This window comes from Salmo salar, chromosome 06 (assembly GCF_965601325.2).
Source record: "Salmo salar chromosome 06, fSalSal1, whole genome shotgun sequence".
NCBI classification, from domain to species: domain Eukaryota; kingdom Metazoa; phylum Chordata; class Actinopteri; order Salmoniformes; family Salmonidae; genus Salmo; species Salmo salar.
In genome coordinates, this window is record NC_138296.1 from 29,413,608 (window position 1) to 29,485,696 (window position 72,089).

The 72,089-nt window shown below is 42.7% G+C and overlaps 1 long non-coding RNA gene across 1 annotated transcript; it reads right to left on the minus strand.

The window, feature by feature from the left end:
- Window positions 1-23,833: 23,833 nt before the first annotated feature.
- LOC123743414 (uncharacterized) lies at window positions 23,834-38,819 on the minus strand. The gene is made up of 2 exons (XR_006770184.2): window positions 31,719-38,819; window positions 23,834-24,844 (listed from the first exon to the last, which is right to left on the minus strand). It is a non-coding gene; the product is annotated as an uncharacterized LOC123743414 (long non-coding RNA).
- Between the last annotated feature and the right edge of the window lie 33,270 nt (window positions 38,820-72,089).

Here is a 72,089-nt window from a genome sequence, read left to right on the forward strand (position 1 = left end):
GTTTCACACTCATGAGCCAGCTCTTTTCAAACAGCAAATTACAACCATCCATCCTTACCTTTCCTTTCTTCTGCTGGGGTAAAATTACACCTGGCACAATACAGAAAAATGACATCTCCAGGTGGGCATGGGAATAATCAGTACCTTTGTAAACTTGCTGGATAGCTTTTTTTTCACTGTACTCCTTTATCCTTCTTTCTATCTGCTGCAGTTTTTGCACCCTCTCTGTCACTCCCCTCCCCCCTTCTTTAAGAGGCTTCCTTGCCAATGAAGGTATACCCACGGAGGAACCAAGGCGAATATAAAGCTAAACATTTCAACTTGAGAGAGTAAGTAAAACTGACAAAGAACCTCCCTGATTATAAGACCACAGGCTTCATGTTAGTAGAGGCAGGGCAGTGACAATGACCTAAGATGAGCCATTAGTCGTCATGTCATCTGAAGTGAATACATTACGTTTCCCCTTGATTCTCCTTATTGCGTTGTGCTCCTGTTTGAATCACAGAACACAAGTGCTCCCTATCAAACCTAACTGCAGATGCAACAATGCTATAACAACTGCAAACACATCTCCTCCCCTAACAAACTTGAGAAGAGCTATAGTAGCTAAAATACATATGAAACAGATGGGGGTTCAAATATTATTTAGGGTATTTCACTTACTTTCAAAGACATTTTGAAGTAACTATTTTGACAGTTTTTCTTTGAAAATAGAAGTAGTTGAATATTGGAATGTATTTAGAAATACACTATCTATTTAACATAATACTAAAATCCACATAAAAATCCTTACATTTAAGGTAGAGATATCTGTTATTTTGTATGTCTCAATCCACCACATCCGCCTATGTTGTCATTCCGCATCTGCAGTGGAAAGTGGCAGAGCTACAGCGCTGTTTGTCAGACCAGGAGACATCCCTAAAAGGGGTCTTCTCACGAAACCGTCTGTAGCTTCTGAACCGTTTGGGCTACAAACTAATATGACGCCACTGTGGAAAGGGGAGACTCTTCTGAAGGTAACCCATACACATTCATGGAAGTATGGAGGTAGTTTTGTGCCAACAAAAATAAGGGGTTAAATATGTGTCCAAAAAAACATATCTCCTAGATATAGGACAGACACTTCAAAACTGTATTTCTTATGATTTATTTTTTTACTCTCTTTTCTTTCATTTTTGAATGTGTTATTCAATGCGTTTCTATGAGCTATAGTTGTAAAGGCCAAATTCAATATTTTATCAAATAATGTTTTATATATATTTTATATATACTTTCTACAATTCTAAATCAAATAGCTAAATGATCCATAGTATGACCATCTTAAAACAATTCCATATGTCAGCTTAGTAACCCCCCCCCCCCCCCCACTTTGATTGATGAGATGACATAGTCAATTAGAACCTAATTGTGGCATAGCTAATTAAAATAATTTAACCAATGTAAGTAATTGAACCAATGTTTTGAATATTTTAATAAGCAATTGCATGCCTAGTGCCAACATGATTATTCCTGAGTTAATCACACTTACCTTACACAATCAATCGGGCATGGTTCTTCATATGAATGTCACTTTGTGAAATGATACAGAATGCAGGATTGATGGATGAGGTGCGAAGGTCTTACCCATCCGATACCCAAATCAGCCTCTCTTGTCTGCAGCTGTGCCAGCATGAGTCTGTCAAACTCAATTCTGCAGGCAGAGGAGCACCATCTCTTCTCTCATTACCATAGTCCAGTCACTGAGACACTCATTGTGACACCTCGTTTCCTCTCTTTCTCTCTGAGTCTATATCTCCTCTCGCTCTCCACTCTCTCTCCCCCTTCCCACCCCCCTCTCTCTGACTCTTCTGTCACTTTTATCTGATCTTCGCCCGCAGGACTTGCATAATCTTCTCTCTTAGTGTCTCTCTCTGGGTGTCTGAGCCCTCCTACTGTCCATCTATTTATAATTCACATATTTTCTCATGTTTTCTCTTCATCACAGACATCATCACCAGGATGTTCTGCCTAATAAAGTCTCTGGTCTGTCTGTGATAACGATTATAAGTACCAGTTGTGCTGCAGGGGGTCAGATGTGTGGCTGTGTGGTCCTGTCACCTTTTTGCCTCCACTAATAATTCTAATTGGTTTCAGTATAAAAGGTTGTCAAGTAACATTAAGTAAGTAATATTAGATACATTTTTCATTCCAGTCTCTTATTAGCTGCAATACCATTTAGGGAAGAATACAGATTTGTTTTAATGGTAATATTTTTATTTATTGTTTCACAGTAGTACTTTGTGAGGAGAAAAGTTCAAAGCTAAAAGAGCTTCTTCATGGAAAATTTGATTGGTAGATGTTGGATAATTGGTAGACAATTACATTTCAAAAGGAACTGTAGAGCACCCATATTTAAACGTTTTCATAAAGTATAAAGTATCAGATAAAACAATTTGCAAACATTCAAAACCATCTTTAGACCATTTACTAGACAGGACCGATTTATTTTGATTTATTTTTCAGCATAACATCTAAAAACGTTTTGTTAATTTCTTTACAGGTCTGGTAGGTAACACAAAGATAAGGCAAGGTACCAACACCATAGGCACCACTGTTCAACACCATAGTACCCTCAAAGCTCATCACTAAGCTAAGGATCCTGGGACTAAACACCTCCCTCTACAACTGGATCCTGGACTTCCTGACGGGCCGCCCCCAGGTGGTGAGGGTAGGTAGCAACACATCTGCCACGCTGATCCTCAACACTGGAGCCCCCCAGGGGTGCGTGCTCAGTCCCCTCCTGTACAGCCTGTTCACCCACGACTGCATGGCCAGGCACGACTCCAACACCATCATTAAGTTTGCAGATGACACAACAGTGGTGATCACCGACTACGACTAGACACCGACTGATCACCGACAACGACGAGACAGCCTATAGGGAGGAGGAAAGAGACCTGGCCGGGTGGTGCCAGAATAACAACCTATCCCTCAACGTAACCAAGACTAAGGAGATGATTGTGGACTACAGGAAAAGGAGGACCGAGTATGCCCCCATTCTCATCGACGAGGCTATAGTGGAGCAGGTTGAGAGCTTCAAGTTACTCGGTGTCCACTAATTTTGTCAACAATTGTTTACAGACAGATTATTTCACTTATAATTCACTGTATCACAATTCTAGTGGGTCAGAAGTTTACATACACTAAGTTGACTGTGCCTTTAAACAACTTGGAAAATTCCAGAAAATTAAGTCATGGCTTTTAGAAACTTCTGGTAGGCTAATTGACAGTCATTTTAGTCGATTGGAAATGTACCTGTGGATGTATTTCAAGGCCTACCTTCAAACTCACTGCCTCTTTGATTGACGTCATGGGAAAATCAAAAGAAATCAGCCAAGACCTCAGAAGAAAAATTGTAGACCTCCACAAGTCTGGTACATCCTTGGGAGCAATTTCCAAATGCCTGAAGGTACCACGTTCATCTGTACAAACAATAGTACACAAGTATAAACACCATGGGACCACGCAGCCGTCATACTGCTCTGGAAGGAGACGCGTTCTGTCTCCTAGAGATGAACGTACTTTGGTGAGAAAAGTGAAAATCAATCCCAGAACAACAGCAAAGGACCTTGTGAAAATGCTGGAGGAAACAGGTACAAAAGTATCTATATCCACAGTAAAACGAGTCCTATATCGGCATAACCTGAAAGGCTGCTCAGAAAGGAAGAAGCCACTGCTCCAAAACCGCCATAAAAAAGCCAGACTACGGTTTGCAACTGCACATGAGGACAAAGATCATACTTTTTGGAGAAATGTCCTCTGGTCTGATGAAACAAAAATAGAACTGTTTGGCCATAATGACCATCGTTATGTTTGGAGGAAAATCGGGGATGCTTGCAAGCCGAAGAACACCATCCCAACCGTGAAGCACAGGGGTGCCAGCATCATGTTGTGGGGGTGCTTTGCTGCACGAGGGACTGGTGCACTTGACAAAATAGATGGCATCATGAGGCAGGAAAATTATGTGGATATATTGAAGCAACATCTCAAGACATCAGTGTCATGACGTTGGCCTGATGGGGGAGGTTTATGACCCCCATAAATACCTTTCCCCTTTTCTCTCTCTCTACTCTATAGCGTTGACTCTAATAAAGCCTTTGTTAACATTGAGAGAGAGTCTGGTGACATCAAAAGATGGGAAACTGAACCATATTTCAGTAATCCAACCAGTTGAAAATATGCGTTGGGACTTAATGAATATGATGTCAGTTCAGTTGGCGTCTGAGAAATTATTACTGATGATAGGACGACATAAACTGTATCTTGGAAAATCTACACATTCTAGTTATCAGATTCACATGGAATTGTTGTGCAATTTAAATGTTTAAATATGAAACTATTTGTGAAAAGATGAAATGTAATTTTTAGCTTCTTAATGAGAGAACGGTTTGTCAGAAGAACACCACTCTGCTCACTCAGAGGCCCCGCCCAAGTGAACAGACAAGGGTTGTAAATTATGAAACATGCCCTTCTTTCACCACTATATAAACCCGTTGACGAAAATGTAACTTCCTGTTCCAAGGACGTGTGGACTTGAGGTCCCCACGTTGAAAGTACAAAGACCACCTACAGAACTAAGCCAACCTCCGCAAGAACCTAACGAAATGAGCATTGAATTTCAATGTGAAGGTGACGACCTACACGCTGGAAGGATGAATTTCGACTATACCAGCCAGAATATAGCATGAGCTTAAAGTATGGCAACTTGGTATGAACTTTGAACTCTTATTCACTAAAGAAGTGATACCTCCTAGTCGTTGCGTTAGCGCAGCAACTGTAGACGTGAGCTTGGAGAGGACGGACAGAGAAGCTGTTCTACCACACGACAACGGTACTACCAAAAATTAGTTCTACCACCCGACATTCTTCAAAGGACAACCCGGTCTACTATCTACGACCAATCTACCGAAGCGCAGCTCAGAGTAAATATTTATTGCATTTTCCTTTTTCAAATGGGCGGTAATTTAGAATGCATAAGATACTGTATTTACGATAGCATAGCTTCTCCCTTTGTTACTCAGTCTTCCCTCTCTTTCGTTCAAAACCCAACCCCCTTTCTTTGTGTAACCAGCCGTCATATCTGTTCCGTCCGCTAGGGACGTTTTCCTTTATGACATAATTTGTAATCAATGTATGATCCATTCTGTAAAGATGTAATTCTGTGTGATTATTTAGGTATTTAGTAAATAAATAATTAAACCAAATTTTGTATTGCTGATTCAACTTGTTAGCCAGGGTTCGTGAAGATAACCAAGAATTTACAACTTTCAGATGAGACTAAATAAGGTGACGATTGAATATTGACTGCTATTGATGTAAAAGATTACTAGGTCTTTAAGAGTTTATTCAGAAGATAACAGCTCTATAATCATTCTTTCGTGGTGCCCCGACTTTCTAGTTAATTACATTTACCTGATTAAGCTTAGTCAGGTAATATTAATTACAGAGAAATGATTTTATAGAATAGCATGTCATATCACTTAATCCAGCATAGCCAAAGCCACGACATCAGTCAGAAAGTTAAAGCTTGGTCGCAAATGGGTCTTCCAAATGGACAATTACCCCAAGCATACTTCCAAAGTTGTGGCAAAATGGCTTAAGGACAACAGTCAAGGTATTGGAGTGGCCATCACAAAGCCCTGACCTCAACCCTTCCATGGCCTCCAACTGCTCTTAAACGCTAGTAAAACCAAATGCATGCTTTTCAACCGTTCGCTGCCCGCACCCGCACGCCCGACTAGTATCACCACCCTGGACGGTTCCGACCTAGAATATGTGGACAACTATAAATACCTAGGTGTCTGGTTAGACTGTAAACTCTCCTTCCAGACTCATATTAAACATCTCCAATCCAAAATCAAATCTAGAATCGGCTTTCTATTTCGCAACAAAGCCTCCTTCACTCACGCCGCCAAACTTACCCTAGTAAAACTGACTATCCTACCGATCCTTGACTTCGGCGATGTCATCTACAAAATAGCTTCCAATACTCTACTCAGCAAACTGGATGCAGTCTATCACAGTGCCATCCGTTTTGTTACCAAATCACCTTATACCACCCACCACTGCGACCTGTATGCTCTAGTCGGCTGGCAACTTGGTATGAACTTTGAACTCTTATTCACTAAAGAAGTGATACCTCCTAAACATTATTTCGTCGTCGCCAGACCCACTGGCTCCAGGTCATCTATAAGTCTATGCTAGGTAAAGCTCCGCCTTATCTTAGTTCACTGGTCACGATAACAACACCCACCCGTAGCACACGTTCCAGCAGGTATATCTCACTGATCATCCCCAAAGCCAACACCTCATTTGGCCGCCTTTCCTTCCAGTTCTCTGCTGCCAGTGACTGGAACGAATTGCAAAAATCGCTGAAGTTGGAGACTTTTATTTCCCTCACCAACTTTAAACATCAGCTAGCTGAGCAGCTAACCGATCGCTGCAGCTGTACATAGTCCATCTGTAAATTGCCCACCCAATCTACCTACCTCATTACCATACTGTTTTTATTTTATTAACTTTTCTGCTCTTTTGCACACCAGTATTTCTACTTGCACATCATCATATGCTCATTTATCACTCCAGTGTTAATCTACTAAATTGTAATTATTCGCTCCTATGGCCTATTTATTGCCTACCTCCTCATGCCTTTTGCACACACTGTATATAGACTTTCTTTTTTTCTACTGTGCCATTGACTTGTTTATTATGTTATTGGCTTGTTTATTGTTTACTCCATGTGTAACTCTGTGTTGTTGTCTGTGTCACACTGCTTTGCTTTATCTTGGTCAGGTCGCAGTTGTAAATGAGAACTTGTTCTCAACTAGCCTACCTGGTTAAATAAAGGTAAAATAAAATCCCATAGAAAATTTGTGGGCAGAACTGAAAAAGTGTGTGCAAGCAAGGAGGCCTACAAACCTGTGTCACGTCCTGACCCTTGTAAGATGTCATTTTCTATAGTAGAGTAGGTCAGGGCGTGACAGGGGGTGTTTTGTTCTATATTTTCTATTTCTATGTTGGGGTTTCTTGGGTTGATCTCCAATTGGAGGCAGCTGGTCCTCGTTGCCTCTAATTGGAGATCATATTTAAGTAGGGGTGTTTCTTCCTGTTGTTTGTGGGTTATTATATTTTGAGTAGTGTTTGTTTCTCTCTGCGTCACGGTTTGTTGTTTTGTCAGTTCAAGTTTATTTATGTATTGCATTAAGTTTCACGGATTAAATAAATATGTGGAACTACACAAACGCTGCATCTTGGTCCGCTCCTTCCGACAACCGTGACAACCTGACTCAGTTACACCAGCTCTGTCAGGAGGAATGGGCCGAAATTCACCCAACTTATTGTGGGAAGCTTGTGGAAGGCTACCCAACACGTTTGACCCAAGTTAAACAATTTAAAGGCAATGCTACCAAATACTAATTGAGTGTATGTAAACTTCTGACCCACTGGGAATGTGATGAAAGAAATAAGAGCTGAAATAAATCATTCTCTCTACTATTATTTTGTCATTTCACATTCTTAAAATAAAGTGGTGATCCTAACTGACCTAAGACAGGTAATTTTTACTAGGATTAAATTTCAGGAATTGTGAAAAACTGAGTTTAAATGTATTTGGCTAAGGTGTATGTAAACTTCTGACTTCAACTGTATATAATGTGTAATTTTGGGAGGCAAACTCAAAATGTAATACATTTCAACTCTTTATCTGGCATTTTTTTTAAGACCATAACTAAAGTAGATTTGTTTAAGACTATTAACACACTGTGTGACCCTGATTCAACCCACTGCAGTAAAAGTTTCAAGCATAGGATTAAACCAAATCAAAGTTGATTTAAAGTGCATTAAAAGTTTGATTTGGTCTTATTCTTTCACTTAGATTTTTTGTTGAGATGGAGACGTGAATCAAATGTATGTATTATTAATTAATAAAGCCAGACCAAGTCAGTGGCACAGAAAATACATCCCCTTTAAATGTTGACATTTGGTTGTGTTGACAACCAAACACAATTCCGTATGTAATACAGTAAATTGCCTATTAACTTGTTAACAAATTATATGTTGGATTCACGTCTCCAACTAAACCAAAAACAAAAGTTCAAGAATAGCCAGTGGCTCAGATGAAACTATCCACGCATTAGATAGATCTCCTTTAGCCTAAATGTTGATATTTGGTTGCATTGTCAACCAACCCAAACACAATTCAATATTACTTTTGAAATACTGTAAATTGCCGAAAGTTAAGGCTATCTTACAAACTAATGTAATAGTATTTATTCAACCTTAAAATTTGTAATATTCATGGCCACATTTTGAGGTTACTGTAACTATAAATGTCTTATGTAATCATAGAAAGGGTGCATGCTCAAAATAGTATGCGAAGGTTGCAGGTCTGTGGAGATCTTCACAATTTTTATAATAATCTGTGCAAAATCTCAAACAGCATTGATCACTTGCACTATATACTTTTAATGTAATCTCAACTGCAATCCAGGTCATTTGGTTGTGCTATTAAATGAAGGACAGTGATAACACTTTAAGTTGTTTTATAAATACAAAATATCTGACATTGTATTCCAATTTGAACTTTGTTGTTATTTAAATGGTTGAAACCACATTGATAACAGATTTTGATGACAACTACACCAAAAATCAAACATTGTTTTTCATTTGGAATTTTGTTGTGCTTTTAGATGTTTGAAAGCATAGTGAATACACATTGGGAATTCAACAAACTTCTGGCTGTCTTTTTGAGTGGGTGATGTCGTGTCTTTGGCTATGCCGGATTAAGTGATATGACATGCTAACTTATAAAATGATTTCTCTGTAATTAATATTACCTGATTAAGCTAATCATGTAAATGTAATTAACTAGAAAGTCGGGGCACCACGGAAGAACGTTTATAGAGCCGTTATCTTCCGAATAAACTCTTAAAATACTTTGTAATATTTTACATCGATAGCAGTCAATATTAACCCTTGTCTTATTTTCAGTCTCATAATGAAAGTTGTAAATTCTTGGCTATCTTCACGAACCCTGGCTAACAAGTTGAATCAGCAATACAAAATTGGGTTTAATTATTTATTTACTAAATATCTAACTAATCACACAGAATTGCAAATACACAGAATACAATGATGTCATACAGAATTCACCCCTGGTGAACGGAACCTGTATGAAAGCTGGTTATACAAAGGAAAGGGGGTTGAGCTTGAATGAAGATGCGGGAAGATTTAAGAACAGAGAAACAGCAGCTAGGCTATCGTAAATACATTATCTTATGCATTCTAAATTACCGCCCATTTGGAAAAGGAAAATGCAATAAATATTTACTCTGAGCTGCGCTTCGGTAGATTGGTCGTAGATGCTGGCCGGGTTGGCCAACAGATCTTCCTGTAAACTCTTAAGAATGTCTCTGGTGGTAAATTGGATACGTGGTGTTATCTTCGTCTGGTTGTTAGACTGGATCCGTCGTCCGTCCTTTCCTAGCCCACGTAAGCAGCGGCCGCTGCTAACTCAACGGCTAGGAAGTAGCACTTCTGTAGTGAATAAGCTCAAAGTTCATACCAGTTCATACCATAGCTCACGCCGAGGCTGGCTTAGTTCTGTCCTTGACATGTGTGTCCTTCTAACGTAGAGGCTGCAGACCTCCTGTACTGGAACCACTGGTTATCTTTTCGTCAAAGGCTTATATAGTGGAGAGGGGGAGGGAGGTGTTTCATCGTTTATAACCGCTGTCTCTTCACAGGGTTGGGCCACTGATCGAGCAGGGCACTTTCCTTATGAAAACCCAATTCTCTCATTTGGAAGCTAAAATTACATTTAATCTCCTAACAAACAATTTCCATATCAAACATTTCAATTGCATAACAATTCCATGTGACTCTGATAACTAGAGGGTGGATACTTTCCCAGGTACAGTTTATGTCGTCCTGTCATCAATCATAATGTCTCAGATGACAACTGAAATGAAATCCATAGTCATTACGTTATCAAGCATATTTCCAACTGGTTTTATTAACAAAATATGGTTCCTTTCCCCATTTGTTTGATGTTCCCAGACTCTCTATATTTAACACAGGCTATTCAAGTCCTTCAGTAGATTCAGAGAGGGGAAGGGAGAAAGGTATTTATGGGGGGGGGGGGGGGGGGGTCATAAACCTTACCCACAGGCCAACGTCATGACAGTGAATAAAGGTTGAAATCTCATGGATCAACATTTCAACCAAATATTACCCAAATTTCCAAGTTGAAATTACGAAGGTATGCCCAGTGGGGTGATTGTGTTCCATCTGAGCAGATGAAGAGAATTAACAGCAGAGAGAGAGAGAAGGAAGGACACTCTCCTTCTGCTTCTGTATTCCTATCCATCTTCTGCTCTGTATGGGACCCCTGGCCAGGTGATTAGCACTAGCACAAAGGGCAGTTGGAGTTGGAGAGGGATAGAGGAGGATTGGAGAGAAAGGAAAATACAGGGAGAGGAGAAGAGAGAAAGTTGGGGTTGTAGGCTTTGATAATGACCTTCATTCAATCATTTATATATACACTCTAGATGACTGACAGGGGGCGCTGTTTTGAGCCTACACACCTCCATCTTGGCACTCCCCCACCATTGTAACAAATATTTTGGAAGTTAAAGAAATGCATTTATTTATGTCTTGTTTTTGCCATGTTTATTATATTATAGCCACCTTAATGCATACTTTTAAATTATATTATGTGAGCTAAACATAAACATTTAAAATTGTAAAAATATGTTAATGCGTTTTCCTTAAAGTATCCTTTTTAGAAAGTACTGTACTTACTGTCCCCACTACAACAACAAAAATACTTAAAACCTTTTCCTACAGTCAATGACCAAATGTGCCCTCTAGTGGCCTCGTGGGTGGAAAGTTATTAATATTTTTCATGACTTAATAATAAATAAACATTATTTAAAAAATCCCGCCTGAAAATCCAGTGTTTCTATGTCATTGTATTAACATTTTGGCTATGAATAAATCGACTTCTAGAAAAATATTCTGCGCAGAACATATGCACGCACATTCGATTTATACAGCCTTTGACCTTTACAACAATGTATAACATGTCCTATTCGGTTGAAGTATTACGACATAGCAGACATAGCATGTATGCGTATCCCTCCCTATGCAGTGATTTAGCGTGTGCCTCTCACACAACACAGTATTGCACACGGCTTGTATGCTGTGCTTTTGTATCTATCTGTCTAAACAATTGGATAGGTCTTTATTATTCAACAGCATCATATTCAGTCTAACCTTATTTGAGTCACATATACATGGCATTGACCCTGACAGTTGCTGTTCAGCATGGAGGCTTGTTTTGGTGGAAGACGCATTCAAGCAAGAAAGGGATGGCCTTATTTTTCTGGGTAGACACTTGTAAGTAGCAACATTGGATATGTTTATTGATTATTGGTGTTATTGTTATAGCTAGAATGTGTAGTTATTGCTATAAATGTTAGTTACATAGTGCATTCAGGATTCATAGAACTCCTTTAATCGGTAACATAAGACACATTATAATGCGATCACTAAGTTCAGATTAAAATATGTTATATAACAAAATACGTATGACATGTAAATATGGAATTCTGTCAGCTCTGTTTATGACATTTCTTTTGGTCACAGAAAATGTATAACTTTATTGCCGGAGAAAATTGAACTCGAGATGCTAGTCTGCCAAGAGACTCAACTAGCAATTCCATTACTTCCTGCAATTTGCGCAATGAAGATTCAGGCAGAAGTCAATGGAAAATGGTCACGTTCTAAGCTACAGGAAGTAATGTTATTTTGAATAAAAGTATCATGTTTTTCTATTTATTCTAGCTCGCACAAGTCAGAGAATCTTCTATCGACTACTTTCCTTTCCCTGTGCACTGTCATAAGCGATATAAACAACAAAGTAAATCACAAAAAACATATTTATTTCAGCCTGTTCAATGTGAATTGTTCAATAGCATAAGCAGTTTGACGCATATTTTATTGGAAACAAGTTGCTGTGATAATGTTAGGCATATCTGTTGTCATGACATTGGCCTCTTTGGGTACAGGAAGGACAGTTGACCCCCTCCCCTTTGTACCATCCCCCAACCTACCTTCCCAACCACCCAGGCCCTGTGTGAAAGGGTTGTAAAAACTCTAAGAGGAGTCTCTGGCCACATGGCCCATAGAGAGACACAGGAAATTCTTCCAACTCACAGAATTGGGGAGCCAAGCGACATTTGTGTTCTGGAGAAGGTATGGAAGATTGGTGAAGAATCCAGCTACGAACTGGTCCGCTTGGTACAATTTTGTGATACTCAGAAGAGACAATATAGCCATATTACCATAAAACTGTTTATATAATAGCCTCAGCTTGAGACTTGCATCCACATGGTTGTATAAAATGTATTAATAAGGATAAAGCTATTTGTAATACATTGAGATGCTATGTACTGATGTTAATGTGATAGAATTGGATTTCTGTACCAAGCTTCACTCAGCCATCGGCACGCCCCCAAGGGACACAGACAGGACCAGGCGTCATTTGACAAGCCTGTTCAAGGGTCACTATAAAACTATACCCTGAGCTACATTTCTCCAGACCAGGCCTCCACTCCATTAGTGAGTTGGCCAGTAGGTTTTACCATCCAATTCCTCTACTGAAAGTGAACTACACCACGTGGTTAACTTTTAGACTATCGAGACCGACAGAATAAGAACAAGTCTTTGATATTAATTATTAGTCTGCAGCTAAGTAAATTATATCATCGAACGCGAAGACCAACGAAACATCCATTCTATGACGACATTAATGAATGTCGCTTTGAAAGATCTATGCTAACCGAGAGAGAGAGAGACAAAACTCTCCACAGAACGACGCTCCAACAAGGATCCCGACGACACACTGAGCGTAAATATATATTGATTGCAATTGTTCCCGAATGAGTGAGCGTTCAATTGTCAATTGTTAATATTAATGAACTCTGTGTACCTCCTCAGCTGACCATTTATGACCCATTGTCTAACAGACCAGCCATGCCTGTTAGCCATTAGGGCACATTACTCTACCAATCCTTTGTGACGATAATTACTGTTTGTATGTTTTCTGTTAATTACTTAGTGTAGTAAATAAATGATTTTAAGACAATTGATGTATGGATGATTTTAGTAAAGACTGGGTTCGTGCAGATACAACAATTTACGACGTTTGGAATGAGACTGAACACGAGGTAAAATACACAATTTAAACCAGAAGATAATCGGCCTATATTATAATATAGGAACGTTATATTAGGAAAATTATAACTTTGTAATCTGAATATTTTCCTTGGTGCCCCGATCTCCTAGTTAATTACAATTAAACGATTAATCAGTTTAATCGCGTGATAATAATTACAGGGAGTTAATTGATAAACATGTCTTCAGTTTAATGGTACCCCAAAGACACGACATATTTGGAGCCCCCGTGCGAGGAATCTAAGATAGAATTGGACTTTGCTGTGAAATTCTATATATCAATTGTGCAAACAGAATTGTACAAACAGCCTGCTATCTAAACAAAGTGATTGTGCATTTTCCATTGGGAGAAGCTATTTAGAGTGGCTCCGGTCTTATGTCGATAGCAGTGAGGGATAAATCCCAGTTTTAGTCCGTTAGGCCAAACGGTACTATTTCTGTCGGTCAATATTAACTTCTAGAGTAAGGTTAGAAATTAGAAGTTAACTGTCCGGTAACCGAGCCGAATAATTTGCCTACCGCACTAAGACAGTGTGGGCAGACCGTATGCGTATCTGTATTTAAGTACAGTGTCGCTCCAGTCAGCATAAACGCTAGCAGAATATGCTGAATGGGGTTAAGGTGAGACGTCACTAGAAAACCCACCCTTTCCATAGTGAAAGGATCCTATTTTGGTGCTTGGAAGGATAATCCTGAACCAAGTAGCAATAGCTTAGCATTAACGGCAACCTAACAGAGGGAACATTTTACCCTCCCCGTACCACGTTTAAAATTCCTCCGCTAGCGCGACGGAAGTCCGACCTTTGTACTTCCGTTTAATTTCAGCATTCTGCACCCTGGTGGTGAAGAATTGCCAGTACATCTCTAGGGGAAATTCAAACGTGGAGCACGGTAACATATCCAGACAATCGCAATTGACTGGATATGACGTCTCATTCAATTTAACTAACAAGTGAAATTGCCAGATTTACCTTTTCAAGTGGATCTTTTAAAAAATATCCAAAATTGATTGGGCGTCCATAATGAGACATGATTAACTTTTTCCAAACTTAACTTAGATGAAGCAAGGCTCTCAGGTTAATTGAAAGTTAATTCCCAGATAGCCTATACAGGTTTGATATATCATAAATAGATTAATCAGTAAAATCTGCTTTAGCAAAGCACAGTCAGTAAAACCCCTTTACTGACGCTCAGCCCCAGGGAGGAGCGTACCCTAGTGGTGAAGGGTCCCAACATTTGACCTACGGTTTACACTTATGATATCCAATCAATGGAGATTGTATGGATTATCGTCTCATTCAATTTAATAAGTTAAATTGTCGAACATACCTTTCTAGGTTCTTCCAATTAAATGAGACAACTTAAACTTTGCATATTAACCTGGATGAAGCAACCTCTCAGGTAATTCAAGTTTAATACCCAGATAGCCTACCCAGGTAGGACTAATCATTGGCATTGATTAATTCAATTTGCTTTGGCAAATTCATTCACGTCCAACTTCTACAGTACTGTACAGTACTGATGGTTAATTAACGTCTATAAATAGATTAAAATCGTCTTTGCAGCTCCCCACATTCCAAAATTTTGGAAAATTAGGAAAAACATTTTTTCCTTTCAAATGTTCTAATAATGTGCAAGCTATCAGAGGGGGTGGTTCCCACTCGCCCGCTAATTAGTGAACCTCCACCCGTAAATGGATTGATCTCTGACCTCAGCAGCGATAACAACCCTAATTATGCCATTAGTGGAAAAGCAGACAACAATGTTTTCCAAAATCAACCATCGGGCGCAGGCCTCGTAAAGGTTCTCTCCAGTCTAGCTCTGATGTCTTGCCATCCGAGATTGCCATCTGTCCAATACTGCAGTGCACAGCTGAAGCACGAGCAGGTAACGGTAGACATAAAGGGACAGGTGGAGAGAACCGGGAAACCAATGACAAATGCAGAAAAGGGAAAAATTCTGCTAGCTATGGAACTGTGCTTGAAAACCGAACAATTAAATGTAATTGCAAAAACGTATGACGATGAACAAGCACAAGCTCTTCAACAAAATCGTTTTCTACAGGAACAAAATCATATGCTACAGGAACAACTCGATTTAGCCAAAACTAAATACGATGATGTCCATGCCAAACTAGATAAATCTGAAGAGTTATCTACAAACAGGAGCGCTCAACTTGACAACATGCATGCTGTTTTGTTGAATTTTACTCAAAATAACACGGTACTCCTCAAAGCGCTGATAAATCAGCAGAACTTATTGAAGTCGCTGACCAAATGAATGATGAGAGAACTCAGGTGATGAGGTTGGAAATATTGATTTCTAAGCAAGCAGAGGAAATCTCATCACTGAATCTCTCGCTCCGTACTCAAGACCTCTATCTGCAAACCGTGACAGATAAGTTTGAGACCGAAAGGAGCAGGTGTGACACTCACGTGTCCAAAATCGGTACTCTAAGCGCTCAAGTGGACTCTGCAATGCAGCAGAATTCCACCCTTAGGTACCATCTGGAGGAAATCCAGAATGGTCACGCTCTACAGCGCGACTACCCATCCAAGCAACCGGAGCCCTGTACTCACAGGAGTGAAGACAATAGGTTTCAGACCTTGCCTCCCTCATGTATCCCTCAGTCTTCTCTTCTTGGCCCTTCGGCACTGAGTAATATGGCGCCTCTTGGCCAACAACAACAAGGCTTGGCTTCCTCTCTTGGCCTTTCGGCCCCAATCTCTCCACAGGATGAAGCCAACCCTCTCCGCCCGCTTGGCGCGGAATACCTTGACAAACTCGTCAAGAATTTCCCCACCTTTGACCCCGTTCCAGGTCAGCAAAACGATACTGAGACGTTCCTAGCTGACATAGAGGATGCGTTGGGTGGCTACCTGAATGCTACGGGTTCTGACAGGGTTTACCTGTTGAAGCGAACGTCGAATAGACACGTGACGAGGTTCATTTGTCTACAACAGCAACACGTGCTAAATGACTATGCTAAACTTGCCACAGCTTTGAAATTAGAATTCAGTGGTTCTGCGACTCGTAAACACGATAGCTCACTGGCTAACACCGTCAAACAAGCTCGGAACGAACACCCACAAGCTTACTATCATAGGCTTCGTTCAGCTTACTTTGTCCTACTCACTGAAACAGGAATGGAAGAGCTGTTACCATTCAAACAAATGTTTCTGTCGAACATGTATCCCACCTTCATTACCTACTTGGGCCCTGCCGCCCACGTTGGCTTGCCTATCTTACAACTCAGAGAGCTTGCAAGCACAGCTTTTGAGGCATCAAAAGTTCACAACGCTAAGAGCCCTGACCACTCAGTTTTGAAGTTTAACCAGGAGCACTCACTCCAGTTAGAGGGTGCATTATCAGGTATTGGAGCGTCGAGAGATGACGCACAACAACAGTTTCTACCACGAAACCATGATTCCAATAACCTCTGCGGTCGAAATAACTGTAAAGTACGTAGCCATCAACATGACTACCGCTACAATCGACCCGTTCGCTACGTTCCTGCACCCAACCCCAAAAAAGTGTCAGAGCACAAGGGTAACAAAGGGTAACAAAGGGTTGAAGGACGATCAAAACGTAGACCAATGTTCTCCAGAAGTCCCACTACGGGAAGAACTTAAGCGAGAACAATTTGAGAAAAGGGTAAAAGATAAGTCACAAGGACTAGACGGGGAATTACTGGACACCATGTCCGCAGGAATTAACACCCATAGCAAGGACGTTAAAGTTCAAATTTCTCCCGCTCTCATTCAAGACCCTATCCAGGGCCCGCTTGATCAAGAAACAAGCCCCCGGGCTCTGTCTATAGACTCTGATACAAAAGTTGCGAAGAAAAAGGTCAAACGCTTCGTTAAAGCCAAGCCCACTCAAAATCGGAAAAGTCAATCTGCTTCCACCTTGAACAGAAATGGCACATCACGTCGTTGCGAACGACCACTCCACTTTGTGGGGAATATGTCCACTAACCACGAATCTAAACGGCCATACCTGGAAACAGTCCTGGAGGACTGCTTAACTTGTCATGCGCTAATGGATTCGGGTGCGACAATATCACTCATCTCTCAAACATTGTTTGATGATCTCAAAAGGGCTTTGAAGCCAACTAAACATTGGTTAAAAGTGGAACGATGCGACACTAAACTTCGAGGGGTCACTCAGACTACCTCGCCTCTCACATTGAGAGTCATGATGAAACTACACTTCCAGGACGTATCGCTCGTTCACCCTGTGTATGTTACCAGCCTCGAAACTGTAACCCTGCTACTTGGAGCAGACTTGATGGATCGGTTACTCCCATTGATGGATTGGAAAACCAACCAGGTATGGTCACAGGCCACAGTGCCTTCTCCACTGACCACACTGTCTTCCCCTAATGCTAGCTGCAACGCAGTCCTTCACGAGGGGTATCTGTCGAAAGCACCCCTTGGGAAAAAGACATTTACAAACCTCTTGGTACAGAATCCGATCCACGGAGATATTACGATATCTCGACACATTCCATCAGCCAATCTGATTGACCATTCTTTTCATGATTTCGAGCCAGCTGTCTCTGTGAATAAGCAACTTCCCTCCTCCTTGCAGTCGTGCAATACGATAGTTGAGATGAACTTTTCTTGCCCTTTGGACACTTCCGCAAGCACTGCGGCCGTCTCAGCAAGAAAAACATTGATGCGCAGAGTATACTCTGTTTCCGATGATACACCTTCTGCTTTGTTGGGGACTGTCACCCCTTACAATGACACTAATGGCGTCAGTCCAGCAACTGACCCGATGACTCCCACTGGTGAAACACTTTGCGATATCACAGACCGATATCCTCGTCTCAGTTCGCAGGTAATGAAGAGGTTGCCACACGCGGACGCGGTGGTGACTGACATGCCTCGAAAGCCACTGAGCGTTTTGAAGCACAAACACCAGGAGATTTGGTTGAAAGGTTACAGCCATTCTCATAACAACGCGGCCGCTGAAAACTCGTACGTAGGGTCCGATCTTCTCGTTTGCGCATCGGACACCAACACCACCCGCTGGTGGGGGGGTCCCGAGGCACAAAGGGGGGGAATAGTAGCCCAGACCCATGATGAGCCTCATCGAGACCGGTGGGGGGGTCAAGACTACGGACAACACCGTACGAGGCCGCCAGAGCATAAATCAAATCTAGTTGTAAACTCTCCTATGAGAACTGTGAGGAGCAGACAGGCCCCTAGACGGGGATTATCTTAGAAGACATCTAAGATAGTACTGAGGTGTACCACACTGGTCGTAAAGGAACTCCAGTGGACTTGTCCACCTCCAAAACTAATGGCATCAATAATCATTCTTTGTCATGCGTAGGTTCAACTACAATACAAGTAGTAAAATGCTCCAATCATGTGTTCCGGTAGATAATATTTCAGAATAAATTGGTAGGATAACTGGTCCCCTTGAGTACCAGTACCAATACTAGCAACAGTCAGTCCAGCTACAATCAGTAAGAAGGTTAGAGACTTAACCAATCAAATTACCATTGACAACAGCGACATAGGAGTCACTCAGAGTGCAACACGTGGAGGGGAATCTCCAGTGCACTCTTCCAATGGTTAAGACACATGTCACTAATAAATAGGACCCTCCATTCAGGAGGAAAATTATTAGAAGTCATGAACCATGATCACACCACGTATGACTGGTCCAATACTTAAAGAGTACTTCCGTCGTGAGGTTAGCTCCTCCGTGGATAACATAGCTATGAAATAGACTTCATACCTATTGCCACTACAATAGTGGAAGACAGTGACTTGTAGAAAAACTACTACAGACTCCCTTGACACCAATTCTGACTGACCTCCAGGCATTGACCTGAAAATTACCTGACTACGTCAGACCCATTCTGAACAAGTTGTAATCTGCCCGGATACTTGGTTTTCTTCCCTTGACATGAGCGCTTGTGTAAGCATAAACGCACATGCACAACGGAACATCCAATTAGGATTTATGCTAGGACCACTTAAGGGCCCAAGCAATATACCAGCCTTAGTAAAGTTGAACATTTACTTCTAGGCCTTTGACTCTACAGCACTCACCAGTTTTCTTCCCAGAAGTCCATAGGTCATACCTGTAGACTGCCCAAAACTAGTGCATTAAAGCTGTAGACTTATCATATAGTTATCAACTTAGGATAGCGGTTCAGCAACACACCAAGTAGGAAAAACCCTAGATATGGCATTAGAGACAATGCCATGATAATCATTTTGCCAGAACATTGGACGTATATAGAATACAGTCCAATTAGATGATTTTTTTGTGTGAGAACTATATTTTGTATATTTTTTGTTTTGTTTATGCTTTCATTCCTTTTCGGTTCAGTTCCTTTGACACATAGGAAGTGATAGAGCCATAAACAAAGTCCCCATACAACCATCACTTAGTGCCACAACGCCGCTCATTGGGGAATGAATGTAATTATATATATTTCATGAGTGTGTGTGCGTTGTTAACATCTGCCTAAGCTACTGCCAGATCTTCCAGTCTGGACGACGGGTCCGGAACGGCGACCCCAAATCCGAACACCCACGGCCTATCCTTGTGGCGGCATGCCCGCTGTCAGAGAGACTACCAAGGTAAACCACCAGAGGGGGGGACCGCAACGGCGATCAACAACCAGGACATCCCCTGGCCCTTCCTGGGGTACTTTACAGCTTCCAGGGAACCTACCAAGGTACACCACTAGAGGAGACCGCAACGGCGATCACCAACCGGACATCAACTGCCCATCCTTGTGGTGGACGGCTCCGCTTTCAGAGAGCCTACCAAGTTCAACCACCAGAGAGGACTGCAACGATGATCTACCAATGGGACATCACGTGGTCATGATTTTATGTTGATTTGTAACTTGCAGGATAAACAAGATCCAAACCACCAGGGGGGTATGTCATGACGTTGGCCTCTTTGGGTACAGAAAGGACAGTTGACCCCCTCCCCTTTGTACCATCCCCCAACCTACCTTCCCAACCACCCAGGCCCTGTGTGAAAGGGTTGTAAAAACTCTAAGAGGAGTCTCTGGCCACATGGCCCATAGAGAGACACAGGAAATTCTTCCAACTCACAGAATTGGGGAGCCAAGCGACATTTGTGTTCTGGAGAAGGTATGGAAGATTGGTGAAGAATCCAGCTACGAACTGGTCCGCTTGGTACAATTTTGTGATACTCAGAAGAGACAATATAGCCATATTACCATAAAACTGTTTATATAATAGCCTCAGCTTGAGACTTGCATCCACATGGTTGTATAAAATGTATTAATAAGGATAAAGCTATTTGTAATACATTGAGATGCTATGTACTGATGTTAATGTGATAGAATTGGATTTCTGTACCAAGCTTCACTCAGCCATCGGCAAGCCCCCAAGGGACACAGACAGGACCAGGCGTCATTTGACAAGCCTGTTCAAGGGTCACTATAAAACTATACCCTGAGCTACATTTCTCCAGACCAGGCCTCCACTCCATTAGTGAGTTGGCCAGTAGGTTTTACCATCCAATTCCTCTACTGAAAGTGAACTACACCACGTGGTTAACTTTTAGACTATCGAGACCGACAGAATAAGAACAAGTCTTTGATATTAATTATTAGTCTGCAGCTAAGTAAATTATATCATCGAACGCGAAGACCAACGAAACATCCATTCTATGACGACATTAATGAATGTCGCTTTGAAAGATCTATTCTAACCGAGAGAGAGAGAGAGAGACAAAACTCTCCACAGAACGACGCTCCAACAAGGATCCCGACGACACACTGAGCGTAAATATATATTGATTGCAATTGTTCCCGAATGAATGAGCGTTCAATTGTCAATTGTTAATATTAATGAACTCTGTGTACCTCCTCAGCTGACCGTTTATGACCCATTGTCTAACAGACCAGCCATGCCTGTTAGCCATTAGGGCACATTACTCTACCAATCCTTTGTGACGATAATTACTGTTTGTATGTTTTCTGTTAATTACTTAGTGTAGTAAATAAATGATTTTAAGACAATTGATGTATGGATGATTTTAGTAAAGACTGGGTTCGTGCAGATACAACACTTTTCGACGTTTGGAATGAGACTGAACACGAGGTAAAATACACCATTTAAACCAGAAGATAATCGGCCTATATTATAATATAGGAAAGTTATATTAGGAAAATTATAACTTTGTAATCTGAATATTTTCCTTGGTGCCCCGATCTCCTAGTTAATTACAATTAAACGATTAATCAGTTTAATCGCGTGATAATAATTACAGGGAGTTAATTGATAAACATGTCTTCAGTTTAATGGTACCCCAAAGACACGACACTGTCTTAGGGTTGGCTAAGGCTACCACACATTTTGGGGCTGTTTTGCTTCCGCTGGTCCTGAGGCCCTTGTTAAGGTCAACGGCATCATGAACTCTACAAGTACCAGGACATTTAAGTCAAAAACCTAGTTGCCTCTGCCAGCAGGTTGAAACTTGGCGGCGAGTGGATCTTCCAGCAAGACGATGACCCCAAGCACACATCAAAATCTACAAATAAATGGTTAATTGGCCACAAAATCAACATTTTGCAATGGCCATCTCAGTCTCCGGACTTGAACCACATTGAACACCTGTGTTTTGAATTGAAGAGGGCAGTCTGTAAGTGCAGACAGAAGGACATCAAGGATCTGGAAAGATTCTGTATGGAAGAATGGTCTAAGATCCCTCCCAATGTGTTCTCCAATCTCATAAAACATTATAGAAAAAGGCTAAGTGCCATTATCCTCGCAGATCAGAGAATCACCAGCAGCAAGAGAGACATCATTGATATATACAGAGATAAGAGTCGGCCCAAGAATTGAACCCTGTGGCACCCCCATAGAGACTGCCAGAGGTCCGGACAACAGGCCCTCCGATTTGACACACTGAACTCTATCTGAGAAGTAGTTGGTGAACCAGGCGAGGCAGTCATTTGAGAAACCAAGGCTGTTGAGTCTGTCGATAAGAATGCAGTGATTGACAGAGCCAAAAGCCTTGGCCAGGTTGATGAAGACGGCTGCACAGTATTGTCTTTTATCAATGGCGGTTATGATATCATTTAGGACCTTGAGCATGGCTGAGGTGCACCCATGACCCGCTCAGAAACCAGATTGCATAGGGGAGAAGGTACGGTGGGATTCGAAATGGTCGGTGATCTGTTTGTTAACTTGGCTTTCGAAGACTTTAGAAAGGCAGGGTAGGATAGATTAAGGTCTGTAACAGTTTGGTTCTAGAGTGTCTCCCCTTTGAAGAGGGGGATTACTGTGGCAGCTTTCCAATCTTTAGGGATCTCAGACAATGTAAAAGAGAGGTTGAACAGGCTAGTAATAGGGGTTGCAACAATTGCAGTGGATCATTTTAGAAAGAGAGGGTCCAGAATGTCTAGCCCAGCTGATTTGTAGGTGTACAGATTTTGCAGCTCTTTCAGAACATCAGCTATCTGGATTTGGGTGAAGGAGAAATGGGGGAGGCTTTTGCAAGTTGCTGTGGGGGGTGCAGAACTGTTGACTGGGGTAGGAGTAGCCAGGTGGAAAGCATGGCCAGCTGTGGAAAAATCTCGATTATTGTAGATTTATCGGTGGTGACAGTGTTTCCTAGCCTCAGTGCAGTGGGCAGCTGGGAGGAGGTGCTCTTATTCTCCATGGACTTTACAGTGTTCCAGAACTTTTTGGAGTTTGTGCTACAGGATGCAAATTTCTGTTTGAAAAAGCTAGCCTTTGCTTTCCTAACTGCATGTGTATATAGGTTACTAACTTCCTTGAAAAGTTGCATATCACAGGGGCTATTCGATGCTAATGCAGTACTCCACAGGATGTTTTTGCGCTGGTCAAGGGCAGCCAAGTTTGGAGTGAACCAAGGGCTATATCTGTTCTTAGTTTAACACATTTTTGAATGGGGCATGCTTATTTAAGATGGTGAGGAAATACTTTTAAAGAATAACCAGGCATCCTCTACTGACAGAATGAGGAAGGTGCACAAAGTATTTTTTTAACAATTATTTCTTTAACATATTTTTCTCTGAGCAATTTTATTTTTATAAAACAATATCATTTTCTATTTGTTTTTAGCATACATTATAGCTCAGTATTTGTATTATTTATTTTATGCAGTCTGTTTTACTCATCTTTATCAAGGGTTCCTATAATTTTGGAGGTGACTGTTTATAAGCAATTATAATAAATCAAGGAACTTCAAGGCGAACATTTCTAATTTCCTGTTTTCATACCGTGTTACTCTGACTTGCAAACCCATTGAGGCTCAGCTGAAATTGCCTTTGTCAGTTTGCATCTTCTGAGATGAGACAATCTGATGGAGACTCTATCCACACCCATTCAGAGTTTGACGTCTGTACTAAAACAAACAGTTCTGAACCAATCAGAAACCTTTTCAAAACAATTCCACATCAGATTCAGGTAGACTACACATACTGCAGTTGCCTTAATCTAAAAAGGAGACAGAAAAACATTTCTTAGATATACAGTATCTTCAACCACATTTAACAAAATAAAATCAACTTACACAGATACAAAATATTTTAATATTTTATTCAATTAAAATATCGCATGGCAAATAAAGTCTAAAAACAGAGAAGTTACAGTACAGTGATAAAAGCATGCCATTTCCCAGTAAAAAAAGTCATACAAATTATCTATACAAAGAAAATATTTACAATGATTTACATTTTAATTTGTCCTTATTTGACAGGATGCACACCTTACTAGAAACAATGTAACAGTCATGATGATGATTCTTGTACATTTTTTGGTTGATCCCTTTTAAAATTGAGATACAATTATAAAACTATATACACAAAATATACATTTCAATCTGACATGATTTCAATCTGACTCTCACAACTCGACCTTTGGTGGTTATTTTTTAAATAAAACCATGATAGCTTATGGCTATTTTAAAAAAAATTGTTTTTTATAATTTATAATCTGTTATGTATTTTAAGATCAGAGAAAGTACCTGGATAATGCATAATGTAATAATCCATGATGAGTTGTCCCTGCTTAAACCATGCAGGACTAGTCCACTCTTCTACAGTAGGAGGGGGGTTTCTCATCAGTATTATATAATCCAAAGAATAACAAGGTTGGAAAAAGACATGAAACTGTCAATAGGAAAATCAGTGTAAAACAATAAATACTTTATCGTTACTCTTTGGAGTTTTAGCTTAAAATAATATCCAGGCCAGCCCAATGAGAAAGTACTGTAATATTTACAGAATCTTAAAAAAATTTGCACAATACTGCTTAAAGCGAAATATAGTTGTCACAAAAAAACGGACATCAACCATCCCATCAATCTATCCTGGTCCTTTTGTGCTCTTTTGGCAAGACAGCACAAACAGATCTCGGACCAGGCAAGCATTAACTTATGCCTGTCATTAAACCAGGGTGGTTATGCTTTTATAAAACTCCCAGGTGTTGCTAGGAGGTCACGAGGTCAGGCATCCAGGGGTCATGTCCAGCAACCAGCGTCCTGCCCCCTAGATCTGAGACTCTCCCGTGTTCTGGGCGCTCTTGGATGTCTGGGCAAAGAGAGAGGGCAAAGACAGACAACAACGTCAATCAGTTGCTTTTTGATCAGACTCCGTCATCACAGTCCTTCATTATTAATCCGCAAGTGGCTCTGCTGTCTCTCTTTCACCCGCCAGACAAAATGCTTCACTTAACACCTTCCTCACCCACCTCATTATCTTTAGGGAGCTTCGGCCCTGGCCAGAATCACACGTTTGCTTATTTTATGGAAACCATAAAAAATGACAGTTCTTTTCCTCCTTTGTTGTGCTTTGAAAGGTTTTTAAAATTGCCTTTGAGCAATCTCACTTGAAGGAAATGACTAGACTGATCACACCTCTGCTCCGGCCTGAACATGATGTCCCAAACCATGGTCAGTAATGATTAACGATTAAAGTAATGGACTGATTAATTAAAGATGTCTCTGGATGGGGAAAGAAGTGAGAATTTTACAATGCGCTGTAAAACAAATGTTCCAAATTGGCCGTTAACCTGATAAGAGTGTGCCCTCAGAAATTGAAATACTCTGAAGTTTGGATGAATGCACATTTGACTTCTATCTAAATATTCTAATATGCTTATATCCTTTGTATAATACAGTAAATGTAATATTTTATGCAGAACTTTAACTTGCAGATCAGCCTTAATAATATTACAGATTCTGGGTTCTATCATGCACATTTTTGTCTAATTTCTAATCCCCCTATTATTATTATTATTATATATATTTTCTCAGCACTATCAATCCTCCCCTGATTGGAGAAAACTAACGGCCAACAATACTTATTCTACTGCTACTCACTGCTATCTTCGCTCACAAATACAGTACACTCTAATCTTAATTCCAACCCTCCGATGTCCACAGACTAACCCATCTTTCCTAGTACACGACCATTTTACTATTTCCTTTTGCAATACATCCTTCTATTTTACTGTGATGTCTTACGAGCGTCTTGAACCTCTCTATTTGTACCATTTCTATCAAGATTACCCTAAAGATAACTACTTTACCGAAGAGTGTAATGATATTTCCCATCGATTGATCGTGGTTTTTCAGATCTCCTAACAGTACTGTTTGTAGGTCCATCTGAACAGAGATATGACTTACAGTGCCTTGCGAAAGTATTCACCACCCTGGTATTGTTCCTATTTTGTTGCCTTACAACCTGGAATTAAAATGGATTTGTTGGGGGTTTGTATCATTTGATTTACACAACATGCCTACCACTTTGAAGAGGCAAAATATTTTTTATTGTGAAACAAACAAGAAATAAGACAAAAAAAAAACAGAAAACTTGAGTGTGCATAACTATTCACCCCCCCTCCCAAAGTCAATATTTTGTAGAGCCCCCTTTTGCAGCAATTACAGCTGCAAGTCTCTTGGGGGTATGTCTCTAAGCTTGGCACATCTAGCCACTGGGATTTGTGTCCATGCCTCAAGGCAAAACGGTTCCAGCTCCTTCAAGTAGGATGGGTTCCGCTGGTGTAGAGCAGTCTTTAAGTCATACCACAGAATCTCAATTGAATTGAGGTCTGGGCTTTGACTAGGCCATTCCAAGACATTTAAATGTTTCCCCTTAAACCACTTGAGTGTTGCTTTAGCAGTATGCTTATGGTCATTGTCCTGCTAAAAGGTGAACCTCCGTCCCAGTCTCAAATCTCTGGAAGACTGAAAGAGGTTTCCTTCAAGAATTTCCGTGTATTTAGCGCCAGCCATGATTCCTTCAATTCTGACCAGTTTCCCAGTTTCTGCCGATGAAAAACATCCCCACCGCATGATGCTGCCACCACCATGCTTCAATGTAGGGATGGTGTTCTCGGGGTGATGAGAGGTGTTGGGTTTGCACCAGACATAGCGTTTTCCTTGATGGCCAAAAAGCTCAATTTTAGTCTCATCTGACCAGAGTACCTTCTTCCATATGTTTGGGGAGTCTCCCACATGCCTTTTGGCGAACACCAAACATGTTGGCTTATTTTCTTGGCTTAAAGTGGTCCTATGGACAGACACTCCAATCTCTGCTGTGGAGCTTGGCAGGTTATCTTTGGTCTCTTTGTTGCCTCTCTGATTAATGCCCTCCTTGCCTGGTTTGTGAGTTTTGGTGAGCGGCCCTCTCTTGGCAGGTTTGTTGTGGTGGCATATTCTTTCAATTTTTTAATAATGGATTTAATGGTGCTCTGTGGGATGTTCAAAGTTTCTGATATTTTTTTATAACCCAACCCTGATCTGTACTTCTCCACAAATTTGTCCCTGACCTGTTTGGAAAGATCCTTGGTCTTCATGGTGCTGCTTGCTTGGTGGTGGTGTTGTTGTAGACTCGGGCCTTTTAGAACAGGTGTATATATATTGAGATCATGTGACAGATCATGTGACACTTAGATTGCACACAGGTGGACTTTATTTAACTAATTATGTGACTTCTGAAGGTAATAGGTTGCACCAGATCTTATTTAGGGGCTTCATAGCAAAGGGGGTGAATACATATACACGCACCACTTTTCCATTTTTTATTTTTGGACTATTTGTGTATGTCCATTACATGAAATCCAAATAAAAATCTATATAAATTGCAGGTTGTAATGCAACAAAATATGAAAAATGCCAAGGGGGATGAATACTTTTGCAAGGCACTGTAACAACCACTCCTGGACCTGACTACAAAACCGAGCCACTGAAGGACAGTACCAAAAGAGATCATCTGTTTATTGTGTTTCCTCATGACAGAGTCTGCACAGGGCTGACTGTTCATTGTGCCATATATTGAGGATTATGTTTGTGGCGAGAATTTTATATAGTAGTTTACATTGAAAAGATCGGATTGATGCATCCATTTTTTGTTTTGTATATCAGTTCATAAACCTGATTCAATGGTATTGGGACATCAAAAACCTGTTCCCAACTATCTTGAATTTTATAATGCATAGTTGTCAAACCTCTCAACCCTACATTGAAACTGGTACATTTTATGATTTATACCTGTCATTTTAAGCCATGCATGGTTTTTCATTGGAGGCCGACAAACCAATTAATTTGTTTCTGTTTTGAGTAATTGCCTCTTCCATTTTTGTGGCAGAGCTGCAATGAGTTGGTTATACTTATGCATTTATCTCCATACACGTTTGTTCATTTCTTTTGTGACATAATTTTACTGTCCTTATTTACATTGTCATTCATAAACATGATACCTTCCTTCTACATTTCTTCCCCTAAAAATTAGTACATTGGAGTTTAGACATTATTTGCTGTAATATTTGTTCTGCCTCTTCTGGAGTATGAAATTTGAATTTTGACCAGCTCTGTATGGCTTCATTTTAAAAGAAGAATAATTTAAACAGGGTTACGTTATCAATCCACTGGAAATGTTTTATTTTAATCAGTATAAAAGCAAAAAGCTCACTTTTGAAATTGGATGTGCCTTCCATCTGGAAAAGCAGTTTGGATTTAGATATAATTTTGGTATAGAGGCTTTAAGAGAGAGGTTTAATGCCTTAATATCCAAACTCATGTTCGTTTAATGGTATGCCATTAAAAATAAAAGTTTTTTTCTCGCATGACTTGAAAAAGGATTCTCCTGAAGTCGGTAGAGCCATTAGTAAATATATAAACTGAGATATCAATAGAGAATGAATCAGGGTAACTTTCCTGTAGATGGACAGGTGTTTCCCTCTCTATGATTTAAGGATCCTATCTATTTTGTTTTCTATCGAAGTTAATAGTTCCAAGGTCGTTAAACCTTTCTGGTATATGTACACCAAGCACATAAACTTCACCATCCACCCATTTAATCAGGAGGCTACATGGCAATTTAAAGTTGATATCTTTTAGAGACCCAATCCATAATATAATACACTTATCATAGGTGGGTTTCACCCAGAGAAACTGGAGAAATGATCCAGGTCCTCAATAAGGCCCTTGAAGGTTGAAGATTGAGGACTCAAGAAAAAACATGAATCATCGGCGTACATTGATACTTTTTTTTTCTCTAATCCATAAATGTTTTGCCCCTTAAAGCTGCAATATGTAACTTTTTGGCCGACTAAATTCACATAAAAAAGTGAGTTATAGATCTGTCATTCTCATTAAAAGCAAGTCTAAGAAGCGGTAGATCTCTATTGGAATGCCATCAAGGTCAGAGGTTTTTCCCGTCTGAAAGGAGTCAATTGCCAACCATAGATTGTCCTGTGTAATTAGGCCTTCAATATTTTTTGGGGTGTCTGAAATTGTTTAACATGATTTTTTGGGAGAAGGATATCACAAAACTCACTGACAAACGACCGTCCAACTTGACGAGCTTGTTTAAAACCTCTTGCTTCTAGGAGTTCCGCTAGCCTATGAAATAGCATGGCGCGAAATGCAAAACTTCAAAAATACCATAATTCAGATTTCTCAAACATACGTCTATTTTACACCATTTGAAAGATACACTTCTCCTTAATCCAACCACATTGTCCGATTTCAAAAAGGCTTTACGGTGAAAGCAAAACATTAGATTATGTTAGGATACCATCCCAGCAAAAAACAACAACACAGCCATTTTCCAAGCAAGGATAGCCATCCAAAAGCAGAAAACCAGCTAAATTTATGCACTGACCTTTGACGATCTTCATCAGATGACACTCCTAGGACATTATGTTAGACAATACATGCATTTTTTGTTCTATCAAGTTCATATTTATATCCAAAAAACCCATTTTACATTGGCGCGTGACGTTCAGAAAATGTATTCACCCCAGAGTTTCCGGTGAATGGGCACATCAATTTACAGAAATACTCATCATAAACGTTGACAAAATATGTAACAATTAATTAAAGAATTATAGGTAAACTACTCCTTTATGCAACCGCTTTGTCAGATTTCAAAATAACTTTACGGAGAAAGCATATTGTTCAATATTCTGAGTACTGAGCCCCACCATCAATGCAAGCTATACAGTTAGCCGTCCAGCCGCGGCTTCAACAAAACTCTGAAATATTTTCTTACCTTTGCTTATCTTTGGCTGAATGCACTTGGAAGGACTCCCACTTCCACCAGAAATGTTCATTTGTTCGATAAAGTCCATCATTTATGTCGAAATAAATCCATTTTGTTGGCGCGTCCAGATCACCATTCCAAAATGCATGAAGCGCATCTATCCACCGTCGACGAAAAGTTATAAAGTTCCCTCAGCGTTTGTAGAAACATGTCAAACCATGTTCACAATCAATCTTTAGGGTGTTTTTAACGTAGAATTTCGATAATTTTAAAGCCGGACAATAGCAAATTCATTACAGAAGAAGAAGAAAAATGGCTAACCCTTTGTGACCACGCGCGAGGTAAGTCAGTGACCCCAGCCAGAACACTTACTGTTCCGGGTGTTATTCAATCAAAATGCATAGTAGAAGCCTAAAACAAGGTTCTAATGACTGTTGACATCTAGTGGAAGCCTTAGGAAGTGCAAGTTGACCACACAGACACTGTAGTTTTGATAGAACATAATTTGAAATGACTACAACCCTCAGCGTTCCCACTTCCTGGTTGGATACCTCTCAGGTTTATGCCTGCCATATGAGTTCTGTTATACTCACAGACATCATTCAAACAGTTTTAGAAACTTCAGAGTGTTTTCTATCCAAATCTACTAATAAAATATTTGACTCTGGGCCCGAGTAGTAGGCTGTTTAAGCTGGGTAGGTTTTTCATCCGGCCGTGGAAATACTGCCCCTATACCTAAACAGGTTAAAATATTTTTATCCTTTGGTGAGATAAGGATTTATCCATCTTTGTAACTATTTTCTGTAGGTTATTTTTGGTTGTGTTTCTATATTGAAGGTTTAGGAAAAAACATCCAATTTGCTCTGTTTTTTAGATAAGTGAAACACGATTTTTTCATGAATAAGTTCCTCAAACTCCTTTTATATTGTGTATAGATTATTCAGTGCTTCTGCAGTACATTCATCAACACCATTGATATCTGTTAGATTTTCTATTTCTGTTGTAAGCCTTTTCTCTGTTGACCAATTTTTGGGGATGAAGATTCAATTGATTGGCCTCCCATATGATAAGTAGGTCCGCTGAACCTGTATTGTGCAGGAAAAAGTAGTATGTGCCTAGTTTTTGTTAAGAAATTTCTGTCAGTCAATAAACCCAGGTAAAATTGTAAATATCCCCGTCCTCATGGAAGGTAGGTCATAGTTATATGGAGGGATATAAGTTGATGATATAATCGCATTCGATCCTCAATCAATACATATTTCACTTTTGGCACCATAGAAAAGGATACCAGAAAAGAATCAATCCGACTAGCTTGATTAAGCCTCCTCCAAGTATATCTTATGAGATCCGGGTTTCTGAGCCAATGTCAGTCAATTCCAACGTGTCCATAATATTCATAATCTCTATGAGCACCAGGGGGTGATAGTTGGTAGTATGATTTCCTTTACGGTCTACTGACTTACTTAAAACTGTAATAGTGTTATTTGTATCTAATTAGATTATTATAAATATTGTCAAAGAAGTTTGGATCATCATTATTCGGTCCATATAACTGTATGAGCAATGTGTTTATCATCAAGTAGTATTATCAAAGCAATCCATCTTCATTGAGCATTTAAAAGTATTGCACCTCAAGATCTAGAATTTCTTAGTACATGACAGAAATAGATTTTACCATCCCATTCTTTTTCCAAGGGCAGTTCGTCAGAATATATTTAATGGCAGCATATAATTAACAGTAAATATGGTATAACAGTAAATATGGTATAACTTTTACTCGCAGAACTTTGCCTCGCAGAACTTTACCTAGTGTTCAGTGTCACTCAAACTTAAGTGTTGGAGGGCATAAGTACATCATATTGATAGCCTTTCTGCTCTTTTAGATATTGGCTACTCAATTAGTAAGAGTTAATACCTGTGATTTGCTGTTGCTTGACTGGTTGGAGGAAAACTCTGAGTACTTCGTCTTCTGTAGTGCACAGACGCTGTCCAGGATCTTGCCATACTCCTCTCTCACCTACAAGGTGCAAAAGAGAGCAGTATGAGCAAAGACGGTAGAGAAAGCTGGCAGAGCAAGGGTGCGGGGAAGGGAATAAATAGACCAGAACCAGCTGTTATTGGGCAGTTTCCAATTTAAAAAAATGGTTATTCTTCCTGTCTCTGTAAGTGGGTGTTCCTTCTCTAGTGTGACCATGTTTGAGCATGCGATAAAGCATGCTCATGAGAGACAGGGAACTCTTAGTTACATAGACAGAACCTTGACCATTTATTTCAACGGTAAACAGCTTTTATCCATCATCTTAATTATCCACCATATTTGTTATGAGTCCAACAAGCACATATTTGCCTACCCTTAACTGTAGGCCCTACAGTAAACTAAAGCCAATCAGTATTATTTAAACACTTAATATACATATAAGTAAAGGACTCCTATGGTAATAAAGGGAAACATCAAAACATTTATTTTCACCAGTGTTTATTTCCTTTGTAATACACAGATAAACAACATGGGTTGGTACAGGACTCACTGTACTACACATACACAAAGACATCTTTCATACGCATGGTTATAATGTTCGGAATATCAAACACATGCATGTTAAAGGAAGACACTACCAAGGAGATGAACTTTCGGTTCGTTTCAGGGATGGTAGTGTCCCTGCACATGTCTTCCAGTTGCACAATCATATCATAGTCATGGTCGCGGTTTACCCGGAACTCTGCACGTTCTTCTGGAAGCAGTTGGTCGTGAAACACCAGTACGTCTAGCGCTGGCATGATAGCCGTGATCCTCCGGTTGTAGGAGGGTATCATAGTCATGGACCATAGATCGTGGACCTTGTCACCAAGTGCAGTGCGCACCTTGACTGTCAATTTCACAACGGGAGGATCTATCCTGACTGACACAAAGACACAGGAGAGTAGTTTAGTTATGGAGAGAGTGATTATCCATTCCAGGCCTTGTTTCACTATATGTAATTGTACTCACCGAACTTTCCCTGTGGTTTGTTTTCTTGCAGGTCATCATATAAGTACAGATTTGTTTCACGTAACACCGTGAGGAATCTCTCCTCTTGTTCCTCGGTCTGGAGGCAGTGTTTGATGAGCTTATGCATCATCTTAACCTGATTACCCTTACTGCGAAAATAACTGACTAGATTCACATCATCACGTCGCTTGTCAGGACCCCATCCACGATAGGTGTGATGTATGGGGCCACAGTGTGATCGGTGTGATCGGATGGGGCCACAGTGTCTTCTGATCCCTCCTGTCTCAGCCTCCAGTATTTATGCTGCAGTAGTTTGTGTCGGGGGGGCTAGGGTCAGTCTGTTACATCTGGAGTATCTCTTGTCTTATCCGGTGTCCTGTGTGAATTCAATATGCTCTCTCTAATTCTATCTTTCTGTCTTTCTCTCGGAGGACCTGAGCCCTAGGACCATGCCTCAGGACTACCTGGCATGATGACTCCTTGCTGTCCCCAGTCCACCTGGCCGTGCTGCTGCTCCAGTTTCAACTGTTCTGCCTGCGGCTATGGAACCCTGACCTATTCACCGGACGTGCTTGTTGCACCCTCGACAACTACTATGATTATTATTATTTGACCATGCTGGTCATTTATGAACATTTTAACATCTTGACCATGTTCTGTTATAATATCCACCCGGCACAGCCAGAAGAGGACTGGCCACCCCTCATAGCCTGGTTCCTCTCTAGGTTTCTTCCTAGGTTTTTGCCTTTCTAGGGAGTTTTTCCTAGGGAGTTTTTCCTAGCCACTGTGCTTCTTTCACATGCATTGCTTGCTGTTTGGGGTTTTAGGCTGGATTTCTGTACAGCACTTTGAGATATCAGCTGATGTACGAAGGGCTATATAAATACATTTGATTTGATTTTGATTTGATGTAAGCATGCCTCTCAGCTATATCGTCCTTGTAACTCTTCAATAACTGGCAATTCATTATACAGAAAGAGGTTGTGTCTAGTGAATAGTGGAACACTGGTGCTGTGCATCTATATATGGTACAGTCTGAACTGTGTTTGGACACATTACCCATGGTTGGATGCATGTTCTCCCATAGAAGTAAGTACCTTAGGTTTGATATAGGATCAGTGCTTGGATGAATGCCATGGTTGGCTACATGCGCCCTCGTTAAATGTATGAGCCGTGGTTGGTTATATGACTTGTGCTCGGATACCTGAGCAGTGCCTGGATGAATGGCATGGTTGGAAGGTTGGCTACATGAGCCCTGGATACATGAATGAGTCTTGGTTGGATAAAGGATTCGGAGTTGGCTACATGCGCCCTCGTTAAATGTATGAGCCGTGGTTGGTTATATGACTTATGCTCGGATAACTGAGCAGTGCCTGGATGAATGGCATGGTTGGAAGGTTGGCTACATGAGCCCTGGATACATGAATGAGTCTTGGTTGGATACATGAGCCCTGCTTGCCTATAACAACAGCAATCTGGGCCCTGGTGTGGACTAGAACAATGTTTATCCATTGACCACATTCTGTACTTGCAATAAATTCACATACTGTATGTGTGATGTGTTTGGTATCCTTCAAGGTCATAGTCATTGAATGAACTGCATAATAAAATACAACAGAGACATATATGTGGACTGTGCAATTATCATTTGTAAAAGTCCGGGAATTATAGGCTGCCTATCATCCTAAGGGACTTTGTTTAATCTTATATATAATATTAGTAAAGAAACATAGTCTCTTACTTTGACGTGAACAAGGACTCCCCTCTTTTTAATAAATAACATCTTAATAAATAACGGAACAATAGCAACATGTGGTGTCACTTCAACTTGTTTATTTCGTTTGTAATACAAGGATTCACATCATGGGTTGTTACAGGGCCCAGTTGTACTATGCAAACAGAAAGACATCTTCCATAGACATAATGTTCGGAATGTCAAACACATGCATGTTAAATGAAGACACTACCAATGAGATGAATTTTCGGGACGGCTCAGGGATGGTAGTGTCCCTGCAGTTGTACAATCATAGCTTTGCAATTGCTACTGTTTACCCGGAATTCTGCATATTCTTCTGGAAGCAGTTGGTCATAAACGTACAGTACGTCTAGCACTGACATGATAGACGAGATCCTCTGGTTGTAGGAGGGTAGCATAGTCATCAACCATAGATCGTGGACCTTATCACTGAGTGCCGTGCGCACCTTGTCTGTCAATGTCACGATGGGAGGATCTTTCCTCACTGAAACAAATACACAGAATGTGATTTAGTGTAAGAGCAAGTGCCGATCCATTACAGCCCTTACGCTCACTGTACATGTGTTTATACCCACCGAAACTTCCCTGTGGCCCGTGGTTTTGCAGGTCATAGTATAAGCAGGGATGTGTTTCACGTAACACCTTGAGGAATCTCTCGGCTCCTTCCTCGGTCTTGAGGCAGTGTTCAATGCCTTTATGCATCATCATATTGTATTGTACTGTATTGCTCTTACTGTGAAAAGACCCGAGTAGATTCTCACCCTCGGGGTCTTTTGTCAGGACCTGATCGGAGATAATTCTGAAGCCCCGATGCCTCTCGGCTATGTCGTCCTTGTAACTGTTCAATAACTGGCAATTAATTTTACAGACCAGAGGTTGTGAATAATGGAACTGTGTTGAGTTGCATGTCTCTATATATATGGTAAAGTCTGAATCGTGGTATGATACATGACCCATGGTTGTATGAATGTTCTCCCGTAGAAGTACCCTTGGTTGGATACATGAGCCCTGTTTGGCCCATAGACATACCTTTGGTTGGATAAATGAGCCCTGTTTGGATGAATGGTCCTCGGTGGGATAGATGAGCCCTTGCTGCAAGTGTGTTTTAAGTAGAAAGTTGGAGTTCCCCGAACTCAACACTTTGGTCAAGTTTACCACCAGTACCATTGCAAGGTTCACAGTGGTAAACAACAGGTTTATGAAAAGACTCTACAAACAGAAACATGTCTTCTGAACCCATTTTATTGATGTGTAATTCTATGAAATGTTTGTTGATTTCAGCCCCACGGTTGCGCTTCTGATACCACAGACGCACAGAGTCTGTGTTGTTAAGTAGAAACCGTTTTGTCCCCGATCCATTCACCTTGGTCCAGTTTACCACAAGTTCCATCTGAGTCGAGACCTCTAAAGGTACGCCCTCAGCATCTTGGGTGAGCTCAATGATAGTGGATACAGACATGGTTGTCGTCCGGTCGATACTGAGCTGTGTACAAGGACAACCTCACCGTTTGAATTGGGATAACCCGTGTAATAATATTCCTCGATGGAGATGAATAAGTATTGGTTGGATGATACACGGTCAATCTGCATTGTTAAGGATGAGCTATGCTATCTAAATGGGGTTTGAACACACCAAGGTCAGAGTCGGTAGTATTTGCATGTTTATTTAATTTTGGAGAAACGTATTGCATTACCATAACAATTTAAACATACAAAACATTGATTGTACACTTGCCATATCCAAGGTTCATATGCATTTACTACATAATATACATTACATAAGCCTGTTACAAAGGTAGTCATTTAACAGCTGGGGTCAGTAACTTATACATTTAAACAACTGTGGCGGTTTCCAGTGTTGCATGTGGATGATACACAGTTGCTCTCATATTGGATTTCTGTCTCATACAAGAGCAACAGCAGCATACCACACAAGCAGTTGCACTGATAATCAACACCACTGCAACACAGATAATTATATACAACCAATAACTTTCCCAAAAAAGGAAACTTTTGTCTGGGTGGTCCTGGTGTAGATCTTGGCCTCTCACAAGGTCCTCCGTTTCGGCCTCGAGGTACCTAAATAGATTGGTGTAGTTGATCTCACCATCCTCCAAATGGGTCTCGATCTCCTCTTCTTCTTCTTCTTCACTCAGTGGCCGACCAGTCAATTCGACCAATGCCTTTAGTCCCCCATCAAAATCTCTTGTGTAAAAGGAGTTACCCAGTCGAATGATCTGATCCATGTTCTTCATGGAATCTGCAGGAACTCCGATAACCTTGGCTAGTTTGAGGATATTGTCTTTGTTGTTGATCACTGTAGCACCTATTGCCGATGCTACCCCTTTGGCTTTGTCAGAGGTGGCAAATCTCTTGATCTTTTCCAGGGACTGTTTCAATTTTTCAGTTTTTGAGGTCTTTGTATCAACTTGATAGGTGCCTCTAGCTATAGCCACTCTACCAGAACTAACCTTCTTGGTTCCAGCATAGACCTCACAGTTCTTTGAATCCTTGCATTCATCACATTGAGCAGTCAGGCATTGTTTCATGGTAGAATTGGTGTAACAGAGTACCTTCTTGACATCTCCTCCTGGACATTTGTAGGACACTTCACTTTCATCTGACCCGTAATTCTTCAGACTTAGTCCAGCCAAATTACCGGCATTGATGATTCTGTCACCATCATTCTTCTTCTTGAAGTTATCAAACAGTCTGGTTTCTTTACAGTTAGTCACACCGCAGGCAACACAGACAAGTTCCTTATAGTCTTTATATTTGGACATAATGTTTATGTCAGGAGCATCGACCCTTAGGGTTCAGCTACTAAGACACTGGACATTGTAGGTCTTGGTCAAGGCTAGGACCTTGTATGTAGCAACAAGAACTACTATTAAGATTATGTTCATGGTTGTCCCCATGGTTTGGTTTTGAAATTAGTAGGATCTCCTCTGTGAAGGTTAATGCTGAGGCAGTTGTTACAGCTTGCATATATATACCCTGTATCTGGAAATCCCCTTGCATGAGGCTTGGATAGAGGAATCCACCACGGTTGGACGTTTCCGCTTAGATGTGTTTAACATTGGATAGAGGAATCCACCATGGTTGGACTTTTCAGCTTAGATGTGTTTAACATTGGATAGAGGAATCCTCCACGGTTGGACGAATCCTCCATGGTTGGATCATTGTGAAACATTTACGTAGGCTTTAAGAGAGCTGTCTCTTCATTCAACCCATGTCGCAGTCATGTTGATATTACTGGTGCTGGGGTTGTTACCCTGAACAAAGGCTGTGGATTGCATAACAATTGTTGTAAGTGTCCACCTCGGTCCAGGTTGGGTGACAGCGGAACCTGTGAAGACCCCCAGTGTACACCTTGTATGAGTGACGAATATATGACATCGTATAACTGGGAAAAACTATGTAATCTACAACCATACTGTGATCCCAACCTAAACTTTGAGACACGAGATTATTATGACCTGACTAAAAGACACACCTGTAGGTGTAAAGAAGGTTTCCATTGTTCCAATTACGATTTTTGTATCTTATGCATTCCTCAATCCACATGTGAAGACGATTCTGTTGTGTTTTCCCTGGGTAACCACACTCACGATGTTGTGTGTGGCCCTAGACAGGACAGGCCATCTACTTTTAACCCGGTGTTATTACTTTGCGAGATTCCTGTCTTGGCTGTGGTAGTGGGCATGGTTGTGATCTACATAAAACAAGTCCCGACACAATGTCCATATGTACTTAACAGCAGTGACGGGTTCTTCATTCCTAACCATAAGGAAATGATAAAGACATCTGAACACATTAACCTCTCTAGGGTAGGTGGCACCAAATCGTCCCACCTACGCAACAGCCAGTCTAATCCCGTGGCGCGATATTCAAATACCTTAAAACCTGTTGGGGCTAGGGGGCAGCATTTTCACGTCTGGATAACAAAAATGTACCCGATTTAATCTGGTTACTAATCCTACCCAGTAACTAGAATATGCATATACTTATTATATATGGATAGAAAACACTCTAAAGTTTCTAAAACTGTTTGAATGGTGTCTGTGAGTATAACAGAACTCATTTGGCAGGCAAAACCCTGAGACATTTTCTGACAGGAAGTGGATACCTGATGTGTTGTATTGACTTTAAACCTATCCCATTGAAAAACACAGGGGCTTAGGAATATTTTGGCACTTCCTATTGCTTCCACTAGATGTCACCAGCCTTTACAAAGTGTTTTGAGTCTTCTGGAGGGAGATCTGACCGAACAAGAGCCATGGAACGATGATGTCCCATTAGACACCTGGCGCGCGAGTTCATGTTGGGTACCCTCGTTCCAATACGTTATAAAAGAGTATGCATTCGTCCACCTTGAATATTATTCATGTTCTGGTTAAAAAAGGCCCTAATGATTTATGCTATACAACGTTTGACATGTTTGAACGAACGGAAATATATTTTTTCCCCTCGTTCATGACGAGAAGTCCGGCTGGCTTACATCATGTGCTAACGAGACGGAGATTTTTGGACATAAATGATGAGCTTTTTCGAACAAAACTACATTCGTTATGGACCTGTGATACCTGGAAGTGACATCTGATGAAGAGAATCAAAGGTAATGGATTATTTACATAGTATTTTCGATTTTAGATCTCCCCAACATGACGTCTAGTCTGTATCGCAACGCGTATTTTTCTGGGCGCAGTGCTCAGATTATTGCAAAGTGTGATTTCCCAGTAAGGTTATTTTTAAATCTGGCAAGTTGATTGCGTTCAAGAGATGTAAATCTATAATTCTTTAAATGACAATATAATATTTTACCAATGTTTTCTAATTTTAATTATTTAATTTGTGACGCTGACTTGACTGCCGGTTATTGGAGGGAAACGATTTCCTCAACATCAATGCCATAGTAAAACGCTGTTTTTGGATATAAATATGAACTTGATAGAACTAAAAATGCATGCATTGTCTAACATAATGTCCTAGGAGTGTCATCTGATGGAGATTGTAAAAGGTTAGTGCATCATTTTAGCTGGTTTTATGGTTTTGGTGACCCTGTCTTTGAATTGACAAAACATTACACACAACTCTTGTAAATGTACTGTCCTAACATACTCTAAATTTATGCTTTCGCCGTAAAACCTTTTTGAAATCGTAAAACGTGGTTAGATTAAGGAGATGTTTATCTTTCAAATGGTGTAAAATAGTTGTATTTTTGAAAAATTTGAATTTTGACATTTATTTGGATTCAAATTTGCCGCTCTTGAAATGCACCTGCTGTTGATGGAGTGCACCACGGGTGGCACGCTAGCGTCCCACCTAGCCCCAAGAGGTTAAAAATGCTATTACTTCAATTTCTCAAACATATAACTATTTTACACCATTTTAAAGACAAGACTCTCCTTTATCTAACCACACTGTCCGATTTCAAAAAGGCTTTACAACGAAAGCAAAACATTAGATTATGTCAGCAGAGTACCCAGCCAGAAATAATCAGACACCCATTTTTCAAGCTAGCATATAATGTCACATAAACCCAAACCACAGCTAAATGCAGCACTAACCGTTGATGATCTTCATCAGATGACAACCCTAGGACATTATGTTATACAATGCATGCATGTTTTGTTCAATCAAGTTCATATTTATATAAAAAAACAGCTTTTTACATTAGCATGTGACGTTCAGAACTAGCATACCCCCCGAAAACTTCCGGGGAATTTACTAACAATTTACTAAATTACTCACGATAAACGTTCACAAAAAGCATAACAATTATTTTAAGAATTATAGATACAGAACTCCTCTATGCACTCGATATGTCCGATTTTAAAATAGCTTTTTGGTGAAAGCACATTTTGCAATATTCTAAGTACATAGCCCAGCCATCACGGGCTAGCTATTTAGACACCCGGCAAGTTTAGCCTTCACCAAAATCAGATTTACTATTATAAAAGTTTGATTACCTTTTGTTGTCTTCGTCAGAATGCACTCCCAGGACTGCTACTTCAATAACAAATGTTGGTTTGGTCCAAAATAATCCATCGTTATATCCGAATAGCGGCGTTTTGTTCGTGCGTCCCAGACACTATCCGAAATGGTAAATCAGGGTCGCGCGCATGGCGCAATTCGTGACAAAAATGTTCTAAATATTCCATTACCGTACTTCGAAGCATGTCAACCGCTGTTTAAAATCAATTTTTATGAAAATTATCTCGTAAAAAAGCGATAATATTCCGACCGGGAATCTCCTTTTCGGCAAACAGAGGAAAAATCACAAAGACGGGGGCGGCCAGGGCACGCGCCTAAGCTTTCAGTCCCTTGATCGGCCACTTGAGAAAGGCGATAATGTGTTTCAGCCTGGGGCTGGGATGACGACATTCTGTTTTTTCCCGGGCTCTGAGCGCCCATGGAAGACGTAGGAAGTGTGACGTTAGAGCAGAGATCCTTTGTAAAAGATAGAGATGGCAAAGAAGTTCAAGAAATGGTCAGACAGGAATCTCTCAGGTTTTGACCTGCCATTTGAGTTCTGTTATACTCACAGACACCATTCAAACAGTTTTAGAAACTTTGGAGTGTTTTCTATCCAAAGCCAATCATTATATGTATATTCTAGTTACTGGGCAGGAGTAGTAACCAGATTAAATCGGGTACGTTTTTTATCCAGCCGTGAAAATACTGCCCCCTAGCCATAACAGGTTAACAGATTTGGATAGAAAACACTCTGAATTTTCTAAAACTGTTTGAATGGTGTCTGTAAGTATAACAAAACTCATATGTCAGGCAAAAACCTGAGAAAAATACAACCAGGAAATGAGAATTTTATTGCTGTACTATTTTCGATTCATTGCTAATAGATCACACAGTGACAAAGGATTCATTTCGCACTTCCTACGGCTTCCACTAGATGTCAACGAGCTTTATAAAGTTGTTTGAAGCGTCTATGATGAACAGAGACCGGATGACAAGGAAGAGAAGTTGACGTCCCTGGGATGTCGTCACTTCATTATTGCCCGCACCTGCGCATTCATGTGAGTTCATGTGAGGCGAGACATTTTTCAAAAACGTTTTTCAAGACACAGGAGAGGTCGGGTTGAAACATTACTGATGTTTCACGTTAAAAATGGCCCTAAAGATTGATGCTAAACAACGTTTGACATATTTGAACGAACGTAAATAGATTATTTTTTTAACTTTTTGTCGTGACTTCCCCCCCCGCCCTACTTTTGAGTAGCCTACCGAAGCGCTAACAACATGGAACAATTTGGAGTTATTTGGACATAAATTATGAACTTTGTCGAAAGAAACCACATTTGTTGTGGACCTGGGATTCCTGGAAGTGCCAATGGATGAAGATAATCAAAGGTAAGGGATTATTGACAATAGTATTATTGATATTAGATGGTTACAAGATGGTGCTAACCTGTATATCCTAGCCTATTGTTCTTAGCACAGCACCCCGTTTATTGCAAAGTGTGATTTCCCAGTAAACTTATTTTGAAATCTGGCAATGCAGTAGCATTTACGAAATGTTAAACTATAATTCTTTGAATGACAATATTATAATTTACCAATGTTTTCGAATAGTAATTTTGTAAATTGTAACGTTGATTCACCGGAAGCATTTGAGGGGAAAAAAATTCTGAATTTCACCGCTACTGTAAAATGCTGTTTTTGGATATAAATATGAACTTGATGGAACAGAAAATGCATGTATTGTATAACATAATGTCCTAGGAGTGTCATCTGAGGAAGATTGTCAAAGGTTAGTGCATAATTTTAGCTGGTTATCTGCTTTTGGTGACGCCTGTCTTTGAATTGACAAAACATTACACACAGCTATTTTCAATGTACTCTCCTAACATAACCTAACTTTATGCTTTCGCCGTAAAGCCTCTTTGAAATCGGACAATGTGGTTGGATTTAGGAGATGTTTATCTTTCAAATGGTGAAAAATAGTTGATTGTTTGAGAAATTGAAATTATTAGATTCTTGCAGTTTTGAATTTCCCGCCATGGTCTCTTGACAATAAATCCCAATAGCGAGATCAGATCCCCAACAGGTTAGAGGACGTCGCTGCTCAACAAGAGGTGCACCTCGATCTAGGTTACAACATCTCGGTGAACAAGGGCATCTGGGGAGGATTGCTGGCTACCAGAAGAGTGAATTGTGAGTCAGGCGGAGACCCTGTGGAGGAAGTGACACAGGCTATTAAGCACGATGAGGAGTTCAACTTATTCCAACTGGTTTCACCTTACACACCCCAGAGTATACTGTCAATGATGACACTGGTGGCAAACGGGGCTGATTATCATGAAGTGCCTGATGTGATGAGAACTAGCGCAGCTGCAGCTGTCAACGAGGACTTTGACCCTGTTACCATCAGCAACATCGTGGAGAACGACATTGTGAGATGGTTTCTTAGGACCGTGATCATGCATGCGATGAACATCATGGAAAGTGTGCAAGGATTCGTCGGAGGACAGGTGGTGCGGGCCTGCAATTGTTATAATTCCAGCCAAATCAAGACCGGTGACAGATTCATGGGCCAGCTGAACATGAACAGATAGCTTTTGTGAAAGACTCTATTGGAACCTAGATATGGACATTCCCTACTCTTGTTTGACTTTGTGTAGTAGACATTTGCACCCTATCTTGTATTATCATTGTGACCTTGTGCCTAGGCACTCATTTTTATAACATGTTGTGTTTTGTATTATAATAACCATTGATAAATAAAGTGACTTTAACCATGTACCTGTGTTACATACTTTCATTTGTTTCACAAAAGATACAAATCATACAGTTTAACCTCAGCATCTAAACTAACATCACACCGAATGGTTAGGGCGGGGGTCGGCAACCCGCGGCTCTAGTGCCGCATGTGGCTCTTTAGCGCCGCCCTAGTGGCTCCCTGGAGCTTTTTCAAAAATATGAAAATGGAAAAAGATGGTGTGAATATATTTTTTGTTTTAATATAATTTATTATCCAATGCTGTAAAAATGTGTATAATAAATATTTAATTTCAACATTTCTGTCAACGAAGATTTACGTCATAGCCTGCGACACACGTTTCTTTCAGCTCGGCGTAGTGCTAGACAGGTGGCTGTTGCAAACAAACCGGCGGGTGTGTCATGGGCCATGGATCCCAAAGGGAAAAAGAGAAAGATAGCTGAGGAGAACGGAGGATTCCACAGTTCTTGGACCAAATCATTTGCTTTCATTGCCAATGCGGAAGGATTGCCTGCATGTTTGCTTTGTAATGAGAAGTTGTCAAATAACAAAAAGAGTAACGTGGAAAGACATTTCCAGGGGAGGCATGCTACAGTTGCAGCCGAGTACCCAGTTGGGAGTGAGAGAAAAAGTGCGATTGCATTACTTCTGGAGAAATTAGAGGAGCACAAAGATAGATTTAAGAAGTGGATTGCATCTCCAAACTCCACTACTGCTGCTAGTTTTGTTGCAACCCGGGAGATAATAAAGCGTGGAAAACCGTTCATAGATGGTGACTACATGAATGATTCATTCATTAAAACATCAGAGCACCTATTTTCAGACTTCAAAAACAAAACCGAGATAATACAGAAAATGAAAGACATGCCTCTCTCCGCAAAGACAGTGAAGGAAAGGGCCATTAACCTCTATGGGCTAGGTGGGACGCAAGCGTCCCACCCGTGGTGCACTCCATCAACAGCAGGTGCATTTCAAGAGCGGCAAATTTGAATCCAAATAAATGTCAAAATTCAAATTTTTCAAACATACAACTATTTTACACCCTTTGAAAGATAAACATCTCCTTAATCTAACCACGTTTTACGATTTCAAAAAGGTTTTACGTCGAAAGCATAAATTTAGAGTATGTTAGGACAGTACATTTACAAGAGTTGTGTGTAATGTTTTGTCAATTCAAAGACAGGGTCACCAAAACCATAAAACCAGCTAAAATGATGCACTAACCTTTTACAATCTCCATCAGATGACACTCCTAGGACATTATGTTAGACAATGCATGCATTTTTAGTTCTATCAAGTTCATATTTATATCCAAAAACAGCGTTTTACTGTGGCGTTGATGTTCAGGAAATCGTTTCCCTCCAATAACCGGCATTCAAGTCAGCACCACAAATTAAATAATTAAAATTAGAAAACATTGGTAAAATATTATATTGTCATTTAAAGAATTATAGATTTACATCTCTTGAACGCAATCAACTTGCCAGATTTAAAAATAACCTTACTGGGAAATCACACTTTGCAATAATCTGAGCACTGCGCCCAGAAAAATACGCGTTGCGATACAGACTAGCCGCCATGTTGGGGAGATCTAAAATCGAAAATACTATGTAAATAATCCATTACCTTTGATTCTCTTCATCAGATGTCACTTCCAGGTATCACAGGTCCATAACCAATGTAGTTTTGTTCAAAAAGCTCATCATTTATGTCCAAAAATCTCCGTCTTGTTAGCACATGATCTAAGCCCGCCGGACTTCACTTCATGAACGAGGGGAAAAAATATATTTACGTTCGTTCAAACATGTCAAACGTTGTATAGCATAAATCATTAGGGCCTTTTTTAACCAGAACATGAATAATATTCAAGGTGGACGAATGCATTCTCTTTTATAACGTATTGGAACGAGGGTAGCCAACATGAACTCGCGCGCCAGGTGTCTAATGGGCCATCATCGTTCCATGGCTCTTGTTCGGTCAGATCTCCCTCCAGAAGACTCAAAACACTTTGTAAAGGCTGGTGACATCTAGTGGAAGCAATAGGAAGTGCCAAAATATTCCTCAGCCCCTGTGTTTTTCAATGGCATAGGTTTAAAGGTAATACAACACATCAGGTATCCACTTCCTGTCAGAAAATGTCTCAGGGTTTTGCCTGCCAAATGAGTTCTGTTATACTCACAGACACCATTCAAACAGTTTTAGAAACTTTAGGGTGTTTTCTATCCATATATAATAAGTATATGCATATTCTAGTTACTGGGTAGGATTAGTAACCAGATTAAATCGGGTACATTTTTTTATCCAGCCGTGCAAATACTGCCCCCTAGCCCTAACAGGTTAAAATGGCAGGCACATCACCAATCAGCAAATCAAGGACATTAACCTGTTGGGGATAGGGGGCAGTATTTGCACGGCCGGATAAAAAACGTACCCGATTTAATCTGGTTAATGCTCCTGCCCAGTAACTAGAATATGCATATAATTATTGGCTTTGGATAGAAAACAACCTAAAGTTTCTAAAACTGTTTGAATGGTGTCTGTGAGTATAACAGAACTCATATGGCAGGCAAAAACCTGAGAGATTCCTTACAGGAAGTGGCCTGTCTGACCATTCCTTGAGCTTCTTGACTCTGTTTATTGAAGACTGAGGATCTTTGCTGTAACGTGACACTTCCTACGGCTCCCATAGGCTCTCAGAAGGCGGGAAAAAGCTGAATGATGTAATTCCAGCCCCATGCTGAAACACATTAGCGCTTTTGGCAAGTGCTCTATCAGAGGACAATGGGCTAAGGCGCGTGCACCAGTCGACCCCATGTTTTTATTTTCTTTCGTCTTTGAACCTAAACACAGATTCCCGGTCGGAATATTATCGCTTTTTTACGAGAAAAATGGCATAAAAATTGATTTTAAACAGCGGTTGACATGCTTCGAAGTACGGTAATGGAATATTTAGAATTGTTTTGTCACGAAATGCGTCGTGCTCGTCACCCTTCTTTACCATTCGGATAGTGTCTGGAACGCACGAACAAAACGCCGCTATTTGGATATAACTATGGATTATTTGGGACCAAACCAACATTTGTTATTGAAGTAGAAGTCGTGGGAGTGCATTCTGACTTTGGTGAGTGCTAAACTTGCTGGGTGTCTAAATAGCTAGCCCTGTGATGCCGGGCTATCTACTTAGAATATTGCAAAATGTGCTTTCACCGAAAAGCTATTTTAAAATCGGACATATCGAGTGCATAGAGGAGTTCTGTATCTATAATTCTTAAAATAATTGTTATGCTTTTTGTGAACGTTTATCGTGAGTAATTTAGTAAATTGTTAGCAAATTCCCCGGAAGTTTGCGGGGGGTATGCTAGTTCTGAACGTCACATGCTAATGTAAAAAGCTGGTTTTTGATATAAATATGAACTTGATTGAACAAAACATGCATGTATTGTATAACATAATGTCCTAGGTGTGTCATCTGATGAAGATCATCAAAGGTTAGTGCTGCATTTAGCTGTGGTTTGGGTTTTTGTGACATTATATGCTAGCTTGAAAAATGGGTGTCTGATTATTTCTGGCTGGGTACTCTGCTGACATAATCTAATGTTTTGCTTTCGTTGTAAAGCCTTTTTGAAATCGGACAGTGTGGTTAGATTAACGAGAGTCTTGTCTTTAAAATGGTGTAAAATAGTCATATGTTTGAGAAATTGAAGTAAGAGCATTTCTAAGGTATTTGAATAACGCGCCACAGGATTCCACTGGCTGTTACGTAGGTGGGACGATTTCGTCCCGCCGACCCTAGAGAGGTTAATTCAGCTCCAGCATACTCAATTGCCTTTGATGAGTCGTGTGATGTGATCGATATTGAACAGGCAGCGCTGTTATGCAGGTATGTGAACTCTGATGGGCCGCAAGAAGAAATTATCGAATTAATACCACTGAAAGGCCAAACACGCGGGGAGGACATATGTGAGGCTGTGCTGAAGTGTTTAAATGACAATGGAATAAACACCAACCACCTGATTTCAGTGGCTACAGATGGGGCACCCATTATGAGAGGATCACAAAAGGGGTTTGTGACTTTACTACAGAAAGCGTTGGATCGAAATCTGCTTGCATTTCACTGCATCTTGCACCAAGAAGCACTGTGTGCACAAACATTCCCACTGGAGTGTATGGAGGTGATGAACCTTGTCATCGAGATTGTGAACAAGATAATTGCAAAAGCATTAAACCACCGTCAGTTCCGTGCATTGCTAGATGAAGTTGACAGCGAATATTCCGATCTCCTGCTACACAACAAAGTCCGATGACTGTCCAAGGGTGAGGTTTTGCGTCGCTTTGTTGCTTGTTTAGAACATGTGAAAACATTCCTGAAAAGCAAAAACCTGAACTACCCGCAACTGGAAGATACCGAGTGGCTGGAAAAACTGCACTTTATGGTGGAAATGACAAGTCACCAAAACATGCCGAATAAAAGTCTCCAGGGGCGGGGAAACACTACACTGCAAATGCTGGAAGCTGTTTTGTCATTTGAGCGCAAGCTGACTGTATTCGCCAGAGATGTACAGCGAGGCACGCTCTCTCACTTCCCCTCCCTGAGAGAGTTCAAAGAAGCCCATCACGATCACACACTCAACGGTGATTATTTAGAAGGTGCGATCGTTGATATGCAAACTGCATTTGGGAGCAGATTTAGCGAGTTCCGAAAGGAAAAAATGACACTATCTTTCCCTGTCACACCCCTGGAGATTGACCCGTCCTTGTTGAACACATTCCCAGGAGTAAATCAAGCTGACCTTGAAATGGAAATGGCTGATATAGCTGACAAAGATTTATGGATGACCAAATTCAAAAGTCTGACAGCCGAGCTTGAAGACGTCACTCACCAGAAAGCCCAGTTTGCCCAAAGCCACAAATGGAGCGAAATTGAAAGCCTCCCAACACCCGAGAAACTTGTGTTTGAAACATGGAATGCTCTTCCTGACAGTTATAGGAACATGAAGAAATATGCATTTGGAGTATTATCCATCTTTGGATCAACATACCTGTACGAGCAGATATTCTCATACATGAACTACATAAAATCCAAATACCGCACTCGCCTCACAGATGAGAGCTTGCAGTCCTGCGTGAAGATTAAAGTTACATCTTACATGCCCGATGTTGAGAAGCTGTCCAGTGATGTCCGAAAACAGAAGTCACATTAAACGGGTAAGAACACAATCCTGTCATAGGCACATATTTAGTAACAAAGTGGCTGTTTTTATAAAGTGATTTCTGATTTTTGTCAGTATATATTTGTAATGACACATAGGGATATTATTGTGTTTTGTTGCTCAGGTCCGATGATGGCTGCATTGTATTGTGCGTGTCAAAAGAGAAGAGGGTGCTGCTGCATTTTACCCTTGCACATTTGCAGAAAACTAAAGAGAAGAGGATAATGCACAGAAATCGAACTTAAACTGTATTATTTTAATTTGATATACTTTACCTTTTCAAAAGGCTGCTGTTTTATTGCACTCTGTTGCCCAGATAAGGGGGAAAAGAGAAGAGGATTGTATCGTATTATTGAGGATTGAAAAGGACTGCATTTTATTTCCATGGCGAGTTCTGAAATTACAGGAGGCCTATTATGCACGTTGCACATTTTGTTGTTGTTTTTTCGAATCCTAAAATAAAAATGACATCAAAAATCTGATTTCTGTATTGTATTTCTATAATTTCATCAATGCAACGAAACATAATACATTAATATTATAATGAAGTTAAACTTAAAGCACCATCGTACAGCAGAGTAGTCACGTGGTGCGTCATTCTCTCCAGGATGCGCTGCAGGTAAAATAAACGTTTAATCATGAATGCTCATTATGTATTTGTAGCCTACTTATCATTTTGATAGTAGGGTAATATAGCTAATATAGACACTTACAGCATGTGTTGCCTTCATTATAAGGCTTATATAAGGCTTTTAATTTTTTGCGGCTCCAGACAGATTTAAAAAAAACAAATTTGGTCCAATATGGCTCTTTCAACATTTTGGGTTGCCGACCCCTGGGTTAGGGGATTTCCTTTTCGGGTTGCGCTCTGGGTTCTCGAAGGACAGCTTCTTACACTTTTTCATACCCTTCAGGATATCCTTATCTTCGATGTTGTGGCGTCTAGCGGGGTTAGCATTGTCAACTTTATCATAGAGCATCTGAACCATGCTACATGTGTCTAGGGAATGGTTGAGTCTGTTGGCTACACAGGCTGCGTTAGAGTCACTGGCAGCCCCGGGACTCACAGACAGGTCGTTGCTCACAGCCTGGCCAGTCACGATTGAGTTGTTAGGGCTATGGTTGTTGACTGATAGCCTGTTGGTGGCAGACTCAGGAGCAGGAGCAGGAGCACTCTCTTCCTTCCCACACGCAATTGCTATCCACCATTGATCGCAGCGCAGATCTCTACTGATATTGTGTGGTTCAACGGTCTTGTCTTTCAAAAGGGTTATCCACCATTTTTCCTCCTGAAGACGATCCATTCGCAGTTCGGATCTCGAGTCGTCTCCTTTGTTACTCAACTATGGCGCTGGTATGGAAACAGAGTCTAGCAAACCACAGGCCAATGTTCAATAATACCAGTATGCATAGGAGTACAGTAATACACTGATCCAGATGTTTATCCAGTGAACCAGAGTCACTTGCTATTGACTTTGGGCTCTCTCTCCAGATCCACGTTGACCATTGCGGTAGAGCATATCCTATGCCACGTAGTGAGACTGGTTGAGTCTTTACTTAATACAAGAGAAACCCTCTTCAACCTAACATCAACGTGGTCGCTGTCATAGCTGCCCAGCAGAGCACGTGACCGATTTCACAGCAGCAGCCAAGAAGATCAACTTGTACCAGCCACATTGAGTTGATTGGCACCAGATCCCCAAGTGTCAGGTCGTAGGACAGGTAGACAATAGAAAATGAGACAAAGTTTAACCGAGTCCCTTGGTAGGGTGACATGAGTTCAATTGGATCGAACTAGTCTGACGAAGCCAATTGTGTTAATCCAGACAAACACTAACGCTGTCCATTTTAGAATTGGGAACAGAGAGGGCCCTCATCTGTCCGCGCATTCAATCCACGAGACAACGACCTCGGTACCACCGCAGACTTCGTAGTATAGCCAGATGTAAATGTAGGTGGCTAAGAAGAATATTGACATGACCACTCTCTGGGAGACTGCTACACCAGCCATTGGGTCCACGATCACGCTGGTGTCACTGCCACAGCTTCGTCTCTCCAAGCTCAGGACGGTAAGAATGGAACCGCTCATCAAGGTGACACACACGAGAGACCACAGGCTTCCGAGTACACCCCATGCAAAAAAGGTCAACAATCTCATTATGTGTAAAAAGATAGTGGCAGCAACCAGCAGAGTTGAGATAGCCTTGACTATGTTGGCAACTACGAGCTTGACACGCTGCACCTGCCCACAGGTCCGATTGAGCCAGCATATGATGGGAGGTAGGTAGAGGGGATGCACGTTTGTTGTCATCATAGTCCTATTCAAAGAGGCGAACATGATCACGTCATGATCAGGTAAAAAGTTTCTGGGTAACATTGTCCAATGGGAAGTGAGAGCGAACGCGACACACCCTAAGGTATTGAGTCTGTATGTTTAATGTGTGTGGACAAAATGGCAATTTGGGATGCTAAGTTTGTTTCAGCACTCTAGCCGGGTTACCCGCCAGCGTCGTGCTTTCAAACTTGGACACTGTTTCCTGTCCGATTGTAGCCATCCTATTGAACACGCTGTGGTTATAATATTGCCAATCACAGAACCCTTTGCACCTGAAGGTGTTCCCCGTCCTGGTACCTATATGTACGTAGTAGCAGTTTTGGCTGTTTCGCAGGTGGTCTTGCAGTGCGTCTTCGCCAGTGACCCAGATGAGAACTAGCATAACACCGGCTTCGTCTCCCAAAACTGTAACATTGTTTCCGGTGGAAGGTAAAGATTTTGCTATTAGGTGTAGTTTCCCAGCGTGCATAGCGTCCTCACCCGGAACTGTGGTGTTTTCCACATCGCCTGTGTGGTACACCGTGCCCGATTTGGAAGCAATGGAGCCCACCAGCTGCAGGACTCGTCTGACCATTGACGGCTTTGACACAATAGAGTGTAGTACGAACCATAAATGGTCACTTAGAATCGGTACGTTCTTGAGAGCGACCTCTGTCACGTTGGACACCAGGGTGATGCGACGCTGGCGTTGCGTCTGACGGTCACCCAAGCCGCCGCTCCTGATCATAGCACAGAAAAAAAATGTATGAAATGTATGCATTCACTACTGTAAGTCTGGATATGAGCGTCTGCTAAATGACTAAAATGTAAAATGTAAATGTGATCATATCGTGGAACTGTTGGAGCGACTTGTTCCACTCCGAGACAAATGTGTGGATGGGGATTGTGGGGATGTACAGTTCCTTGGTGCCTGTATAGCTGTTTATACACCGTTTGGCTAGCAGTGAGCTTCCCTTGGCGATGTAGGTGTTGTACAGGTCCGCGATCAATGAATATTCTTCGGATTGACTGACAATGGGCATTAATCTGACACACACGTCTCCAACTCCAGCATGGTGTTTGGTAGTTGATGCGATCAGTTGAGAGGGTACGTGATTGAAGTCAAGATTACCCAGGGCTAGGTTGTTCCATTGACCTTTATAGCCGTTCAGCCCCAATACCAGCACCTGGTTATCGCTGCGGTCATCGTTCATCAAGCGCCTCCGTGAGGTCGATCGCTGTTGTGGGGCTGCTGTCAGGGGTTGTTTGTTGAGCATGAAACAGATGGACCTCTGCATGGTCATAGTAAGATGAGGTACAGTCTCGATGGTTGAGTGTCAGTTTGATGTACACTGTTGTAAGGTGTGTCGTTAGTGGCTTGCTTACTAGTGTGTAAACAGTTCATCCCTCATCATAACCCACTCCCAATAGATCAACTATCATGACAAGTTATTAAAGGAAACAAACACTTTACACCCAAGTATGTTTTGCAAGGCTTTATTTCGGTTATGGGATACATCAACATGTATAATAGAAACCATTTCAAAGGATGTACAAATTAGTATGCTCCCAATATGTTACCGTACCCTGTCCGGCTAATGTAATATTGAGATGTATTGTATATCTTTGTGACAACACTTGAGATGAAATCAGCCATGGAGGTGGAATTGGTCAGGCCTCCGCTTCCACCAGAGGGTACCGAGTACCCAGCTTGTTGTTTGTTCATCACTGTCATAGTCGCCTGATGTGCTGGTGGCTGACACTGTTGGCTGTTGGATGACGAGGTTGTTGCAGCCCCCATGTCTTCCGTGTCCATAGTGACCAGGTCGCAGCTCTCCTCGCTCGAGCCGCTATTGCCATGCTTTGAGATCTGCTTCGTAAATTTGCGTAGTTCGTTCATCAATTTAGAGACATCACCAGGATCATGATCATCCTTGGCTTGTTTGCGCGCACGCTTATACGGAGTGTCTCTCACCAAACTCTGCAAGTTATCCATACTGGACTGGTTAGAGGCTGCCTCCTGTGACACCGAGCTGCGCTGTTGTTCTACAATAACGTCTCTTATGCTGGACTTTATCGAATCTATCATCTTCTCTTGCTCTTTCTGGGAGGCTGCCTGTCTCTCGGATTCTTCCGTGTTGTACTCCATGGCTATCTTCCTCCTTTGCTCCTCAGTCAGAGTCCCGTACTGAAAAGATTTCTCACCAAGAGTAGGTGAACAGCTCGGTTTGTACATCGTCTCTCCCCTGAAGAACCCTTGCCCCGGCTGCTGCTGCTGCTGCTGCTGGTGGTGAGGATTCCACAGATGTTGGGCTTGAGGTTGGGTATAATTCTGAAGTGTGGGTACCAAATGCATGAAACTCTGGAGAGCTTGTAGTTGTGCTTGCGTCTGCTGATATTGTTGATGCTGAGGCAGAACCGGCTGCTGCTGAGGTAGATTCGGCTGCTGCTGCAAAAGCTTGATCAGATTATTTATTTGGGTCTGATTAAAACTTGTTAGGGACAGACGTTCCGCTAGTGGAACGCCTCACCAATATCCAATGGTATAGCGTGGCGCGAATTACAAATACCTTAAATGCAAAAACTTCCATTTCTCAAACATATGACTATTTTACACCATTTTAAAGACAAGACTCTCCTTTATCTAACCTCATTGTCCGATTTCAAAAAGGCTTTACAACGAAAGCAAAACATTAGATTATGTCAGGAGAGTACCCTCCCAAAAATAATCACACAGCCATTTTCAAAGCAAGTATATATGTCACAAAAACCAAAACCACAGCTAAATGCAGCACTAACCTTTGATGATCTTCATCAGATGACGCTCCTAGGACATTATGTTATACAATACATGCATGTTTTGTTCAATCAAGTTCATATTTATATCAAAAAACTGCTTTTTACATTAGCATGTGATGTTCAGAACTAGCATACCCACCGCAAACTTCCGGTGAATTTACTAAATTACTCACGATAAACGATGACAAAAAACATAATTATTTTAAGAATTATAGATACAGAACTCCTTTATGCAATCGCGGTGTCCGATTTTAAAATAGCTTTTCGGTGAAAGCACATTTTGCAATATTCTGAGTACATAGCCCGGCCATCATGGCTAGCTAATTTGACACCCACCAAGTTTGGCCCTCACCAAACTCAGATTTACTAAAAGAAAAATTGGATTACCTTTGCTGTTCTTCGTCAGAATGCACTCCCAGGACTTCTACTTCAACAACAAATGTTGTTTTGGTTCGAAACAATCCATAGTTATATCCAAATAGCTCCGTTTTGTTCGTGTGTTCAAGTCACTATCCGAAGGGTGATGCGCTGGCGCATTTCGTGACAAAAAATTTCAAAATATTCCATTACCGTACTTCGAAGCATGTCAAACACTGTTTAAAATCAAATTTTATGCTATTTTTCTCGTAATATAGCGATAATATTCCAACCGGGCGACGTTGTATTCGTTCAAACACTGAAAGAAAAAAATGGAGTCGTCTCGTGACCGCACGCTCCAGTGTCATTGTTCTCAGCAGGACCACTCACAAAAACTCCTGCTGTTTTTCGCCCAGAGACTGGAGAGCTCTCATTCCACTTTCTGGCGCCTTCCTAGAGCTAATGGAAACCTTAGAAAATGTCACGTTACAGCAGAGATGCTGTATTTTTGATAGAGATGCCCTAGAAGGAGAACGAATTGTCAGACAGGGCACTTCCTGCATAGAATCTTCTCAGGTTTTGGCCTGCCATATGAGTTCTGTTATACTCACAGACACCATTCAAACAGTTTTAGAAACTTTAGAGTGTTTTCTATCCAAATCTACTAATTATATGCATATTCTAGTTTCTGGGCAGGAGTAGTAACTAGATTAAATCAGGTACGTTTTTTATCCAGCCGTGAAAATACTGCCCCCTATCCCAAACAGGTTAACGGCCATTGTATCTTCCATCTGTTGGTGCTTAGGTGATAGCATTTCTCTTCTAGGGTATGTTACTCCGCTGTTAGTATCTTCGTCAGTAGGTTTAACCCCAGCGCACAGTTTAGTTTTCACCCCAGTATGTTGGGTGAAATCATTTGCTCCTTGCATCGTGAACAATGTGTCCGGATCTTCAGGACATGTCAGTGTCTGAGTTAGTATGGTATTCTGAATCTTGATGGCCTCCAATAGATCCTTCAGCACTTGCACCTCTGCAGCTTGGTGTAGCACGGCCTTTCTTAGTGAGATGACTGTCTCTGTGATACTCTGGCCCTGTGAGCTCTCGTCCAATGCATCTGAGAGCATTACTGTCGGGGCATAGACAACCGATGCGATATCCTTCGTATCGACGCCCGTGTCGAGGGCTGAGTCCTTCAGGGTGGAAAATCCCATCCTGGTCATTGTCTGGGCCAGATATTGACCTGTCACCATGGTGCAAAAGCAGCCCGGTCTCATGGACACAGAGACTAAACTACACTCTTCCGTTATGGGGCCACTCTTGTTATCTCCCACTGTGCCTAAGCTGAAGGCAATAATCTCGGGATTCAGTACGCCATTGGTGTACTCGGTGTCATCGCACGCCACACAGCATTACAGGTAGGTTTTGTCAACTGACCTACTGTGCACGTGCCAGTAACACTTAACGTGACCAATGTCCTTTTTGACCTTGTGTAAAAATACAGCCTTTCCAGGTTGAGGCTGACATGCTCCAGAGTAAGCCATGTCGTTGCTCACAATGAAATCTTTCCTTGACTCTGGGTAAGCCTCACCCTGAGACACTCCATACACACTACACACCCCCACGAGGAACTTGTCACTGAGTAGAAACAACAGTAGCTATGGCCTCTGTGCAATCCTCATCGTTGGTGCCGTAGCACTCCGTGCAGAAGATCGGCACAAATAGAGATGGGTCAGAATGTAGGGGCCCTTTGGGGTACTCGCTTCTATCTGCATAGTCGACTAAGGTCATGCTGGTAATGTTTACCACAGCTCTCTTCTTGTCCTGGGTTGACACTTTCACAAACGCGCACATGTTTTTCTGGCAGAACACAGGGCCTACCCTAGACCCCTGGCTCACCAAGGGTCTTACCTTGCCGGGGGACATTGCAGATGAGGCGAAGATCTAGGCTTCTGTCACCTATCAGTGAACTGTTTACTATGAAAATTACGTGCTTGGAACTGACACGAAATAAGCAGTGTCGATCCCACAGTAAGCTGCAACACGACCCTATAAGCCCTCCTGCCACAGTGCATATATATCTCTTTCGATAAATCCAGCCACAGCCAGGTATACGTCTCCGCTTTTACCAGCAGCGGAAGATGACAGAACAAGCTTCCTTTTCACCTTCTTGTTCTTCTTCTCCTTCTGAGTGTTACTCTCAGCAGCTTCCATCATCGACTGAGGGTGTTCAAGGCAGCCTCCCTGAGAGAGGACAACGGAATAAGAGAGTAAGGGTTAGAACCGACCGGGACGACATGAACGAACAACCTTGGACTAAGATTCGAACCACTGCCGGCTGCAGTCACCGTCAGGCTACACGTGGTAAGAAGCAAGCATCCGTTTGTATTAGTAACCCTAACATGCCCCAGAATGGACATCAGGAGACCTCAGAGGATGTGGGCTGCATCGAAGAGAGGATATTCTTCTGATATGGCAGCTGACGCTATATTCCACATGTTCCCAGAGCCCGTGGAGCAACAGGATCAGGAGCTATAAAAGATCAGCGAGAATGACCGCTTCTTACAGAAACAATACCCCATGCTGTACATGAACCTTAACGCTAGCGAGCACCCCTCGATAGTCGAAGTACAGTACGAGAATGAGGGCACCGGTTGTCCCGTGTGCGAATTAGACAGGAACACCTTGGACTCCATCAAAGTGCTGAAGTGCCATGAGGTGAAGGGTTACCTCGACTCTTACAACCACAGATTCACAGAGCAACAAGTCAACATTCATCTAGGCCACACTATGAGGGATGAAAATGTAATCGGTGTGATACAGAACATGTCCGTGGACCTGATTAGCAAATCGTACTTGCTAGCCAATGCTGCTTCTCTACGCATCATGAACCGCATCACCACTCACATGGGTACACCGCTTTTCGTTCCTGACCATGACGTGGCTAAGGTTCACAATGATGCCGTTAAACAGTTCATTGGTCTTGCGTCTACATGTCAAGCATTGATGAAATACAAGCACACAGACAATGACAGGGTTCCAGCGACTAATCCTCTGTTGTAACACTGTCAGCAATAACAAGGTACTATCTATAACCTTACCATATCACAGTGTGACTGACTGTTATCCTAATTTTGTTTATGCATCACAAAGACTTGACATTATATTCGACCTGGAACCCTTCACCTAAACCATCAAAAATTGCAACCATGAGGCTCCTGATAGTGATCTCACTCTCATTGCACCCATACCTAATCTGCTCCCCTGTCAACAACAACGGTCCTTACGGATATGCTCCTTACGTTTGTCACGGCCATCACATGCAGCAGCCAGACAGGCTGGTGTCAGGGTAGGAGCCAAAGCGGCTTTGATTTAAATGTCAACAACTACACAAGAACTAGAGACGTGTGCACACACTACTGCCCGGGGAGGATCTACACACACTGGAGACCCTTACGAGACTCGGTGGGCGATCTCGACAGGCATCAAGCTGAAGGCTCCATACTTGGCGCCTATGTTAGGAGGTTGGTCAGGGCCTCCTGTGTAGTGGTCCCTGGAGGGTTCAATTGTTCAGACCGTGTTGTGGCAAACACCCCGTTGAATAAGATTTCAATTCTACTCCACGCCACACCTGCTAACAGAGACTATTACTTCGGCAAGGACCCCATGGCTGACTGCGTGGCCGATCCTCAGTGCTCAGCTTACAAGCTGTTGAGGAGGATGCTACACGCCCCAGATGCAAGCAGAATATGGCCAGAGACAGATGAGGTCCTTACTATCTGGAACTCTCCTTACGCCTGTGTTCTCACCTATGTAGGCCTCGGGGACTCCGAGTCGATAGGTACATGTTACGCTCAACTGGGGGAAAATTGTTTTCATTCCAAAGGCAACAGGTTCTGCATAGCCAATTCCAGAGCACCTGGGGTGGGCATAACCAACGCAGATAGTGCCGCATCGGCGACGATTGCCATCTGCGAGGTCTCGAGTGTCATGAGTCTAAGACATCGCGACCCCGCATACAACCCCACTGCGACAGAGATCAGGGACTTTCTCACACCCTCCTCTTGTGATGCCACAATTCTCTCTCTGAACCGAGCCGTCTACAGGTCTAACTATCTTTCGGTAGAGCTCGACGTACCCACCTTCTACACAGTGGCAGAAGCGGGCCATGTAATCATCAAGGTGCCCTTTGACGAGTGCCTAATTCCGATCCCATCCACAAGCCGACATCTTCCCAAGGTCGTGAATACAGTAGCAGAAACACTAGCAAAGGTACGAGTGTCAACTCACTCGGCCGCTATCATACATCATGGTCGCAGCGTAGTCCCGTTTCAACATCTCAACCGAGAATACGTCAGTCCCATGAACCTTGTTCAATACCTCGGTCATATCCTTCCACTCCCAATCCTCCTTTAACTCAGCTAAGTGACTGCGATTATCATGGTTGACTGTCAAAGTATCTTTTTCTGGTGATACACAGTCCGGGTGGTGCAAAACGAGCTGACGTTTTTCACGGGTACACGAGAGTACTCCGCTGAATACACGTTCAGTCTGGGACCGTGGAAGGTGCCTCTCGGGCCTAGTCTAGATTCTTTCAGGTGTCTTTTATCATAAGATTCCTTAGGTGCATTCCGAGCCAAGGCCTTTCTGACAACTCCCCCATAATACAAGGGCGCGGAGCACTGGAACATCTCCCCTCCCAGCACGCCCTTGTCGAAAGTGAGTTTGTTTAGTGGTTCTATTGCCGACATGGCTTCCAGTATTATAGACCGCAGCGGGTCCTTGTTGAAGTCCAAGGTGAATGTCAATCTGGGCCTATGCAGCTGCTCTTCACTGCTTCCATTGGCAAACTGCCCGAAAGCATTCACGTCCTCGAAGTCTCCTTTCTCGTACACCTCCACCATCGCTTCACCCAACTGATCCCAAAAGCCTGAGTGAGACCTTGGAGCGTATAGGGCAAGGATATCATATACAGCTTCAAGTGGAACTGTGACAGAACCTACTTTCTTGCAATGATTTGAGTTGCCTCTCCTGATATGCGGAGCACTGTGGTTGGTGGCGTATCTGTACGTACACAGCTTGTAAGTCGTTACAGCAGGTTTCGTACCCCGCCGAGCCGGGACCTTGCATGTGGAGCACAGAAAAAGCATCCCGTTCGCAACATCGTTGCCACCCTTGATGTCTTTATCAGAGAAAAACATAGCATCTATACCCGCAATGGACATGTGTCCATTTTTCAAACTAGTCTTCAGCTGCTGCTCATGGATCTGGGTTAAGATGTACCCTAGCACCTTGCAGGCAAAGTGACCCTGTATGTCGACCGCACGGGGACATATGTCTGGCAGACAGGCCGCAGTGCACAGTTTGTAGACAGCGTTGGTCTCTAGGCAGATCTGTCCGAAGGAAAGCTTGTTGAGAGCTTTGTCTGTTCTTGTTCATCTGCTTCATGTAACCCCTCAGGTGGGGAAAATCCTTCTAATCTGGGATGTCTGTCCACGGAGGGATCCATATGTCAAAGACAAAGTGACACGCCAACTGCATGGCCTCAGCAAACACAAGCTGGTTGATGAGGAACGGAACTCTCCGACTGATGACTTCCGTGCACACAATGTGACTAGCGTATAAGGCTGCAAGGCATGCGTCCCTGCTGGTGTCGAACCTCACAACGAACTGCATTATCTCGGACTCTGCAATCATTGTCGCTGACTGTATCAGGTTCTGCCTATAGACACACTGCAGCTATGCGGTCCATCTTGAGTTTGACTACTGTGTCCTGTATCTGATTGGTGCTACGCGTACGAGTTACATGTTCGGGAAACTCTGATTCCATGATCAGACACCGGTCTGCCCAAGTGTCGCTCACAAAGCCCATGGTGTTGGTGTTCCACACAAAGCCGCAGTTGTGGACAGCGTGGTACTTCACAGTGTCCACCTTGCCGCTGCTCATGTCTCTGGTTACCACATTGCTCTCCAGTATGCTGGTGTCCAACAGGTTCTTGAACGTATTGGGGATCACGTTGGACTCTTTGTCGACGGCTTTCATGTTCTTCTCGTGGGTTAAATGGGCGTCGTCTATCATGACTACACAGGCGTTCGTCTTCTGCTTGTACTTGAAAGCTTGCGGGGTGAAAGATGTCAGCGTCTCAGTGCAGCGTTTTACAGTCCTGAACTGGTAGTTTAGCAAGTTGTTGGCGTAACTCTTACCTTCACCGGGACCCGTGACGTTTAAGAGCATAATCCGTTCGATCGTGTACCTGGAAGCGGTGTTGGTGATAATGTAATTGAACGTTGTAGACACCTGAAACAACCTGCCCACTTGAAGGCTGTCACAGAACAAGTAGCGCACCAATGCTTGGTCATACACCTTCACCGGATTCAGAGTGTCCAAATGCTCTGGGTATTCCTCGTTATTGCCCGGCGCCAGGTAAAACGACTCGTGTATCTCGGTGAGGTCGTGACCAAGAGACAAGCTCGAGTTTCTCATTTTGTGGTCTATCACGTCGGTCAAACCTTCGTACAGTGACACTTTCTCACTGAATTGGTGCCTGACAAGGATATTGAACACCATATCCTGCGGCCTCTGTACTTTACTTTAATTTCCTTGCTGAGGCGCTCCAGCTTACCCAAATGAGGGTACAGGTGTGCAAAGTAGTAGCTGTGGTCATCTTTACTCACAATGAAGGGGTGATGCTCTGAAGTGTTGTAGAAACATGAATATGCGGTCTGACACTCTCCGCTACATGCTCCAATTCGGTCCTTGGTGAGCCTTGTCTTGCAATGACACTGTCCTTTCTTCAGCAAAGACGCGATAGCTTTAGTCCTGCATCTTCTCTTTACGTCACATAACACCCTGGCAATGCGGCTCTGGTGACGGGCATGTGCCTGTGGATCAGAGAGTTGAGAAATAGGTCCGGGTTCTCCCTGTCAATGAGTTTCTCCACAGAGTACCTGAATACCAAGAGACCTCTGATGTCAACATCCATACCACCCGAGGACCTATTGAGTTCAACCGTGAACCGTTTCAGTTTTTCAACGAACCTCATATCCTCTGGCATGGTCGCGTTATAACCCGTTTGAATAATCTTCTGTTTCAGCCATTGCACGCTCGTCAGTTTAGACATGATTGCTAGGAACAACGTCTTGGCTTCACCTTCACTTGTACTGTCTGTGATCCTCCCTATGGAGGTCTCCAGAACATTGAGATTTAGGTCCATTATAGATTCTGGTAAGATAACAGCCTGTCTCCCTGACTGACAGGCTGGGGTGTACATGCCCTTTTCCTAACCAATTGCAGTCGCATGAAAGCGTTGAACGCCTCCTCAAGGGGTTCGGTCATATCATCGGCAGTTACTTCATGTGGGAACGGGCCGTTATTGGTATCATGCCTGGCGTCATCTCCTCTGAACCCGTCCATGTTCACACTCATGTTCATGAGACTGAGCAACTGGGTACTGGACACTCCATCCGTGTCATCAGAAGAGGCCAGTGTGCTTAAAACCTGTTGTGGATAGGGGGCAGTATTTTCACGACCGGGTGAAAATAACGTACCCGATTTAATCTGGTTACTACTCTTGCCCAGAAACTAGAATATGCATATAATTAGTATATTTGGATATAAAACACTCTAAAGTTTCTAAAACTGTTTGAATGATGTCTGTGAGTATAACAGAACTCATATGGCAGGCCAAAACCTGAGAAGATTCCATATAGGAAGTGGCAATTTCTGGTCCTTCTGTTGCCTCTCTATCGAAAAAACAGTATCTCTGCTGTGACGTGACAATTTCTAAGGCTTCCATAGGCTCTCTGAAGGTGCCAGAAAGTGGAATGGGATCTCTGATGTCTCTGGGCAAGGTCCAGGAGCTTTGTTTTTGAGTGGTCAGCCTTATCTTTAAAATGGTGTAAAATAGCTGATTGTTTGAGAAAATTGAATTGTGGTATTTTAGTTGGTTTTTGTATTTCGTGTCGTGCGATGCCATTGGCTGTTGGCTAGGGGTTCCACAGGCGGAACGGGGTTCTGTCCTCAACAGGTTAACCTGGATTGTACACCAAGGCTAGACGATAGCGTGTTTGTTTCACATGGCTCCTCCTTGCTCATGTCTAGGATAAAACAGAATAGGCGGCCTTGAGCAAAATCTTCTCTGATAGGTGGTGACATACTGCAAAAATCTGTGTTCTCCAGAGTTACTTGGAGAACCTCTCCTTTGCAGCAATATGTCAGGTATAAGAGAAATTGGAACGTAGCTCTCTCCGTTGGTGACAACGCGCCAAAAGACAGCTCATCGGATATCCTGTCGTGTAGTATGTCTGTGTCAACAGCTAAGAAGAAGGCTCTCCTATCTAAAGGAACCTTCAGTTTCTAATACAGCTGTATTTGCTTGCCTGTGAGGCAAAACATTACAATAGGTTGACACCGTTGTACCTTTCTTGGTGGCCATGCCTAGATAATTGGTCTAACACAATTGAGAGCTCTAGGTGAGACTACTTCCTACCCCCCCTTGGGATACATGTTACACTAAACCTAATGTCCTTGAGAGGGTAGCTTTCAAGTTTCACAATGTCTCATACTTTGGTGAGTCATGAGTGAGTCAGTAGTGTCATACAATGTGAGCCCTGGCTGGATATCTAATCCGTACTCGGGTACCTCAGCCTTGGCCAGAAAACTGATAATTCAGCTCTGAACGGATAAACCAGTGTCTCGTAGTTGGATAGGTCAGCCGTGTTTGGATACATGAGCACCTGGCTGGAGATGGCTAATTCAGCTCTGAGCGGATAAGAAAGCCGTGGTCGGGTACCTCAGCCTTGGCCAGAACAGGATAATTCAGCTCTGAACGGATAAACCAATGTCTCGTAGTTGGATAGGTCAGCCGTGGTCGGGTACGTCAGCCTTGGCCAGAACAGGATAATTCAGCTCTGAACGGATAAACCAATGTCTCTTAGTTGGATAGGTCCGGCGTGGTCGGGTACCTCAGACTTGGCCAGAACAGGATAATTCAGCTCTGAACGGATAAACCGGGGTCTCTTAGTTGGATAAGTTAGCTGTGTACGGATATATTGGCACCTGGCTGGAGACGGATAAGTTAGCCGTGGTCGGTACCTCAGCCTTGGCCTGAAATGGATGATTCAGCACTGAACGGACAATACAGCCCTGGTTGTGTAGGCCTGTACTTGGTTTTTCAATGAAGATCTTCACCCTTTGCTCTCCGTATGCTCCTTAATTCAACATTTGATATCTTAGCAGCAGTTGGATGCTTGATACCATACAAAGGGTATCCTGTTGTCACTGAACAGTAGTTCTATGAAAAGATGTGACAACACTCTGTAGAATAAAGTCCCCTAGGTCGTTTGAGTAACAATCATGAACAAAGCCGTGCCTTTCGTGGATTACTTTCCTGACATCTACCCTGAGCGTAGAGTTGTAAACCCTGACCTTGAGCCTAATCTGGTAGGGGTGATGATCAAGTCTGTCCTCTTTAACAGACAGGAGGAGGCGCTGTTATGCAGAGGATTGGTGGTGCAGGCTCGAGATATCAACATCTACACTACGGTACACTTCAAAGTTACTGGTATAGCTCCTGTTGTGGGTTTTGACCTAGACTTAGGTCGCGATCAGGATGGCGAGGAAGAAACCTGGGAACTGGTTGGTAGAAATTGGTCTAAACACTTTGCTGTTGAGCCAGTGAACGTCCACGTTCTCCATGATGACATTAAGCGGAAAGTAAATGCTCTCGTTTTCCCGCTTAAATGTATATCCTTGGCCAAAAGGTATGTAGAATCTGTAAGGGGAGCACTCACTTTCGGAGACTTCTGCCCCGACAAGGGCTACTACATTGCTCGAGACGGTAACACGCCTGCCTTGTGCTCCGATGTCATGTTCGGTAGGGTCTATTTCATATCTGCAAACAAGCTGAACCAGGTGCTCTCAGTGTCCGAACTCATCTATGATCACGACCTGTCTGAGGCAGAGACTAAGCTCTTTGACAGTAAACATGTGGCCTATTTCTACAAGGCAGCGTGTCTGGACATTGAGACCGTGTTTGACAAATCATACCGGGATATGTCCCTAAGATGCGACTCATTCGCCTACAGGTTCCCCTACTGCACTGAGCGTACGGTCGAGGGCATGACAGAGTACAGGACTAAGCTGGTTCACATGCTAAACACTGGCAGGGCACAATTGCCAAAACATTGTAAGCACTTCTATATCCCTACTCTATCACCTGACATGCCAGGTCAGCAGCACGAGATAACCTGCATCTCTCTCGTGATCCTTAACTCCCACATACCCAAGACTTCACCTGACCACCACTGGAAGAAGCTGATAGTTGTCTATAATAAATGCAAGGTAACACACAACCATCACCCAGAGGCTGACCACGAACTAGCCAGGGGTGCCGGTATAGACGATGTCACAAGGATTATGTTTTACCCGTGCGCCGGAGAACTCACAGTCCTGGAGAAGATGATCCAACTGCTGTACAAGTACGGCATAGAACTGCTGTACGTGTTCAACGCCGAATTTGATGTGAGAGTGATTGAGCAGCGTGTCCATTTTTACACCCAATCGAATTACAAGGTAATTACAAGTTCCGAGACGCCGTTACCCAGGAACGAGGAGCCTCACTATTGCGAGCCTGGTACGGCCTTTTTGTCACCAAGGCCCTGGCCCATGACATGGTACCATTCTTCCAGTTCGAAAACGTACATTACCTTGATATGTACAAGGAGATGCTGAAGAGCGTAGGCTCTGTGTTGCTCAACGGAACCTTGACCGAGTACAAGCTCCAACTGATATCTGTGCACATCCAAACGTTCAACAAAGAGAAGGCCAAGCTGGGCCACTTCAAGATGAACAGCTGCGGTATGAACATCATAGATCTGTACAGGATGGCGGGGACCAGAGATATAACGTTTGCGTGTACCAGCATGAAGTTGAACGACGTGGCACCCTTTGTCATCTCCAAGGTCAGATAGCTACACAGAAAGGCCCCAACGGACACCAGAAAGCTTAGCAAGCTAGCGGACGTGGGTTACTCTAGCATGGACGAGATGATCAGACTCGGAGGTAGGAGTCTATTTGCCGTGCTGGTCTATAACTTGGTCGACTCACAGCTGTGCGCCAGGCTGGCTAAAGTTCTCAACCCAGTATCAGCTCTGTTTCATCGATGTAGGGCCACTCTCAATATAGACGTGGTGGTACACGGAAGGGGATAACTTTTGCGGCTTTGTGCAGAGCATTCACTCGGTTCAGATCCCCCAGCTCAAGTTTACACTCGATACCCTCAGAGTGAAAGCGGGACCCCTGGGCATGGAATTGAACAGCCGCCTGCGATGGGATCCTAATCTCGCCTCAGACAATGGTGACAGTGACATGTGGAAGGGAGGATCTGTGTGTGACCCACTCACTGGCCTACACTACTCGGGGCCTGGCATGGGTCTGGAGCTGTCGTTTGACTTCTCCAGTATGTACCCTTCGATCATGTGCGCTCTCAACATCTCGCCTCAGACCACCATCCCCTGGCCTCCCGTTAACTTTCCCCACGATCTATCCGGTTGGGTGTGTTATAACTGGGAGGCTGAGGGGTTTCAGTACGCATCGCTCATTCTCAAGTACGACCAGACCCAAGGCTGCTTTAGTCGTGCCCCGGGCATATTCTCTTCCTCAGTAGAGTATTATCTCAACCAGCGAGCTGAGTTCAAGAGGAAACTGCAGAACCCTGACATCAGCGAGGCCGAGCGGGTCTCTACAAGCTGCAGGAGGGAGAGTGTAAAGTCCTAGCCAACTCCTTCTACGGAACTGCTCCTCGTCCCTGCGGGCCTCTCATATCTGGCCATGGCAGGCAACAGATTTCCGTGGTAAACAACTGCGTGTCTACTTTCTACCAGCACCGCTGCCCCGTTGTCTACAGAGACACTGACAGTGTCATGGTCTCAGTTGGATACGGTCCCGGGGACCTTCCTGAAAGGTACGTGTCTAATGTAGTCCTGCACAGAGCAGATACGCCCCGGTCGGGGGAGACTGATAGCAAACTCCTCCAGAGCTTTGCCTGTAAGGCCCGGACGGCTGTGGGTGACATGTTTAAGAGGGCTGGTGCCCAGGTGCCTGCCTTTCTGGACTACGTGCACATGGCCTTGGTTGAGGACACTCTCGAGAGGATGTACGTGATAGGCAGAGGTAACACACACCGAAATGTAGTCAGAGACTCGAAAGAAACATTCACCAAGGAAGGATATCCCGTTTATGTGGCAAGCGTCCCTGGGTTTGAAGAAGTTGCTGAGGTCACAGGACCCTTCGTCAAAGACAGGAGAGTCAAGCTGGAGTATGAAAACAGTTGCTTGGTCTACTGTCATGTAGCTAAGAAGACCTACGTGGCTCTCAGTCACAACCTAGACGACAAGGGTGATCTGTCTTCGATCTCCGTAAAGGTCAGGGGGCTGTCAGCCTTCAAAAGTATGCGCTCCCCTTGTGATTCTGCCATGACGGACACCTTCATATCCTGCGTCATGAGGGGAGACTGTGTCAAACTGGAGACTGACGTGTTATCCTGCTTTCCAACCTCTCCCTGGCACCAGCTCAAAGCTGGAGATGTAATCCTATACCTGGAGAGGGAACCGATCCTGGACGATCTCGGGCAGTGGTTAGACTTACATCGAGCTAGCTCCTTCCTCACCTCTTACAGAGTGGACGATGTTATAACGTTGAAGCTGGACTCTGGGTTCTCTGCGGTCTCTACGACACTGGTTCCCGTACAGGGCTACGAGTCTGCGTCGAGCGACACCATCACAGTGAGAACACTGTACAAGGACTGGAAATACTGCATGAACCACATGTTCTCGCGCAAGGAAGCCATCCTCAGAGACCTTTTAGCGTGCAAAGCATCACAACTCATCGCGTCCAAGATGGCAGCAGGGTTCTTTCCTTGGAGCAGTCTCATCAAATCATCAAAGAACAAACACTTTAGTCAACAAACGCTGGATCGCTTGAAGGTAGCCAACTCCAGTGTTAAAACAACCTACCTAGAAACTGTGAAGACAGCAGATTACAGGACTCTCTGTCAAGCCCGTCGAGTGCCCCGAGTATCATAAGTGTAACCCTTGCAAAGCAGCCTTCTACAGATACCCCTTGAACCTCCAGGCTAACACAGAGTGTATCACGGCCATGTTCTGTGGTTCGCTCATATGCGAGGCCAAGCGTTCCGAGACAAGCAAGGTGTCTGACGGTGACAACGAATACGATTACGGGTCCAATCACGTTAGAGAGGACAACACAGAGGAGCATCACAACCAGGCCCCCAGGACCCTAACCCCAATCGATTCCTCCTCGTACACAGAGATCATTTCACACCCCTACCAGCCATTCAACAAATGTTTCGCCAACTCCAGGGTGCTGATAGCTCACTACGCAGACTGTACCTTGGTGAACCGCTCTGGAAAGCTTTTAGCTCACTGCATTATAGACTACTGCTTACCCCGCTACATGTACAGTTCTGCCCTTGGCTCCCACAGCCTGGATGATTGCAAAGAGCACTTGCTCACCTCCATCTCCTCAGTCAGACAGAGGCTGAAGAGGGCAACCATGGCTTTCAACACGGTAATGAACAACTGCCCCGAACACATGATAAGGATAAACAGGGAAACTGTGGCGCGTCTGCCCGGTGAGAAACTCGAGGTCTGCAGCAATGTGATCACCAAGGGCATGTCCCTACAGCCCGTGATGTCTACAGGAACCTAAGCGTCTCGCTCGGGAAAAGGCTCACGGAAGCCATAGCGGAAGGCATACTGTCCCTTGTCGACAACGACTCTTGCTCTGACGCCTCCATCTTGCTTTCGTTGCCGATTGTCATGTTGCAAGACGCTGGGATCACCTACTCTACTATTGGTAGGCTTTCCATAGTGAGAAGCGAGCTATGCGAGAGGACTCTGGTTGACCTGGCAGGCCTTCTGTATCAGGCAGTACTCATGTTGCAGATACAGAACCCTGACGCGTTCAGCTCTGGGCCCGTTATGTACCCCAAATCTGCTCTTTGCATCATGCCATACTGTTGCGCCGACACCAAAGTCATGAGAACCTGGATCGAGACCTTAAGGGAGAAGAAGTAGATCACCCCTATTCGTGCCAAGCTCGGAAAGAGGACACGTCCTCTCTCTGACTGCAGGGTGGTTATGTATCATTGCACAGGTTGTAAAAACTTCTACATGGACCTCTTCACCAACAATATCCCTGGTCACAGGCTTATCCAGCGTGTCTACGGTGAAGACAAGAAGAGAAGGATAGGGCGGTGTGTCAATGAAAGGCGGTGGCTCTCGTGATCCTGAGCCCGGCCTGGTCTCGCTCTCCTCAACAGTGCCTGAACCTAGATTGAGACAAAAAGCCCCATATATACGATTTGTTATACATGCATCAAGTAACCACCGGTGATAGTACACCTTTAGCATAGCATCCCAAGCACGGGTAAAGATGTCTTTCAGTCAGAAGGGGTATGTGTTTATCCACACAATGAACAAGGTCAGTGAAGCACATCAGCCTACCATGTTCAAGATTGACTTACCCGGGCTCATACCCTTTGGAGACTGCAGCACTCTGTTCATGATTAACAACATGGCAGTTAGAGCATACAAGCAAGGCACCTTGGACAAAATACCAGTCAAGTTCACTGTCCTCAATGACAACAAGACAAGGATCCTGACGAATGATCCATCTAAGCTTTCATCCCAGTGGAATGTTGACATTAAGGGTGGCTCCTGTATCAAGATAGCTGGCACGGACACAGTGCCTTTCAATCGAACCCTATCTGTGTATGACGACGACAACAGGCAGGCTCTCATCAATGTCTTAGCCTTCATGATGTCGAACAGTCTCTGGGTCTCCGACAGAGCGAAAAGAGCTTTAGACGTTCTGGTCGCTTCTACCCGAGGGGATTTTCAATTCACATGCGGCCCGTGTTCAGCGATAGGCCTTGTCAGCGTTACCAGGGGACCCAGTGGAATAGCATCCTTTTCTTTCCCCCAGTGTGCAGACAGCTACGTGTGCATACCTTCCCATCAACTCAGCACTGACAAGGACTATGATGCTCTCAGAAATGTCCTCGCTCTTTTGCGATCTGCCTCCCTTGATGACCTTGGAATTCTCCACAGAGTCACTCAGGAGATGGCAATTGGAACCCCGCGAGCCTTCCAAGACCTCGACTGTACATCTTTCCCTCCTAGACACATGTATGCGGGGGGCATTGTCATCCCATATGCTGTACGTCACCGCACTGTACCAGACCATGAGCGAGTACGCAGACAACATTGCCATTGTAGACGAAAATAGGCCTCACATCAAAGTCTTGATCCAGAGCCCCTCTGATAACATAGGTGAAATCACTGGACATCTCTCAATCACCATACTCAATGGAACAACACTCTGGGACATATACACCAAACTCATCCATGGGCTGAGGCTTGCGTAGGGATGTGAGGAAGAAGACTGACAGTATTGATACTGTTACACAGTTAAGCACCGAGGTGTTGATCAGGAGAACCCAGTTGAAGTTTATGTTGAATAACCATATGTCCTTAAGGGATTGGTATAATTTTTACTATGGGGCAACATGTATGGGTTAACAACAATTGCGTGATATGTGCAGGAGGACTATGTTATACATATATTGAATAAAGGCAAAATACACATCTCTCTGACTGATCATTCATGTGGTTTATTCATGTAAAGAAAACTACACTCTAGCTGTAACATTGTATAATAGCTTACAGAGTATTTTATGAAAAGAGTTCACTATTCATAACCATAGCCTTGTGCTGAGCATATCGGACCCTCTTGTGTCCTTCGATCCTACTCCATCCTTGTCATTGTCATTGTCTCCCCTCACTTTAGGGGGGGAAGGCCGTGGCACAAAAGGTACATTCCTAGCCCTTGTCATGTAGTCCATCAACTCTCCTATAGTAGAGAAGTGTAGATTGGTCCCACATTGAAACCCAGACCTATCGAACATCAATTTGTATCCCTTTCCTTTCCCTGTTACAATGTCAAAGAGGTATCCAGAGCGGCGTTCATCCATGAAACATATTGCAGCAGCAGGGTTGCTGTTTTCACTTTGCATACTCTTTAGACTGTTTAACAAGGCAGTGTGCTCACATGACCCTGGGGACCTAGCACTTGGTGATTGTCCAACAGACAGTCCCCACCATGCACTCTTTAGTGACTGTATCATGCTATGCATCTCTTCCATTACACGTATGCAAGTTCCCTTGCTTTCACCATCAGGTATGGCTCTAGGTCTAGCCATCAGGTACCCTCCTGGGTATTTTGCAATCATTTCTTCTATAATTTTTGCTGGCCTCCGGTGACATATATTGCAAATGAGATAATGACACAATCCCCTGTCTTCATCATACATGAACACACTCCTCCCGGCACCGCTCCACGGTCTTCCGATATGGCAAAAGCTCCCACCTTCACCTCAGGTATATTCAGGAAAGATGTCATTTCTTCCTCAGATACGGAACCCCACCAGTGGTCACCCAGTGACTCTACAAATGAAAGCCATGATCTGTCCAATAGAGGCCAGTTTCCATATGCTACTTCCATCCAAGCCATTTGGAATACACACTTGATATCTTTTCCCCCGTGTTGAGACAGGCTAAATGTTTAAGATCCTAAGGACAGACCTTGCTATTTAACATTTACATTTTAGTCATTTAGCAGACACTCTTATCCAGAGCAACTTACAGTAGTGAATGCATACATTTCATTTCATGCATTTTTTTTTGTTTGTACTGGCCCCCCGTGGGAATCGAACCCACAACCCTGGCATTGCACACACCATGCCTGTCTACCAAATGAGCCACAGGGAAGCTTCGCTCAAATACTTGGTTGGGTAAACACCCTGAGTTGGGTAGACAGGCATGTTTGGATTAGTGCCCAGGGCTGGATAAACAAGTAGACTCCTGCCAAAGTGGTGGGAAGATAAAGAAGAAGGGGTTGGAGAAGTAAGCCTGTGTGGACTCAACCACCACCTTATGATGACTGGTAAATGGGTTGCTAAACACCCCTAGGTTGGATGCACACAAGTGGTTGAGTAACAGGCCAGGGATGATTAACCCAGCCATTGTGACAGGAATGGACTCATTTTGGAAAACACAGACACAGCTGGATGAGTGCCCAGGGCTGGATACACAAGTAGAGCACTGTCCAGGTGGTGGTAAGATACACAAGACAGCGTTGGAGAAAGTAAGCCTGTGTGGATACAACAGCCACCTTATGAGTCCTAAAGATGATGAGTCCTAGACACCACTAGGGTGGAGGTATGTATAATGTGTGGATATAGAGACAATGTTGGATGAACACAAGTGATTGAGTAACAGGCCACGGATGAATAACCAAGGCATTGTGGCATGAATGGAGCCTTTGTGGAAAGCACAGACACAGTTGGACGAAACAGTACCGGGTGGATAGCCCAGCCATAATCACTTTGTGAAACATGTGTAGTTGCAATGGTAAGTGAAGAACAAGGCTCTGACATGACTGGTGATACACTTTATTAAGTGTATATAATGATATATATGTATATTGTAATGACACATATACTGTCCCAAATATTAGTTGAGATGTACAGTAATGCAATGGTCATGACCCCAGGATCTGTTCAATAGAGGCCAGTTGCCATATGTCCTTTGCTTAGAGACACGGAGTGATTCGAATTGTTTTCTCCCCACATAGGCCATCTTCCAACCACTTACCTATTTCGCTATATGTATGTAATTGGTATCATAGTTCTTGTGATTCAGCCATTGTAAGTTGTAGGAAATTGGAACCATACCCCAAAGCCGCACACTATCATCAACCCCAGGAAAGGGCCTTATGTTTTCTAACTGTTGTTGCTAGAGACGTGGCTAGTTGCTCATCATGATTATGATCACATGCAGCCTTATGAACAGCTTTCACCTCTGTACAACCATACCTAATCCGTAACACAAACCACTCATGAAAAGGTGTTTAACTGTGACAGTTGCAGTAGGTGTCACATTTAACAGCTAATCATTGACCTATATCTCCTTACCTCAGGCAATTGTGTATTCTGACCTCTAAGCATGTCAGAGGAGAGTGGTATAGAAACTGACAAGTGAG